Source organism: Microtus pennsylvanicus, chromosome 5, assembly GCF_037038515.1.
Source record: "Microtus pennsylvanicus isolate mMicPen1 chromosome 5, mMicPen1.hap1, whole genome shotgun sequence".
NCBI lineage: Eukaryota > Metazoa > Chordata > Mammalia > Rodentia > Cricetidae > Microtus > Microtus pennsylvanicus.
In genome coordinates, this window is record NC_134583.1 from 58,253,568 (window position 1) to 58,325,656 (window position 72,089).

General features: G+C 43.8%; 1 pseudogene; it reads right to left on the reverse strand.

Moving 5' to 3' along the window:
* Window positions 1-15,736: 15,736 nt before the first annotated feature.
* LOC142851322 (LIM domain kinase 2 pseudogene) lies at window positions 15,737-50,977 on the reverse strand (annotated as a pseudogene).
* Window positions 50,978-72,089: the final 21,112 nt, after the last annotated feature.

Genomic DNA, 72,089 nt, shown 5'->3' on the forward strand with positions numbered 1-72,089 from the left:
GTGGTTTTCTAGGAGTGTTAGGGTGATGGTCATGGTGGTTTTCATAGAGTGGTAGGGTGGCGGTCAGAGCGGTCTCTTCAGTTTTTCTGTTTAGAAAGAGCACCATCTTCTACTTGTCACCAGACATCATGTGTCTTCGTGTGGCCTTGCTTGAAGCATTGACAATCAAACAGTGTATCAGAGCTCTAAACAGAAGCAATACAATGTCAGTAACTGAGTGGGAACAACAGCAGGGCTGTGTCGTTTTGAAGAAAAGACATCAGCAGTTCTCCTCCAGCTGTCACTGGGAGACATCATCTGCATATCAAACAAATATTTAAAATTAGTCATGCAGCAAGCCATCACTAACATTGCTCCTTCGGAGTGACAGCGGGACCCAAATGTGCCTCTAGGTGTGCTCATCTGGATGGCAGCCATGTGTCTGAAGCTGTGCACAGCTTCTACAGTGCAAGTTCTGCTGGGGTCAGGAAAGGGGAAGAGAATAGAATAAAGCAGAGCACAGTAGACAAATAAGACAAGACAGGATAGACTAGGCTAGAAGAGACTAGAAGACTGCCTTGGGTTATGGATGTAGCTCAGCTGGAGCGCTTGGCTTGCTAGCACACATAAGGCTCTGGGTTTCAACCCCAGTCCTGCATAAAACTAGGTGTTGCGCTGATACAGGCCAATAATTCTCGAACTTGGGGTGCAGGTGATGGAGGCGGGATGATCAGGAATTAAAGATCATGTTCAGTTGAGTGGTAAGTGGGAGGCCAGGCTGGGTTATGTCAGACCCTGTCTCAAAAAGAAAGAAAAGGAGGGGGAAGGGAGGAAGGAAGAGAAAGAGGAAGGAAGGAAGGAAGGAAGGAAGGAAGGAAGGAAGGAAGGAAGGAAGGAAGGAAGGAAAGAAGGAAAGAAGGAAAGAAGGAAAGAAGGAAAGAAGGAAAGAAGGGAAATAAAGGGAAGGGAGAAAAGAAATTGCCTTGCTCTCTGTATAAAGAGGGATTAGAATGGTGACTGACTAACCCTATTAACTCAGTCATATGAGATAAAACCTCTCTCCTGGAGAGCCAGCCAAAGCATTCACACCTGTCCCATCAGATGCAATGACAGCTGCAGACAGCGTAGCACTTTATGAACCCGATTTCCTCCCTTTGTCAGAATGTATATATTATTACCATTATCCTAGAAAAGCTTGCGATGTTTGGACCAGGTTGAAAGCTTTACATGCCTTATTTTACCTTATTTAATCTTTCTGAGAACCACATTAGCCAGGAAATGAGTGAGAATTAAAGGCGTCTCAAAGGAAGGTCTGAAGATCTGCATGCTGACTTTAGGTTTTGGAACCAGGCTGGAGTTCATGTGTCCATCCTCCACTTCAGGGATGCTCAGAACAGGTGTCAGGACACCTCCCCCGCCCCCCGCAGCTTCCTCCAGTGAGCTGAGCTCTCCCATAGACACACCTACATGAACAGATGTTTTTAGCCACTTTAAGACTTTCTTGTTTCCTAATTGCTCTGTATTTGTAAGAACGTTTTCATATTTTAATTATAATTTTTCTTTATTCTTGAGAAGTCCATTCATGTACACAGTAAAATTATAGCCATGCCCTCTCCCTCCTCCAAATCTCCCTATAATGCCCCAAGTGAAATTAGAAAGAAAGGGAGATCTTTTCTTCTTCTTCTTCTTCTTCTTCTTCTTCTTCTTCTTCTTCTTCTTCTTCTTCTTCTTCTTCTTCTTCTTCTTCTTCTTCTTCTTCCTCCTCCTCCTCCTCCTCCTCATTCTCCTCCTCCTCTTCCTCTTCTTCTCATCCTCCTACTCCACTTCTTCCTCTTCCTCATCCTCCTCATTTTACTTAATTTTTTAACCAAAGCCTCCCGCCAGCCTGAGGGAACCACTGATTTACGCCATCAATTAGAATGTTTTCTCTTTTAAATCCATTGCACACATATGAGATCATTTTTTTCATAAGGTAACTGAAAGGAGAGGGGTTTATAGCAATATTTGAATTAGACTGGACTCCCAGAGGGAAATAGAGGCAGAGGGCACATTAACAGGCAGGCTTGGCACTCATGTGTGCAGTCATCAAGGTTCTGGGTTTAGGGACCCTCTCCGTAACAGAAAAGGCAAGCACACATCTGCCACTGAAGCTGCTGCCCATCCCACTTTGGACCAGAGAGGGAATTTGTTGGGATTTAGCAGCTGTAAGAAGATGCAGGCACGCTCACTGGCATGTAACTTAGAACAGGGATGCATCCCACGTGGCAACTTTCAGGGTGGCTCTTTTGCCTTCCACTGATCCCTGAGCAGGAAGTTGGTGAGAAACAGGGAGAAATAGACTCAACACTTCCTCTGGACCAAGGCCATGGTCAGCATTTCAGAAACATATTCTCCAGTGGTCCTGAAAGCCATCATCTCCAGCATCATCTGACAGAGGAGTGAACCCAAGACTCCAAGTTTAAACCAAATGGCAGCACCAGAGTGCAGATCCATCCCTGACTTGCTGGATGCCAGGGCTTGTCCTCCTAACTAGCATGTGACTGATCATGAGCAGTCCAGGCAGACAAACTGCTGTGTCATGGTCACTGAGGACTTTGAAATACTCGTTCCAAGACCGGCCTCAGAATCACATAATCAGAACCAGAATAGCAGACCTAGGCCTATTTTTTTCTGCCAAGTATTGGGGGTTGTTTCTGGTGTACGAGTAAGTCTTCAGCTGACTTTCAAATGATGAGCACCCACGTGGTTGTCTAAGTTTGTCTTCTCAGTGTTGAAATGCCTCCATTCGGACTGTTCTCCCACCTATTTCCACCTCCCCACCCTCTTCACTGTCCAGTCCATTCGCACAAAACTTTCCATCGACAAGACCACTGTGTCTTTATAGGTCTGGTATTGGAGTCATTGTCTGTTCTGTTTTTTATCATCATTTTATTAGTATATATTAATTATACTTAATGAAATTCATTATGATACTTTTGTACATGTACATAATATATTTAGAGCATGCCCTTATCCCTGTCTCTTGTTCCCCTGTAAATCTCCTTTCATTTTTTAGCTAATCATTTTTCTATTTTCAAGTCTTTTTAAAAATGAATCAATGAGTTTCATTAGGGTCGCTTATGTAAGGACTTAGAATATTCATGTATCACCCTCATTAGATTGTCCCCTCCAGAAGACAGAAAGAACAAATATATTTACAATGTCAACACAGAAAAATGTTTATAGAACTGAAACTAGAAATGTATCTCAGTTGTTAGTATTTGTCTAGTACAATGAAGCTCTGAGAGTCATCTCAGTGCTGTGTAAACTGGGTGTAGTGAGGCCTATACCCAGCATTCAGGAGGTAAAACCAGGAGAATCAAGAAGAGCAAGGTCTTCGTTGGTTAAATATTGAGTTCAAGACCATCTTGGGATACTTGGAACTTAAAAAAAAGCCAGGGCTAAAGAGATGGCCCATTGGTTAAGAGTGTTTGCTGCTCTTGCAAAAGACCCAGAACCTATGATAGGGGATTCACAACTGTATGTGTATGGATATTTTGCCTTCATGTATGGCTATGCACCATGTGGGTGCCTAGTGTCCGTGGAGGCCAGAAGGGGGCATCAGATCCCCTGAAATTGGAGATACAGAAAGTTGTGAACAACTGTGTGGGTACTTGGAATTGAACCCAGGTTCCCTGTAAGAGTAGCCAGTGCTCTTAACTCCTGAGCCATCTCCCCAGCCCTATGACTATGAAGGTTTTGATTTATGTGTGTTGTAAGGGGAGCCTGTGAAGAATGAGCTGCCATCGGGGAAAGATGCAGAGCTGATTCCTGGAGGCAGAACACCAATGTGAACTTGAGAATTCTGGGATAGCATGCTGTAGCAGTCCAAGCTTTAAAGAGACTCAGAGGCACTGACAAGGCTACAGGAAGAAATGGGACATTCAGAAAGCAATGGCTTCTCAAAGAGACACTTACTCAACCTGAGGTGAGTTAACTTAACAGGAGAATTGCTACAGGCTCACTTATCACATCGTCTAAAGAGAAGGAAAGGACCCACGGGTAGCAGTAAGTCAGTTTCAATTCCATTGTAGCCAAGGCATGCAGAAAAGACATTAATGTCTCAGGAAGGAACCCATTAGGCCAAATAAACGTCACAGTAGCCAAACATTATTGGCTCCCCGAAGACCCAGACACTTTAGAGGGTTATTCAGTTAGACGAGAATCATGGCCAGACATTTTCAATAGAAATAAATTGCACAACCACTAATATGCTCAAGAAAAATGAAATATTTTGACACTCCATTCCAATAATAGATAACAGAATCATCTGCCGAGTAAGTCAGCAACATGTAACAATTCTCTTCGTCATAGAAAGGCTTCTCCTCCCATCCCAAACTTCCCTTTCTGGAACGTCATATCTCTCATGATTCTCAAAAATGTTATTGTAAATGAGTCTTGTAAAGGAGCTGTGACTGTACCTCTGGAAAGCACACCAGCTTCCTGAGCAGCTGGTCAAGTTTGCTCACCACGTTCTTCTGAGAGAATCTGAGGATGCCTAATTGCTCTTTTGATTGTGACAACATTAGGCTTTTAATAGAGGAGAGTGTGCCAATGCTTCATTTGAGTGGTGCGGAAGGAAATAAAAGACTAGATTTATAGTTAAATGGACTCAGGACAGGGGACAGAAATCAGGGCAGAACACAAACAGTTGAGCAGCCTATACTCTGTGGCTCAGTGACAGAATTGTCGTTGATGTCTACTTTTCAAAGATACCAATGTGACCATCCATGAACTTCCTACCAGGAAATGAAGGCAGCATAATCTTTTACTGTTTGAAGATTCCTAAGTGAGCTTGGGTTGGGTTTGCAGTGGAGGTAGGGGTGGGCTAACAGCTTCTGACCCTCAAGGAAAAACAGCTGTGGCAGAAAAGGGATGCCATTATTCACACTGCTGCTCGGTCTATTCTGATTCCTACTCCTCAGAAGAAAACAAATAAGGCCACAAACCTTTGGTTGTACATAGAAGACATTCATGATAGTAATCAACTCAATGTTTTCATCCTCTTTCCACGTGTGTTGTTACTAGGCAGTGAAGTCACTGGATTTGCTAATGCCTTAGGAATAACTTGAAGAGATTTTTCAACAAGAAATCTTTCCTAAGTGTCCAGAAAGGCTACTGTCATATTAACTAAAGATAAAAAGAAATGCCAATAATTTCACTGTTGTTCCTCATCCTGTTTCCATAGGTCATAGTTTTCTATTTTGCAATCAGCCCGCCAGTTTAGGTTTAGAAGATCTTGGTTCAAATATTAGCTCTCTCCCCCCCATCTGAGTAATGTTGAGCAAACCCTTGTATTTCCTTGGTCTCAACCTTGAAAGTATCAGTGTGTGATGACCATTTCTGACTAATGATGTTCTCGGGGCTTCAGTGAGATGGAAAATAAGATTCTCTCTAGATTATCTTTTATCATCTGCTCCTAAGACAACTCTGAAAATTCTCAAAGCCTACAAAATCCCTAAGGGCAACGCAGTTGTGATCTTCCAGTAATACAAGACAGGAATATTTCAGTAGGGTAAGAGCAGGCAGACATCATGCAGTCCCATCTATAATGGTGGTCTTTCATTCCTTGCATTTGATCAGTCAACATACCTGTCCCCGATATTCCCTCCAGTTCTTAAAACAATAATCTCTATGTAAGTCAAAAGATGGGCACAAATTTCTGACAAGAAAGAAGAGCATGTGTTATTCTATGTCTAATCATCATTGTCCATGATGTACTGACCTTGTCACCATCATCATAACCATCACCATCACCATCATCATGATCTCCATCATTATCATCACTACTAATCACCAACAGCATCACCACGTTTATCTCTGTTTCCATCATGACCACTATCACTGCCATCATCACCATCATTGCTTTTGTCATCATGACTATTATGTGACTGGGATGTAGGTCAAAATATAAAACCTCCCAAGTTTATTTCAATATGACTATTCGAAGGAACTGCAGACAGTAGAATCTGAAATGTTGTTTTCTTGGGGGACATTTACAACTGTCCTAGAAGTAAACAGCAGATATAAGCAGATTTCCTCTGAGGCTTCAGATTGGCCTCATCTAGATCCACCCAGAGATTATCATAGGATGTCACATGCAGTTATGAAGTTATTACTGATAAGATTTTGCCATCCTAAAAAGACAACTTCTGTTCGTGATATATTTTCCTCCCCTCAATCTTTTATCACTTTTATCAGCCCCTTACTCAATAGTCTTAATTCCTATTTCTTTCTGTAGCTCAAAATTCTGTTTAAACATCAAATGTCTGGAAGTTTCTTTGAGCCTCACCCTTTGTATATGGCTCCCGTGTTTGTGAACAATAATACATGTGTATAGTTTTCTCATGGTAACCTGTGTATCTGTCGATTTATTTCCCAGACTAAAGGTATCAAAACTTCAGCTTCCCCGTGACTAAGAAGGTGAGTCTCCCCTGTTTTTGTCTAGAGGACTTTCAAAACAACAGCAAAAATGTGATTTTCAGTTCCTCAGCACAAGTTACACACTTAAACATTGAACCTGGAGTGAACACGAATGTATTTTATATTTTCACAATCAATTTTATATAAAGAATCACCAGACCCACATAGCACCATGCTGAACAAACAGGACAGTTGATGGCAACTTTTTAAATACTTGGTTACACATTAGAAATACCTTCAGAGCTTAAAAACATTATGCCTAGGCCCCCTGTCCACTTTGTGGGGAAGCCCTGGGGTACCTGTGACTCTGAAGTTCCCAACTGGATGCTGCCCTCAGTCAGGGTTGAGAGTCACTCTCCAAAATAATCAATGGACTTTCCGAAGGTGCTGCATACTGATGTTCATGCAACACTTCCAACTCTGGTGTCCACTGACAGCTAGCAAGTGTCCTAGCACCTAAGCACCATGGCACACACCGAAGATTCAGAGAAGCAAATTCATGTAGCCACAGGCATTTAGTGCAGGCAGAGTCTCAAGACTCCTGCAGTCTAATGGGAAGCAGCCTTGTCCATGACTGTGTGTTCTGGGGGAGAAAAGGTTTTTTTTCAAGATGTGAGAAGCATGTGTGTATGTGTGTGTGTGTATGTGTATGTCTGTGTGTATGTATCTCTGTGTGTGTATCTAGAAATGTATGGATCTAGAAAACATCATATTGAGTGAGGTAACCCAGACCCAGAAGGACAATTGTAATATGTACTCACTCATAAGTGGCTTTTAGACATAAAACAAAGAAAAACCAGCCTACAATTCACAACCCCTAAGAACCTAAACAACAAAGAGAACCCTAAGAGAGACATACATGGATCTAAATAGGAAAGAGAAAAAGACAAGATCTCCTGAGTAAACTGGGAGTGTGTGGGTGACAGGAGAGGGTAGAAAGGAGAGGGAAGGAAAGGAGGAGAGTGGAGAAAAATGTATAGCACAGTAAAGACAATAAAAAAGAAAGAAAATGGATTATATTCCAAAAAAAAGAGAAAGAAGAGAAATAGCCATGTTTATCTGCCTGTCCCTGGTGTGTGTGCGTGGGGCAGGGGAATCAGCTCCTCTGCTGTTGGTTAGCTACTCTTCCCACTACACACCATCTAACAGAAACAACTTGAAGGAAAACAGTATCTTGGCTCATAGTCCAGAAACTTCGGTCCACCCAAGAAGGAGGGGTGTGGGGCAAGAGAATTCACATTAATGCAGGCAGGAAGTGGAGGATGGGAATGCTGGTTCTTGGCTGGCTTTGTCCTTCTCCTTCTCTTCTACCCAGCTCTCCTTGTGGGTCTACACCACATTAATATTCTGACTATGTCCTCACTGATACTCCTAGAGGTGAGCTTCGATCATGAGGGTAATTCTAAATCTAGTCAACTTGATGATGAAGACCAACTACCAAAGTGGTCTCTGGTGCATTTTTATTTCTGTGTTCTCTTCCCTGTTTCCTTCCTCCTATGAGAAAACCACGGTCTCACACTATCCCTCTTCCTCTGTAGCATCTCCTCACATCACTATAAACAAGGCTAAGTTTATCTTTCAAGCCTGTCGTGGCTTTAATTTTTGCTCATAGCTCCTTCCACTGCTGTGCCTGGGGCTCACAATGTTCTGGCTCCAAGGGCTCTGGGCCATGTCGCTTAGATACTGTTAATCATCAATTTGATAAAGCCTAGAGTCACTGAAGAAGGGAGTCTCTGTTGAGGAATTGCCAAATAAGATCAGTTTGTGGGATTGTCTGTTCTAATTGTTAACTAATGCTAATTAATTGTTAATTGATGAAGGAGGGCCCAGCCCATTACAGTGCCATCTCCTGGGCAGGGACTCCCGGGATGTATAAGAATGCTAGCTGAACATAAGTCTGAGAGAAAGCCACCAAGCAGAGCTCCTCCATAGTTTCTGCTTCAAGCTCCTACCTAAGATCCTGCCACGCCTGTCCTCAATGAGAGACTGTGACCTGGAATTATGAGTCAAACATATCCTGTCCTGTGTAGGTTGTTTTAGGTCAGAGTGTTCGATCAGAGCAACAGAAAGGAAAAGTGAACACCATGTGAGTCGCTTTGGATTGTGGGACACTCACTGACAAGATATAAATGGAGGGTTTAATACATTTGTATAATTCATTGACAGGACATAAACCGGCCTGAGTTTGATAGTCCAGAGAGAAGGGTGACACATAGGGATGACCAGGACAAAGCTTGCTGCTTGAAGAGGGTCTAGCCTACTCATCCAAAGTCCAGCTGCTCCACATATCTGTGCACAAGGCCAATGCTTGTATGCTGCTGAATTGTGTCATAATTCTTCACATCACATTGCTCTGACACCTAGTGGAGACCCCTGCATCTATGTGCCCAGCCTTTTAAGTAGGAACTATGCTTAGTTTCATATATGAAGATCACCCTTTGGTGCTCTGCACTGGTCTCAGTTCTGATCTGGTGTCTTGCACCTGCCCCTTCCAATGGCTGACGTGCTCCTGTATTCTGATCACTAATAATTTGCTATTGATGATGTCATCTTGCCCTGTGGGCTGAGTGCCTTTTACTGGGTCTCTGATTTTGCCATCTCTCCCCTTTCAAGCACAAGCTAAATTGGGTTTCTTCTCTTGTATTTATATTGTTAAAGTATCTTTTCCTTTGTGAAAACTTTATATGTTAGTCAGGGTTCACTAAAGAAACAGAATCAATAGGATGAATATATATTGTATAAAATGTTATGTAGTATATATTTGTATGTATTACAAATTGTATATATTACAAACATATATTTCTATATCATATTATATACATAATTTGTTGGGTACCTTAAGGTCTGTGTAGCCCAGCAATGGTTTAACATAATTGCTGATCTTACAGAGAACTGGAACTGAATTCCCATCACCTACATTGGGTGGTTGAAAACAACCAGCAGCTTTACATTAAGGAGATATGATGCTCTCTTTTGTCCTCTGTTGACATCTGAACACACAAATGCACACACATACATACCTTCTTGCATAAATAATAATAAAATAAATCTTGAAAAACTAAAAATAAATTACATAGTTATTGTTAACCAGAGAGTCAATTGATTCTTAATCTAATGACCTTGATTTTCACAAAGATCTTATGTAGACAGATGATCTGACAAAATACAACTACAGTACATGATTGTGAGTATAGTTCCAATGTGAACATGGGCTGACACTTTTACCTACATTAATGACAAGATGAAAATGGAACAGAGATGAAACTTGTTAATCTGTCACTCCCTCAACCATCAGGGTTATTTCCTTACTGAATCAGATAAAATATTTCCAATGTTAAAAACATTCAATTTTTATGTTATTCCTACTTTAGTAGCTACAATGCCGGGGGCCATCCCTGGTGGTTGACAGGTTCCAGAGAGGAGGTAGGAGTTGGCAAGGGAAGGATGAGCCAGGCATGATGGTTGGGAGAATCTTGCAGCCTGACTGACTAACAGCCAGAGTGTTTCAGTAAGCAGGGATAGATTCATGTTGTTCCAAAACACAGATCGTATCATTTTTGTTTTTGGACATGTGTTTCATTTCCTCTTGCTCATCTTTTAGTCATCATTGATAAATTGAGACAGAACAGAGTTATCTTTTACAATCACTTTCCCTCAAGTTTAATCATTATCAATAAATGTTATTTATTATAACCATTTTTACTCATTATAACCCCATGGCCCAATTTTTAAGAATCTAAAGGCATATGATAGTCTGTTCTCAGGCTGGTAGTGTTTGTGTCTTCAAGGATGCTAGACTAAAACAAAATCTCAAAACCAGATCAGGCAGATTGCCATGTCTCAAGCAGTGTGTTATAAACTCTTAATGGTCAGAGTGCCCAAGAAATATCTTCAGGCCAAGGTTGCTGCAGTTATTATTCAAATCATAGCGGAATACAATGTTTACATTTTATCTTTGTAAAATGCATTTATATGTCTAATACTGGCATTCTTTGTTCTTTGGTCATATGACATCACAGTGGCTTTACATATACTTTTATTTATTTTTAAAAAAAGAGAGGCCCTGACATCTCATTCTTTTATCAACTTTTACTTCATTCTTTGCTGATCAACGTAAGTCTCTGTGTAGGGCAGAGGTAACTTCAGCTAATCTAACTTTGTTGCTGTCTATGCCACGTAATTGCTTGAGTGTATACTGGGAAGAGGCTTGTAATCTGATCTCTGGACAACTCCTCTAGCCCACCAAATCTTGTTGACCTTTTTGAGTTTATTTTATTTCAGTTTATCTTGTTCCCGAGTAACTACATGAACAGGTTCAAGAATATGTCATAGTCTCATAAAGAGACCTCTAGTTTCTTTATGTGTATCACAACCCTTAAGGCATAAGGAATACCTTCAAGTAGATAAAGATATCTCTCTAGAGCAGGGGCAATAGTATGTTCAGGACTTTCCTAGTGAAACTTAGAAGCAGTAGTCCTAGGAGAAATCACAAATGATTCATAAGAAAATTTCCATCATCCAATATTCCCAAACTGTACAAATATTAAAGGTCCTTCAAGTGTGCAACAGGTGGAGATGAAAACCCAAAGGCAGCACAGTGGCCGTCATGTGGCCCAGCATTGCTGGATCTTTGTCAAGCAGCTGTGCTGGCCTTCAACTTTTACCATTCCCATCATGTATGGCTGTGCCACTATGGTGTGACAAATTCAGCTTCAGTGGCAAGGAAAAATGACGTGGGATTCCCCTCTGTATGCAGTGAATATGTTTTATTAGCATTGGTTAATAAAGAAGTTGCTTCATCCTATAACAGAGAGAGAGAGAGAGAGAGAGAGAGAGAGAGAGAGAGAGAGAGAGAGTAGGCAGAATGAAAGAGATGCCATGTAGCTGCAGAAGGAGTAAGATGCCCAGAACCTTTACCGGTAAGCCACAGCCTTATGGCAATACACAGATTAATAAAAATGGGTTAATTTAAGATATAAGAGTTATCCAGGAATATGCCTAAGTTATTGACCAAGCAGTATTGTAATTAGTATAGTTTCTGTCAGGTTATTTGGGTCTGGGCAGCTGAAAAACAAATGAGCAGCCTCCATTTACAAAATGGCACCCATACATTTGGGCTAACCCATGTGGCCAGGGACCGGGTGCTTGTATGCCTGCTTGGGGTTAGGAGGAAAGTAGCTGAGAGCATGCCTGCTACTCAGCAATCCCACCTTGGCAATCAGCTAGATAGGGTCTGTTAGGTGTACACAGGCAGGAAAACATGGCAGCTACCCACTACCATACAGAAAGACATTTCCAGGCTGTATAGCATGCTGCCTGGCAGATTTAGTTTTTACACAGACAAAAAGGTTTTATATGCTGTATGATGCTTCCCAGAGTTGAGGTAGTGAGCACAGCTCCCACCCAGCAGTCCCAGAGCTGGCGGTAAACATATCTCTGCCATATTGAAAGGTCTAGAGAGATGGAGCCAGCATCCAGTGATGGAGGAGGGTCATTTGTCTATCTGTTGCTTTCATTGGTTAATTAATAAAGAAACTGCTTGGCCTTTGATAGGACAGAAAATTAGGTATGCGGAGTAGACAGAACAGAATGCTGGGAAGAAGGGAAGTGAGCCAGTCCCCATAGCTCTCCTCTCTGAGATGGATGCAGGTTAAGAATATTACTGGTAAGACACCACCTCATGGTGTTACACAGATTATTATAAATGGATTAATCAAGATGTGAGAGTTAGCCAGTAAGAGGATAGAGCTAATGGGCCAAGCAGTGTTTAAAAGAATACAATTTGTGTATTGTTATTTTGGGTATAAAGTTAGCCGTGCTGGAGCCAGAACTGCAGCCCACCACTCCCACCATCAACAATCCAGGGCTGCCACAACCACACTGTTTATCATTTTAAAATACTCCTTTTCAGAAAAGGATTTCAGATACACAATAGGACAGATTCAGACATAAAAGACGTCTGAACAAGACACAGTGTGTTTTAAAAAAATAATATGCATAGGTTTGGGAGAGAAAGGAAAAAGAATATAGATAGTTATAAAAAGATGTAAGTGGTTTTAAAAAATAAAGTCTTTTTTTTTGAGATAGGGTTTCTCTGTGGCTTTGGAGCCTGTCCTGGAACTAGCTCTGTAGACCAGGCTGGTCTTGAACTCACAGAGATCTGCCTGCCTCTGCCTCCTGAGTGCTGGGATTAAAGACGTGCGCCACCATCGCCAGGCTATAAACAAAGTCTTTAAAGAGACAGTAAAAGCAATATAAAAGAGTACAGATAGTAATAGATTGAAGGAGTAAAGAGAGTAAAAAAGAAATAAGCCACGTAAAGATGGAAAATACACAGAGAGTCTGGATTATGTATATTAGTGTGTTTTCTTTGAATTATTTTGACTACAGAGAGACATTTGATTCTGTGGACTGCTAAGTTAAACCAACATAAAGGTATGTTGACTTCAAAATTTGGCTCTAAAGATATGTTACTTTGGAAAAGAGGTTCTTATTTTGTTTCCACAAAGATGAAAATCTATGGAATCCTTCAAGACTGATGTGATTTGATGGAACAAGTCCCTCTTCCAAAAAAAAGTCTCTGTGAACCCTAAAAATACTTTGCCCAACCAATAGAAGAAAGCAGTTTGGAGAAAACTACACTCAAATTCCAAAAATGACTGTTTGTAAATGTTTGTTTTCATTTAAAGGGTGTTGATTATAAGTGATTAATGGTCATAGTCAATTTGTAAATGAAACATAAGGGAGATATGATATAGAGATGAATATTTTGCCTTGGTATGGATCTTGGTCAATAAATACAGATTTAAGGTCAATTTTGTTATATGTGTATTTATGCTCTTGAATAACGTATTATGTTTGTGTGGCTCATTTTAAAAATGTAATGTATAATTAAAAATTGCAGATTATAGATAGTCATTTATAATAGTCAAACTTGTAGGTTCTTCTTTTGTTTCCACAGAGGATAAGAAGCTGTGGCTTTCTTCCTGGCTAATTTTGTTGGATGGACCAAGACCCCCCAGAAAGGTTGCCTTGAATACCCCTCAAAAAATATTTCTCCCAACTGCTGACTGAGATGAACCAGCACGCAGGATACACCATGAAAGACCTGATTAACAGCACCCCCAATCAGCAGGAAGTAGTCTAGAGAACTACGCCCATATTCCCAAATATTGTTTATAAATGTTTGTTTATATTTATATACTATAGAAATGGATACTTTGTATTGGTATTGATCTTGGTTTATTGATACAAGTTTAAAGTCAATTCTGTTATATGTATTTGTAATTTTGATTAAGGTTTTATGTTTGTCCAACTCATTAGAAAATATAATGTATAATTAAGAAATATAGGTTAAAAGATAATAATTTATAAATAATCAAGCTTGTACTAAGTTTAATTTTCTAGATGTACAGAGTTATATTTCAGATGGATAGGCATTCTTCAAAACTTTCTAAGACCATAGAATATGACATTTAAAATGATTTAAGAATTTAGGATTTTTCATGTCAATGAGACACATATACTCCTGGCAGCACCAATCTACTGCAAGAGGAAGATAGACATCAAAGAGTCTCCTTATGGGGTTTGCTAACCATTTAAGCAAGAAACTGCTCTTGCCTGGACTCTTGATGAACAGGACATGCATGACCCACAGAGAAATGACTGCAAAACTTGCCTAAAGGTGAGATGATCCTTCAGAGTTCCTGCTTCATGAAAAAGTCTGCCAGATATTCTGCAGGACATGGAAGAAATTGACTGACAAACTGCCAATATAGGCAGAACTGTCTTTAAAATTTCTGCTTCATGGAAAAAGCTGCTGGTACTATGGGCCTGTAGACTGAAGATGGATGCCCCAATGGTACAGAAGAATTTTGGGTGACTGTCCAGTGAGCTGTCTCTCTCAACTCTAGAGTTTTGGAAGTTGTTTACAATGAACTTATTGTTTATTTAGGTAATATTATATCCTTCTGGAGTCTTTGATGAAATTGACAAATAGATAGTTATTATAATTTTTCTTAGTTATGATAAAAAATAAAGTAGATATAAATATTATAACTAATTTTTGATTGATACCAATTTTGTTATATATAATTTTACTATGTTAAAGTTAAAACTTTCCTTTTTATTTTAACAAAAAAGGGGGAGGTGATATAGGATTTTCCTCTGTATGCTATGAATATCATTGGTTAATAAAGGGACTGCTTTGGGTTTAGAGCAGAGCTATAGGGGAACAGAGCTAGGTGGGGGAAAGTAAACTGAATGCTGGGAGAAAGAAAAGCAGAGTCAGGGAGAAGCCATGTAACCCAGCCAGAGGCAGATGCTGGAACTTTAGCCAGTAAGCCACAGACATGTGGCAATACACAGATTAATAGAAATGGGTTAAATTAATATGTAAGAGTTAGCCAATAAGAAACTAGAGCTAATGGGCTAACCAGTGATTTAATTAATACAGTTTCTGTATTGTTATTTTGGTTCTTGGCAGTCAAGATGAACAAGCGGCCTCCTTTAACAGAATGGAGTCTAAATTATATCAGTCTTTAAGATACATAAAATTTCAAATCAGTTCCCCCGTGGGAAGCAGCCACAGTCAGAACCCCCAGTATTTCAAGGGGGAACATGTCATTATATTCTGTTGTATGGGACATGAGGTCCATCTTTGTCTTTGAAAATGTATGTTTTTCATCTCAGCTTAATATTTTAACCAGATGGTTTCTATGCCTTTCTAGTTAGCAGAATCTCCTGGGTGGAATGTGAGAAACAGATTTGAGGATATGGGTTGTATCAGTTCTGATTCAGGAGTTCTAGATTTCAGATTTCTTTCACTTTTTAATTTTTTTAATCTCTCTAACTCCTCCAAGTTTATTTAAGTCAGGCCCTCAGTTACTTTTCCACTCTCAATGTTGGCACTATGTTAACTACTTAATTTATTTAGTCTGCTTCATGGCCCAGCTCAGGCCCACCACTCCCACACTTGCTGGGACAGCTCAAGCATAACCAGTTACAGGATGCTGAGCCATGCTGGGAGTTCAGGATTCCCCTGCAGCAAGTTTGCAAACTCCACACACAAGTACAGTCTACTTAGCAAGTAAACTGGCCAAAAACAACTTCCCATCCCAGAATTCATTTTGTCTCTGTACAATATTTCAGTATCACCTGGTAGATAAAAGCTGATAACAACAACCATTCTCCCGATCACCCAACCAGTACAACCCACCATACATTATATTTTTAACCAAACCCACTCCCAATTTGTCAAATACAGTGTGAGCTTGCACTTGGAAGATGGCAAACCTCAGTGAGTTGGAGAGTCTCTGGACACCTGGCAGCCAAGGATGGAAGTTTTCCTGAGGATTTCCAGTTTCCGTGGTCCAGTAGGGTTTTCCATAATGGTATAGTGTTCCTTACAATCACTCGTGCATAACGTATGTTTCTTAGTGGTGGCTTTATCTCCTGGAGGCCTTCTCCTCTCCTCCACCACAATATGTGACAGCCCAAAGTCTGCTACCACCACAGCCTCGTCCAGCTTGAGGAGACAGTTGGGTGAGTTCAGATCCCTGTTGATGATGCACATTGGGTGCAAATATGCTGTTCCTGAGGAGATGCCTTTGGCAAGCCTGACTTTCTGCTGCCAGGGGACACGGGTCCACATTGCACAGAAAGTCCTTCAGTGTGCCCCCCCAAATGTACTCCATCAGCAGACTCAATGTCTTGGCATTGTGTAGAACACCAATGAACTTGAGCACCTTAGGGTGGTCCAAGCTTCACTTTCACCTCAGTCAGGAAAGTCTTCTTCTTCCTCGTCGCAATAAATTAACTCCTTCGTGACCATCACTGTGCCTGTGGTTTTGTGAGTCACTTTGATGGCCTGCCCAAAGAAGCCCTTCCCATGACCTCCCCACAGGCCAGGTCACAAAACCAGAAGATCTGCTATGAACAGGTGCTGGAGCAGCATAGGGATTTCAAGTGGCTGATGCCATGGCTGAGGAGCAGGGGCTCCTCAGGGGAACTGGGGTCAGGAGACTTGGAGATGCTGTTATTGTACCTCAGAGAACACATCAGTGTCTTCTCCGATTCTCCTTGGTGTCCATGGTGCTGAGAATGTGAGAGTGTTCATACTTTACATGTGGGAGATAGTTTGGTACCTTGCTGCAGCTGGTCCAGGCACTGGGGACCAGGATCATGTTCAATTAGTATCTGAAGTGTCTAGCTTGACTAGTTAATAACATCCTATAACATGAGGGCCTTCTTGTTGGGGTTTCAGTCCTACCCAGTTCCCACAGCTGGTAAGCCCCAAAGAAAATCACACAGAAGTCTCTATAAGTTATAAACTGATTGGCCCATTAGCTCAGGCTTCATATTAGCTCTTATAACTTATATTAGCTCATTATTCTTGTCTATGTTAGCCACATGGCTCAGTACCTTTTTCAGCAGGGCAGGTCACATCCTGCTTCTTTGGTGTCTGGACAGAACTGCAGAGAGAGCTTCCTTTTTCCCAGAATACTCTTGTTCTCATTGCCCCACCTCTACTTCCTGTCTGGTTGTCATGCCTATACTTCCTACCTGGCTACTGGCCAACCAGCATTTATTTAAAACATAATTGACAGAATACAGAATTGTCCCACACCAACATCCTCCACCTCCTCCACTCAAAGAGTCTGAGCAGAGGTCCCATTGATCACCAGGATTCAGTCCCCAGGGTGGATGGCATCGTGGTTGTTGGGACTGATGTGCATCCGGTTGACCTCTTTCCCTTGCATGGTGGTGGCATAGTTAGAAGAGGCAGTTTCCACAGACACGGAGAAGCCATGTCTGTACTCAGTGGTGGCCAGTAAGAAGATGAGTGTGACCAAACAGGGCAGCTGGTCCCGGACAGACTCCACGGGCAGCCTTTCAAACATGGGTGCCACCTCATTATGACACTTCCCACTATAGAGTGAAACATGCCATCCTCAAATAGCATCTTGCAACTCATGCAGGCAAAGCACAATGAGTGGTAGTTAAACTCCCCAGCCACCATGGCAGGCCCTGTCATCTGCAGAGAGCACTGGTGGCAGAATTCTCCAGACTTGGCCCAGGAGTTTTTGTGGTAGAAGATCCTCCCATCACTGGAGGTGAAGTAAGCTGGGACAGACAAGTAACTAACTCCCCATCTTCCTCCCATACCCAGGATTGCAGAAGACCATGAGGACATGCAGGATTTCTGACACCACTGGTTGGAGCCAGCCACCTGGTGCACACCTCTGCCTCCAGAATGGCAGGAGAAAGAGTATTCCAAGCCCTTGGCTCCCTAGAAGATTCTTGCAGGGGTACATGACTGGTGCATCTCCTTCCAAACTCTCAGGAGCTCTGTGGACTCTTGGGGCTGCTGGAGGAGAAGCACCACTCTTTAGAGACTATAGACACACAGGCATTCTGAGGACTGACTACAGATTTCTTTTAATTTTTTAAATAAAATTTCTTAATTTCTACCAGCCACAGTTTCTTCTCCCTCCTCTTCTCTAGTTCCCTCTCCAAATCTCTCTTCTACCCCCTTCCCTATCCATTCCTCTTCTATCTCCATTCAGTAATTCTAAGACTTCACAAGGAGTCAACAAAGCATGGCATATCAAGTTGAGGCAAAACCAAACTCTCCCCATTCCCATCAAGACTGAGGGAGGCATCCCACCATAGCAAAGAAGTTCCAAAAAGCCAGCTCATATGTCAGGGACAGGTCCTTGTCCCACTTCTAGGGTCCCCACAGACAGACCAAACTACACAACTGTCACCCACACACAGAGGGCTTAGGTCGGTTCCATACAGGCTTTTTAGCTGTGGGTGTAGAGTCCGTGAGCTCCCACAAGCTCACGCAGGTCAACTGTCTCTGCGCATTTCCCCATCATGATATTGACCCCACTCCCACACATAAAATCCCTCATCCCGCTCTTCAACTGGATGCTTGATGCTTAGCCCAGTGCTTGAGTTCAGATTTCTTAAGGTTATCCTTATTCCGGTAGTGGGGTTGTATTGATAAAGAAGAGCCTGGGGTCTGAATGAGAGGCACCATCCTATTCCGCACTGTGTCACCTAAAGGAAAACCACACCTCTTCCTGGGATAGTTTTCTGATTAAAGCTATGACCTGGGTCCTGTGCCATGTGACTTGTGTTATGGTGATGAGGGTAAGAGGATCTGTCACACTGTTCCTACTGTCCCAACAACTCAGCCTACACCGCTGGATTCCATCCAACAGGGGGAGGGATCTAATTCCTTTTCTACAGGGAGATGTCTTGGTGGGAATAAATTCTTCTTATTTCCTTCGCAGAAGAAAAACTCTAGCTTTTATCTAATTCACCTGGACCAGAAGCCCCTGCAACTTAGACAACCTTCCAGATGGGGAAAAGAAATCGGTGCGAACTTTTAAATCAGTTTAAGGGGTGATGATGATGAATCTGCTCCGTGGGACCAACACACCTTGACTGGAAATGAAGAGAGTGAGGGAGCCTCGAGCATCTAATCTAACACACCTGGAAATTCCCAAGGATGGCAATACCATGCACAGAAGACATATTGAGGATGGTAAGAAAGAGTTTAATAAAAATGCAAATGGAAAAGGCCATAAAATCCAAATGAGTCTCGTTCCCTAGGTCATAATGAGCTCTGTGCACAGACCTTGTTAATGGCTTTTTTTTAAAAAAAAATAATAATTTTATTGTAGCTTCTATTTTTTCAGTCAGTGTAATTAGAGCCTAATTAATTCCCCCCTAAAGGGGAAAGAGAGGACAAAACGGTGTTTGATCTGAGTCATATACAGCGAGCAAAGTAATTAGATTCACGAGTTACCTCCCCTCACCTTTCTTCTGGCTGCAGCTTCTGAAAGATAGATGGGAACTGTTGGTGTTTCCCCCAGGTTAGAAAACGAGTTGGCCATCTGCAATGGGGCCAAAGGACTTTACTGAGTTAGAGATCACACAGTTTTTAAAAAAAAAAATTTTTGAAAGAAAGAAAGAAAAAAGCCATACCTATAAAAGCCTCCAGCTTGAATCCTCTGGTGGTAACAAGTTAGTTAAATTTTGGATATAAAAAAAAAAACAATTAAAAGTATTAGAAGCATGGTTTATGCAGAGATGGCATGGATAGTATTAGTCAGGGGATAAAGTCCTAGATCTAGTACCACAGCTGGATGAGTTAATGTTCTATCTAGAACATGAAATGGCAGGAAGGGGCTCAGTAAAGCGCTTTCCACACCAGCATGGGGAACTGAGTATTAGCCCAAGCACTCATGTAAAAAGCTAAGGGTAATTATGTAAAGTTGCAACCCTAGTGCTGAGGAAACAGAGGCAGGAGGATCACTGAGTCTCTGGTGCTGGTGAAAGACCCTGTTTCCAAAGACAAGGCAGATGGCTCTCAAGGAATGACACATGGAGTTGACTGTTGAACTCCACATGTACACACACACACACAAGCACACTTGTATGCATGCATACATACATGCACTCACATATAAGAAAACTAAATAAAATAATGTTTTCAAGTTATGGTAATTTGGAAAGGGTGAATGAGGTTATATTACAAAGATTGAAATGATCTATGCAGTTACCAGACAGTACTATGTATGTAAAGGTCACCAGGTAGTACTGTGTATGTAAGGGTCACTAGACAGTACTGTGTATGTACGGGTCACCAGGCAGTACTGTGTATGTAAGGGTCACCAGGCAGTACTGTGTATGTAAGGGTCACCAGGCAGTACTCTATATGTAAGGGTCACCAGGCAGTACTGTGTATGTAAGGGTCACCAGGCAGTACTGTGTATGTAAGGGTCACCAGGCAGTACTGTGTATGTAAGGGTCACCAGGCAGTACTGTGTATGTAAGGGTCACCAGGCAGTACTGTGTATGTAAGGGTCACCAGGCAGTACTGTGTATGTAAGGGTCACCAGGCAGTACTCTATATGTAAGGGTCACCAGGCAGTACTCTGTATGTAAGGGTCACCAGGCAGTACTGTGTATGTAAGGGTCACCAGGCAGTACTGTGTATGTAAGAGTCACCAGGCAGTACTGTGTATGTAAGGGTCACCAGGCAGTACTGTGTATGTAAGGGTCACCAGGCAGTACTGTGTATGTAAGGGTCACCAGGCAGTACTGTGCATGTAAGGGTCACCAGGCAGTACTGTGTATGTAAGGGTCACCAGGCAGTACTGTGTATGTAAGGGTCACCAGGCAGTACTGTGTATGTAAGGGTCACCAGGCAGTACTGTGTATGTAAGGGTCACCAGGCAGTACTTTGTATGTAAGGGTCACCAGGCAGTACTTTGCATGTAAGGGTCACAAGGAAGTACTATGATTTTAGTACATTTTACCCTAGATTCACAGTATAGTCTAGTAGAATTAGTTCTGAACAGTTGCCCCTAGCCCATGTGAGATTAAATTACCTCCAGCTTCCGTAGTAAAGACTATGACACTAAGCATGTTAATGCAACATCAGGTAGTCCCCACTCAGAAGTCACTGGCAATGAAGATGCACAGTCAATTAGGGAAAATATGATGTACTTAAGGAAGTGCAGTTCAGATGCCAGACTCCAAAGAATGGCATGTGAAAAGCCAGGTACCGTGGACACCCACCAAGTGGCAGAAAGGGCTCAGGCAGTGAAGGCAAGGTCACGTTTGGCATCTAAAAGCAAGACACAAATAGTCATTGCAATGTCTCCAACATGGGCTGCAAGGCTGTGGTAGGAACGAGGGCAAGGGTGAGGCTTGTGCTCATCCTCCTGCCTTCATGTCACATATATTCCACAACACCCCTTCCTTCTTAAGGTCCCTTCCTCTGCTCTCACAAGCCTCCTTCTGCATTTATGCCCTACCTCATGTTTAAATAAAGGAACATAGAAATGATTACTTCTGGATATATGTTGCTATACCCATAAATCAGAGCACTGTCCAGCCCTCACTAGAGAACCTTTTCTTGAAGTAAATGGTACTTAATATAGAGACCAACAGCTGGGCAATGGACAGAGTGTGAGATTTTAGAGCACTCATTCCTAATGAGGCATCTTCATCAAGTCAAGCCCCTCCCCTCAGGGCTCAGAGAGCTACGCAGAAGAGGGGGTCGAGAGATCGTAAGAGCCAGAGATGAAGGATGACCCTAAGGAAGCAGTGTTTTCCAGGCCCAGTAGGCCCGATGCACTTGGAAACTAACAGAGGCTGTGACAGCACATATAAGATCTGCAGGGGTTCAAACCAGCCAAAATCCCACAGGCAAGGGAGGTGGATCAAAAATCCCATCCCCAACCAGGGAGATATTTGTAATTGATAACCTGCTAGAAAATGGAAAATCAGCTTTTTCAACAATGTGCCACTGGCTATATCAGATATACTCCAGAGTAGGTTCTGTGCCCAGGGGTCGGCCAACACAAATGGACTCCATGTTTGTTCATACCTGTGTGCCCATGTTTTTTAATTTGTTTAGTTTAGTTTGGCACTTTTTGTCTAATTATATTTTCTGTTTGTTTGTTTCTTTTGATTTCAATTTAGAGGGTTAATATTTCGAGAGAGGGAAAGAACATGAAATTTTATGGGTAGGGCTGTGGAGAGGATCTGGGAGATATTGAGGGAGGTGAAAGACATGATCAAGACATATTGTATCAAAACATTTTAAAGTAGTAAGTAATTAAACAAACAAACAAACAAATAAATATTGGTTTGGGTTTCAGTGTAAATATAAGAGCTAAACACGGTCCCCTGAACATCTGCATTCCTAGCACTGAGGTAGGCAGAGAGAGGGGATCCCTAGGCCACAATTGCTGTCCACCTAGCTAAAACATATGAGCTCTGAGCTGAGAAAGAGAATCTGTTTCAAAAGAACAAGGTAGACATTGAGAGAGGGGAACACCCTGCACCTTCTTCAGGTCTCTACACACCTATTCCCTCCCACTGCATATACACCATGCATACATATAAGCATACATATGCACACTCACCTATATATGCACATATACACACACAGCAATGCATATATACACATGCAAAGAAAATAAAAACAAAATTACCAGGAAGAAGAAAATACGCCTTTAATGAGCATAAAACGAAATTAATTAATATTGGTCTCAAAATGGCACAGATGTTAGAATCCACAGGCAAGTGCATTAGAATAAAAACCAAAACTGTATTCTTCATGTTCAAAAAGGGATGATGTGGAGGATATAAAATTTTCAAGTTACATTTTAGAAATGAAAACTCTAACACATTAGGCAGAACCAGTGGAATAATAGACACTCCAGAAAAAAATAAGTAAACTTTTAAAATGAAGCAGAGAAATGGTCTAAGATCAAACATGAGGAAGGACAATGAGGAGACCATCACTGACCAGCAGCTTGATTTCTACATGAGTCCCTGCAGACAGACTCTGAAAAAATCATTTAAGTAATAATTGAAATGTTTCCAACTGGAAGAAAATTATAAATTTACACATTCATTAAAACACACAAAAAATGAGAAATTATGATGGCAACACCAAGTCACACCATAAGCAGATGGCTTGGCAACAACATAAGGAGACAGTCTTAAAAGCATACAGGGAAGTAAGCCATGTTATATGGTGACTAACAAAGAAAGGCAGGTGGAGGAAAGAGCGGGGCCTGGAATACAGGTCCAATGAGATTATTCAGTCTGAAGCACGGACAAAAAAGGGGACAGAAGAAGAAAAGAGACACAAAGACCAGTGAGATTCCATTGAGTGTGCAAAAACTTACGTAGTGCTAGTTCCATATGCAAAAAGAAGACACCAAAAATATTTAAATAAACCATGCTCTTATTGCCCCAAATTGGTACAGATAGTGACTTCACCATTCAGAAGGGTCATGGGCTCTAGTGGGTGAGACAGAGAGAGTCAGAGCCAATCCTGAGTACAGTAGAGAAGCATGTCACTACATCCTGGGGATCCTCAATAAGACTAACAGTTTACTTCTCACCCAAACCGGGCGATCCAGAAGGCATGACAAGGAACTCTAAAAGCTGAAAGAAAAAGACTTTCTACCATGTATTCTACTCCTGTAGAAAATTCTAAAACCAAGATGTAAGTTAACAAATAAAAGAATTCTATACCCAGCAAGAACTGTCCTTTGAAAATGGAGGAGACATGAGATGTCCCAAGAGCCATAAAAACAGGGAGTGATACTCTGGGATCTGCCTTACAGGAACCGCTGTGGGGAGCTTGGGGTGGAAACAAAACTACATTAGACTATGTAAGGAATCTGCAGGGCGAAAGAACACTGACTGGAGCCTGAAGCTACTGCAAAGACAGCAGGAGAACAGTGTGTCTTGATTTGCAAAATCCCTTTTCTTGGTGTTCAGATTCAAACACAGCATGGTGCATCACACTGGGCAGACTCTGCGCTGGGCTCCACCCCACCCAATTTGTTCATATTTGTTTTATGAGACAACTTCATAGAGGAGCAATCGCAGCCTGCACCGACAGGCATATACTGTGTAAAGGTGGAGTCAGTACAACACTCAGGGAGGGGAGAAACAGCTGCAGAGGAACCAAAGGTTCCCACGCTGCTGAAGTACATTACAGTCAGCTGGACATCTTTGCCGGAATCTCGCTCTGTTCTTCTTGAAGACCTAAAGGTTTAACTTTATTCTTACCAAAATCTCAGCCAGATTATGTTTTTATAAACTAGTGATTTAAAATTCATATGAGTCAGAATAACCTTAGTAAGCTGGGTAAGAACAAAACTGGACTTATAGTTCTTTGTTTTAAAACTTACTTAAAAGTCATAGAAATTAAGACTGTGGTATACTAGGACACATAAAGGTAGATGACAGACCAGTACGTGTGTGTGTGTGTGTGTGTGTGTGTGTGTGTGTGTGTGTATAGATTATACATAGATGATAGAACAAAACTGAAAATCTAAAAAGTTAACCCTTACCTGTACATACAGTTAATTTATATAAAGGAGCTAAGATTATCCTGCAGAGAAAGAAGAGTCCTTTTAATAATTTATGTGATGTTTTAGGGCAGCATCTTCCTAGATACAATACCAAAACACAAGTGGCATAAAGAAAATTACCAAGGTGAACTTCATGTCTGAATATCATTGTGCTTTGATGAACACTATCAGAAACTACAAACCAGTCCGTGGAATGAGAAGTATAATTTTCAAGTCCATACAGACAGGAGAATAGTGGATTCAGGCTAGAAGAGGGCTCAGTGATTTGAGCCTGTGCTGTATAGGTGTGAGGACCAGAGTCTACAGTACCATGGACCATGGGTCTACAGTACCCATGTAAATGCCAACTGAAATACTAGGACTCAGGGCACAGGGAATCCCTGGACTGGGCTGACTAACTGAATCAGAAATCTATGGGTACAAGTGAGAAACCCTGTCTAAACATATTACATGAAGAAAGATCGATGAAGACACTTGCTGTCAATCTGTGGCCTCTACACATGTGTATATATACATGCACACGTACATAAACACATACACCACACACACAGATAATGGGGGATGGGGGAGAGAGAGGAGGAGGAGGAGGAGGAGGAGGAGGAGGAGGAGGAGGAGGAGGAGGAGGAGGAGGAGGAGGACGAAAAATAATAGTGGCTGCTGCTAGGGCCTGACTAGAAGAGGAAGATGGTCCTGGCTATTTGGTGAGGTCTCTTTTTCATGATGGATGTAGGGAGAGTCAGATATAAGTGGTGGGTGAACAACTCCAAGTTCAATAAAAACCAACTGAACTGTGCACTTGAAACAGCTGGCTTAATGGTATGTGGGTGATTTCTTAGTGTAGCTGTGTTTTTTTTTTTTTGCTTAAATTGAAACTACACAAAGACTAGATTAATCTATTAAAAGGAAGGCAGAGATAGAAGGACAAAGAGCCAACAGATCTAATTTAAAAACAAATAGAAAGTTGACGGAGATGGATCTATTAATAATCACACATTCAAATGGTGAAAATGTATCTAATAAAAGGTGTGATATTTTTATTGATTTGTAAGTTTCATAATAAAGTTTATAAAAATTTGAGCAATAATATCAATTTAGATTTTAAATTATTTTATTTATTTATTATATATGTAGTATTTTGTCTGCATATATGTATGCATTCCAGAAGAGAACATCAGAGTCCACTATGAATGGTTGTGAGCCATCATATGGTTGCTGGGAATTGAACTCAGGACTTCTGGAAGAACAGCCAGTGCTCTTAACCACTGAGATATCTCTCTAGCCTTATTTTATTTATTTTAGTTAAGTATTTCCAGCCTAATCATAGTTGCTCCTCCCTCTTCTCTTCCCAGGCTCCCTCCCCACCCATATCTACTCCTCCTTTCTATGTATATAATACAAACATGGCATATCAAGTTGCAGTAAGATTAGGCACCTCTCCTATTAAGGCTAGACAAGTCAACTCAGCAGGAAGAAAGAGTCCCAAGCAGGTAGTAGTCACAGTCCTCCCCTGCCTCCCCATTAGGAGTCCCACAAGAAGACCAAACTACCCAACTGTAAGACGTGTGCAGAGGGCCTAGGCCAGTCCAGGGCATGCTCTCTGGTTGGTGATCCAGTCTTTGTGAGCCCCTATGAACCCAGATGAGTTGATTCTGTGGATTTTCCTAGGGTGTCCTTGACACCACTAGCTATCATAATCCTTCCTCCCTCTCTTACACAGGATTCCCCGAGGTCTGCCTAAGGTTTGGCTGTGGGTCTCTGTATCTGTTTTCTTCAGTTTTTGGTTAAAGCTTTGCTGATGACTATTAGGCTAGGCACCAATCTTTGCATCCAGCAGATTATCATTAGGGAGCATTTCATTGACTTTGTTTTCTGTCAGTTATATTTGGGTCTATCCTAGGTCCGAACTGTTCAGCCTAGGTGTCCTGGCCCTCTAGGCAGTGGCAGCGGTAGGCTCCCTCTCATGGTATCATTAGGTCATACTTCAAAAATGGGAAAATCTAAAAGAAATGGACAACTTTCAAGATAGATACCACCTATCAAAGTTAAGGTAAAATAGATCTATCACCTCAACGGAAATAGAATAAGTTGTTAAAAGACTCCCAGCCAATAAAGCCCTGGGCTAGCTCTTTTTAATAAAAAATTCTACTAGACCTCCATATAAGAGTTAATACCAGTACTTTTCAAATTATTTCACAAAACAGAAACAGAAGGAACATTGGCAAATTCATTTAATGAGGCCACAGTCATCCTGATACCCAAACCACACAAAGACATAACAAAGAAAGGGAATTAGACAAATTTCACTCATGAATATTGGTGCAAAAATACTCAATAAAATACTGGCAAACCAAAGTCAATTTTGGCTTTTAAAAAGCTAGACCTAACTATAAATTACCTACATATTTTGGTAGTGCCAGAGATGGAGCCCAAGGCCTCATGTATAGTATGCAATTGTTCTACCACTGACCCACACCTCCACCCTAAGTAACGCATTTTAAATGCAAATATGCAAATAGGCTGAGCTTGCACAATTATGAAATTATATTTCACACTAATGATGCAGCTACAGAAGACTGGAGTGGACGTGTCCAAGGCCAAGAAAGTGATTTCAGAGCAAAGCCTAAGATGATCTCTTCAAAACAACAAAGGCTGCTAAAGAGGATGTGTGTGAGGCTGGGGGCAGCTCAGAAAGGAACAAAGAAAAAAGATACAAATGCAAAAATTATAGATAGGTAGGTGGGTGGGTGGATGGATAAGTGAATAGGTAGCCAAGTAGGTAGGTAGGTGGAAGATAGATAGATAGATGGATAGATAGATAGATAGATAGATAGATAGATAGATAGATAGATAGATAGGCAGGCAGACAGACAGAAGTGAGAATATCACAGTTACAGAGATGCTAAATCTCTCTGTGGTAGCTGGTAGAATATGTCAACACAAAGCCAGCAGGGAAAGAGAGGACTAAATACATAGCCATACTGTGAGCTCACTCCCCTGAGTGAAGCCACAGGACACTCCACTCAGCAGCAACAAGGCACACATTCTCCTCGGTGGATTTTGTATGTTTAGCAATATAGATCACATTTTAGGCCAAATACAAATACCAATACAGTTAAGAGAAATCAGTTCATGAAAATTGTTTTCTATCTTAGAAAAAAATAGAAATTAATAACAACTAACCCAAACTATTTAAGGGTCTGTGGGAACCCCAGGTATGTAGGGTAGAAAAGCCTATTTCTAAATGGATAGTGTGTCAGAGCAGAAGTCAAAAGGAAACAAGAGGCTGCATCCTACTAAGTAAAAATAAAAATGCAGTGTATCTGTAACTATGGGGTGCTGTGAAGCAGGGCATAGGGAGAAATTCCTGTGTGTTTACACTAGAAAATATTGGGGTCTCAACTCTGTGACCTCACTGTTCACCTTAGGAAAGTGGTGAACAAGCCCTGGTATAAGTCTATAATCCAAGTCACTCAGCAGCTGAGGCAGAAGGATCACACATTCAGGAGATTGTGTGTTAAAATAAAAAGTTCAGAAGAGGGCTGTGGCTCTAGCTGCGAACACTTGCCTGGATGCACAAGCTCTCCATGCAAACCCTGGTACTGAAAAACAAAAAGCAAATGAACTCAAAGGAAGCAAACGAAGGATTACATCAGACATCAGACGCCAGAGCAGAAGTGAATCAAACAGGAAACAGAAGCAGTCACATAAAAGCAGATTCTCTGAGCTCAACGCAGTTGGTGCTCATCCAGCCAGGCTAGGCAGGAAGAAAGCAAACACCAGCATCTGTAGTTCTCTGGATGGATGCTGAGAAGGTAGCAGGAAGGATGCTCTACACCCTTGATGTCTGTTAATGAAGAACACGGGAGACTAGAAAGATACGGTGTGGCTGTTCACTCAAATTAGATTACCAAAATGGCACCTTGCTCCAGAAAATGAAATCCTACCTTAAATTTTTCTCAAAGAAAACTTTATAGTCTTTATATACTATTCACTGGGAAATTCTTCAGTGAGCTAATGTTAATTCTTCATAAATTCTTCCAGAACCCCAAAGAGGGGTAAGAGTTGTCAATTAATTCATTGTAGAACCCAGTGTTAGTGTAGATGCCTAAATCAATGACAGACACGACAAGAAACTGTAGAAATGGGTTTGGATCAAATTCAAGAGAGTGTGTGGGCACACCACCATGGCTGAGGAGTTAGATGAGCGCCCCCCCCCCAGGTGCTGGTCAGGAAGGCATCAGCTTTCTGTTACTATGTCACAGTGCTTGAAGAAAACAACCTAAAGACAGGAGGATCCTGGGATGTGCTGGTCATCAGTCTAGAAAATCAGCAAGCTCCAGCTCCTGTAAGAGACTCTGTCTTGGAAAATATGGTGGAGAGAGATTGAGGCAAAACACCCAAAATTAACCACTAGCCATCATGTGCATGTGCCCATGTGTACGTACACACACACACACACACACACACACACACACACACACGCACTCACACACCGCCACCTCCCACATTCTCAGCAATGCACTTCCTTTAACCAGGCCCTACATTCCAATATGCCCTTTCACCATTAACACTCTCAAAGGCCAACCCCTCCTCAAGAGAAGCACCAGTGGAGACCAAGGCCCTTAAGAATGGACCTTTGGGAACAGTTTATATCAAACCAAAGCAACAATGAGGGATTATTTAGCCAGCCAATTCTCAGCTCCAAATTTCTACCCTGACACTATCAGCTGTGTGACCTTGGGCAAGCACCTCCAGCTCTCTGACCCTTGGTTTTATCTGTAAAGTCAAGGCCCGAGCTGTACCTAATGGCTGGGTGTGTAAGTGCAGACAAAACCAGATGATGTATTTACAGTGTTCTTAAACAGAGCCGGAGCGCAGACGGTTCAATAACTATTAACTGTAACAAGATAATATTGTTGTTAAGAGAAAGGAGCGTGTGCTTTTTGTGGTATGAATAAATGTTTGTAGCCAGCAGTTATTCTTTGATCAATGAAATAATTTAGAAATTATTATTTTTTTCTTTGCATTTAAAGAGAGAAGTCAAGCCATCAGTGACTACTTACAAAACTTACCTCTTGAACAACAAACAGAAGCCTTTGTTTCATTGTTTGTTCTTGATTATGGAAAAAAGAAAATTTTTTCTGCCTCAATCCAAATATTCCTTCCTGCCATTTTAATTCCTGTTTGCCAAGGACTTATCTCCCCTAGGGAGCTGTCACTCAGTCAAAGCAGATATAGGATTCAAAGAAGTTTTACTTCCAGAACCTACTGGCTTCCTCGGGCCCTTGTGACACAAAGCCCCGTGGAGCAAAGCCTGCTTGGAGGAGAGATTTCAGGAGCTTGAAGAGATGTACCCTCCCTGGAGACTGGGGACTAGGAAACAAGAACGGACCCTGAAGGAAACAAGCAATGCTTATCCTGTTGATGTGCGTCTCCTGCTCAAGTTAAGCAAGATATCGGTGAGCAAGCCACACCAAAGCACAAAGCAAGTGCGGAGTCCACGCCGCTAGGAACACAAAGCCAGGCTCCTGTGGTCAGCAAGAGGCAGTCTCCTCCACTCTTGTCCCCAGCATGGCTACCCTGCTCATTATTTTCAGTGTATGCCTGGCAATCAAAGGGAAGGGAGAAGCCTTGCTGGGCCTGAGGGCCAATGGAGCCAGAGGAAGAAGACAGCCTGAACTCTGTGTTCCAACCTTATCAAACACAAAGACCCTTATTAAAGGCACCTAAACAATTGTCCCAACTCCCCTATGTAAGGACCCAGAGCGCTGATAGAAAAGGAGATCAAACTTATTGCCATATTGTTCTCTCCTCTTTGCACATAAAACAGGCTTCTCTGGCACACTCTACTGATATTTGGAACAGAAAATCCTTTGTTGTCAGAAACTGCCTCATGTGTTGTGGGCTGTTGTATATACTATGGGTTGTCTTATGTGTTGTGAACTGCCCTGGGTACCATTAGCTATTTTGTATCATTCACAGCCTCTCCTCACTAAGATGCCACTAACAGCCCCTTTCCAAGTTGTCACCTCCAACATGTACCAGTGTCCCTTGTGGTCGGGGCAAAGTCTCCTGGGTTTGGAAACCAATGCAGAAACCCAAGTAGAATGTCACTTAGTGTCGCTGTGCTGCTTATCCAATGAGGAGAGAGAGGAAGACCGATCCATAAAGTGTATACAGTGAATTAGTGGGAGGAGATGAGGGATGCCAAGTGTTACTAGGACTGACAGCTACCTTTCAAATAGCAGATAATGTCCAAACAGAAAACGAAGAATCTTGTATGTAGTTGGAAAATAACCAGACTTGTTTTATGGGGCACCCTGGCTGGAGCTGTCTTGGAAAATACATGATAACTGAACACTAAGTAGTCTATGTTTCTTATCACATCTATTGACAGAAAACACAACTTTTGCTCCAATAAGGATAAGAGAAGTGACTATGAACCAGGAACATGTATTCATTTGGGGACGTTAGTGGGCAGGTGCTAAGTGTGTAAGGTGTGTGTGTGTGTGTGTGTGTGTGTGTGTGGTGGGGGGGTGTTTTTTATAGGTCTCAAGTGGTAGTTAATGGCATCCTTGGCTTCTAGTGGGCAGAAGTTAGTGGTGTGTAAAGATATTCCAAGCATCTTTATCTGATAATGAAAGGTTAGGAGGTCAGACACAGAGGTGGATGGTGAATGGCTGTTGAGGGATATAAAGATAACCTAATCCTACTTTGGTCCTTGATCTTCAACATTCCAACTCTCCCTTGGGGAACTTCAACTTACCCTTCCTCTCCTCAGGTGAGGAGGGACAGGAAAGCCATCTGGACTCAGTGGGCTCATAAATCAGAGGGGTGACATAAAAACACCTTATTTTTTTTTTAGACTTTCCAGGATGAAAGAGGATTTTTTTGTTATTTATGACGAGTGGCCTAAGTTTATGCTAATGAAGTAGCTTATGGTGGACTCTTGGAGAATGTCCGAGGAGGCCTAGTTAGCCCATGTCTGGAGGGCTGGAGTTTTCAGCTTTGCATGACCTTTGCCTGAGAAAAAAAGAGGGGCTAGAGATTGGGCTTGGTCATGTGACCAATGATCCAGCTGGTCATGACTATTGGTAAAACCCAACCAAAACTGAAGGGTTCAGAGAGCTTCCTGGTTGCTGAGCATATTGATGTACAGGGAGTGTGGGGCACCCTGATTCCAGTGTCACAGAACACCTGCACAGAGGTGGGACAGGGAGGGCATCAGACCAAACCCAATAAAATCGTATCTTTGTTCATTTGTTTTCTTTACAATAAAACAGCAATTACAAGCAATTGACCCTCTTGAAACACGAATTCAAAGAATAGCAGGTCAAAAACATTTTCAAAAACCCAATCACTTCCTTACTAAAAGGGCACACTTTTCATCTCGTATTCCATAAGCAATGTAGCATGATGATCACTTAGGGACTGTTGACAGTGCGTGGGCTTCCACAGTCTATGGCCATTTGAAGCATCCAGAAGGATCTGCACTTCTGTAACTTTTAACTGAGTCCCAGAAGGTCATTCCAGCAAATTAAGGAACCTGAAGGATGCCCAGACTGTTGTCTAATTTGACCAGTTAGAGGCACTCTGACCTTGTAACGCACGTCAACCAATTGGTGGTCTTGTGGAGGATAGATTAGGCTCATTGATGCAAATATATACAAATGTGTTATTTTATGTGCACACAATTTGCTTTGGTTCATTTTACATATACACACATATGTGTATCTATAAATACATATATATTTATAAATACATATATTATAAATACATATATATGTATTTAAGTATATATATATATATATATATATATATTTATACTTAAATGCTGAGTTCCTTTCAAACTTACCTTTTTTGTGCCAGGAAACCTTTATGGAGGACCCAGGGCTTTGCCCATTTATCAGGAAGTCATTGACTTGGGTCATCCAGCATCCCTTCTTCCTCCCAAGAAGATCTATTACTCATTTTCCACATCTAATATAGAGAGATCTGATTTCCCCAAGGCTCTGGAAGCTCCTACAGAAGTCTCGCTCTTCCTCCGGCAATGACTGCTGATTAAGTAAGCCTGCCTGTCGGATTGTAAATGAGGCCCCCAGTGCTACTGAGGTCCTCAACATAGCACACAAGGTCAACTGTGTGTGGTCACCAAGCCCAGGTCTTGATAATCAGAAATGAAATAAGTTGCCTTGCCTCTTTCTTCCAGACGCCAGACAGCGGGAGGCACTGGCCTTGTCTCTGGTAATATCAGGTTTATAAGCACAGTTTCTCACTTTTATTCATTTGAGAATTGAATTAGTTTTCACATTTGCCTCCACAGCTTCAAAGAACATCTCCCAGCCATCATTTACCACACTATTAAATCGAGAAGCATCTTGTCGGTACATCTGATAATTTGATTCTGAGTGATGTTTGTGTTGTTGCTAAGCATTTTAGCCAACAACAATAACGTTAAGAATGTGTGGCTGGGCCTTAAACTACCAACTCAAAGGAGATTTTTGACAACAGGATATAGCACTGGTAATGAAGAGACCAGATTACTTCTCAAGTTATTATGTTTCAATAGGGAGAACTGGATTCAATTTAAAGATATGCCCAGCTCTGACCAAAGTAACATCTTCAGTTTCTCAGATGAAACTGGGCAAATCTATGATGCTGAAGCAAACTGGACATTTTCGAGTGGTGCATAGTGAGTTCAGAGTTATCAGCCTGAAATTCCAGGTACTGAAGACAAGTCCTATAAGGAGTTATAGAATAGAGGCTAGAAGTACAGCATTTAGACCCAAAAGAGCACAATGTCCTGGACAGATATCAAACAAAATGCATATACCTCAGTTTTTACTTCTGTAAAAGCAGATGGTGGTGGTGGTGGTAGTGGTCGTGGTGGTGGTGATGGTCACGGTGGAGGTGGTGGTGGTGGCAGTGGTGATGGAGGTGGTAGCAGTGGTGGTGGCAGTGGTGATGGTGGTGGTGGTGGTGGTAGTGGTGTTTGTGGTGGTTGTGGTCGTGGTCATGGTGGAGGTAGTGGTAGTGGCAGTGGAGATGGTAGTGGTCGTGGTGGTGTATGGAGGTGGTGGTGGAGGTGATGGTGGTATTAGTGGTTGTGGTTGTGGTCGTGGTCATGGTGGAAATGGTGGAAATAGTGATGGTGGTGGTGGTGGTGGTGGAGGTGGTGATAGTGGTGGTGTGGTAGAGGTGGTGGTGGTAGAGGTGGTGGTGATAGAGGTGGTGATGGATGGAGGTGGTGGTGGAGATGACAGTGGTGATAGAGGTGGTGGTGGTGGAGGTGGTGATAGTGGTGGTGTGGTAGAGGTGTTGGTGGTGGATGGAGGTGGTAGATGGAGGTGGTGGTGGAGATGATGGTGGTATTAGTGGTTGTGGTTGTGGTCATGGTGGAACTGGTGATGGTGGCAGTGGAGGTGATGGTGGTGGTGGTGGTAGAGGTGGTGGTGGTGTTGGCAGTGGTAGTGGTGGTGGCATCAAAGATAATTATGCTGGTTAGTTTGTATTGCCAACTCCCCAAAGTCTTGGAAGTCACCCAGGAAGAAAGAATCCCAACTGCAGAATTGCCTACATTATATTGTTCCAAGGCCACATCTGTGAGAGATTGTTTTGACGATGATTGCCATGGGAGGGCCCAGCACCGCACCTGGAGAGGTAGGCCAGGGGTGTATAGTAAACTTCCCTGTTCATGACCTAGAGAGTGAAGATCCATGATTTATGACTCAGCTTCTGCCCTGACTGTCCTCTGTGATGGAATTGTCACCTAGAAATGTAAGCTGAATAATCCCTCCCCTCCCCAAGTTGGTCAGTGTCCCATCACAGCAACAGAGGTCAAGCTAGAACAATGATGATAATGATAATTACAGTAATGGTGGTGATGATGATAATGATAGCAATGGTGATGGTGATGATGATAAAGCTATAGCTATAGAAATGATTAACTTGGCATTTCACATTATTATCCTTAATGAAACAGGGGCCAGGGTTGCTCTTTGTCTTTCCAACTGCCCTGAGCTCTGGAGGATATTTATCAGAACCCATGGTCATTATCCCATAGAAACCACCTGCAAATTTTTCCAGGGTGCCAACAAAAATTGTTTCTAAACAATGCCAGGTATCCTTTGCAAGGCAAAGTCAGTTTTAATCAAGAAACACTGCTCATGGTAACATTGGAAAAGCTCAGACATACATACTAAGCAAGGATTTAGCAATTGGTACCTGTTATAGGATTAAAATAACTACGTTAAAATTGAAAGAATATGAGCAGTCAGAACTGTCTCCATTGGTGCTACTCTGGGCACATGGGTCTGGACCTCCTGCAGATGCTTGCAGGCCTTCTGCAGTGATTCACTTCGAAGATGTGGGTGGCATGACTAGGACCTCACAGCCTTAACTCTGTCCTTTGGTTTCACAGTGCAGAAGACAACAGAATCACTGTGTGTGTGTGTGCGCCCGCGTGCGTGTCTGCAGAAGGACTGGGATGATCTTCCCAATAGTCTTCCCATGTCCTGGTGTTTCAAAGGCTGTCTATCTCTCAGGAGGAGCTCTTAGGGCCATGAAGTGGTCCAGTAGCATTTGCACATGCTGAACGGGCTGAGAGACTCTCCAGTGGAGACACTGATAACAGCTTGAGTAAGTGGCAGGTTGTTTTAGAAGCATGTCAACCGTAGGAAAGAGAGACTCTGTTCCATGTTAAACCAGCCAATGACAAATACTCTTCAGAGAGTGATATTAATGGATGAAACCAGTGAGCAGGAAACGAGCAGAAGTGAGAATGATAGGGTTGGAGAGATGACACTGTGGTCAAGTGCACTTACTGCTCTTGCAGAGGACCCAAGTTCAGTTCCCAGCACCCACATCAGGAGGCTGGCAGTCACCTGTAACTCTGATTTCAGGGGACCTAGAAACCTTTGGGCTCCAGGAGCCTCTGCGCTCACATGTACAGCCATTCTTGTTTCCCCAGTCCCTCTCGTTGATTTGGCCAAGTTGTAGCATTCCTTCATGATATTTCTCATGCTCCTCTAAGTCCGTGTTTCCTTATTTTGAATGGTGTCCCTATCACTTGCAGTCAGAAGAGTCCCAGCTAAGCACATAGGCCATACTTCATCATAAGTCAAGTTTCTATGTTCGATCTCTGCTCTGCGGGTGACATCAGAGGGGTACCCACATGTTTCTGTGTAAGCCATAAACACAAGGCTTAGACCTGGCAGGAGTTAACATTCTCCTTCGGTGATATTCAAATTGCCTCTCAGCATGGTCAGTCTGGATGGCTAACTTGACTGGATTCACAATAAACTAAGAGACCCAATTCCCCCAGTGGGCAGCACCTCCTGGTGGTGGCTCGGATACAAAGAGTTGTGAGGTGTATCTGCATTGCCGCTGCTACGGCAGCCACCATTTGTTGCACTAAAAGCAAGATTCTTCAACCTTCCTATTTGCCTGAGAGGCCAGCATCTCTTCAGGAATTCTGAAGGCAGCTACTACTGGGGCACTCACCTTCAGTAAATGAGCATCTAACCAAGTCTCACCTACTCCAATCACAGACAGCCATTGCTGGGCTGATTAGTCCATATGTGCAAGTCTACCTAATATGTCCTTTTTGAAGTAGACGCCCATTTTACTAGTTCTGTTTCTCTAGAGAACCCTGGCCAGCACAGCTTCCATAAGAAATAGACCAGAAGTTGCTTCATAATGTAGATGTCGATACCATAGAAACTGAAGATAGAGAATTTACTGGGACAAAAAGAGTAACCTTTCAACTGATGCTACTCACATGTTCCTATTACCTCAAGTCCCAGTTTCCCCCTCTAGTCTATGAATGTTCATCTGGAGCCCTCAAGCAAATGAGAGAGCAATTTGATTCAGCCTTCACCACCTGTGCCATCTTAAGCGGACACTGATTTGTGAGCATGTGTACCATTCATATTAGCTTGCAGTGACAATAGACTGAAATGCTCGTTCATCTACACAGTTTAGACGCCCACACCTAGAGGAAGACGGAAAAGCAGCCTTTATCTACTTCCAGACATGTTTACAGGCTCTGTCCAATACAATCTATTTTTTGATTCTCACAGATACACAGGGGTTGTTGGAAGTACTATCGGTCTGCCTTCACAACTCTTAGTCTTCTGTTGAGACCCTTCTGGGATCCACAGACCTTTCCTGTGAGGATCTGCTGAATTCTCAAAGTTAAAGGGAATCCTGATTCATCATGGCGAGGAGTACCTGCAGGCTTGGAGGGGCTGACCCATGATAAACAGAAGGTAGAACCGTGTAACCGAGGCCCCCTTCACCCTAGTTACAACACGAGCACTGGGGCCCAAACATTTTTATAGAATAGAAGGACCCCTGGGGAGATGGCTCAGTCAGTAAAGCACTCGCTATATGAGCACAAGGACTTGGATTTTGATTCCCAGCCCCCCTGCCAGACATGACAGTATGTGCCTATAATCCTAGAGCTGGGAAGGTGGAGAGAGACCCCCAGGATCTCATTGGTAAGCCAGTCTGGCCAAACTGGCAAGTTCCATCTTCAGTGAGAAAGCCTGTCTTAAAAAATATGGTACTCAGTCTGGGAAAGATTTTTTAACATTGCTCTATCCACATTTCTATTTTGCAGTTCACAGCAAATATGGGATCTTGGGGAAATGCATGTGTGGATGGTGCTACTCATTGCTTAAAACCTTCCTTCCCTGCATGGTCTGGAATGGGGCTTTGAAAGCCCCTCAGAACCATCCAGGGCTTTTCTTTGGTCATCTGTCTGTGTTCCACCTTACAGTTGTCTCATCTCTAACAAACCATATCTTTCTAGTTTCCAGTCCCCCATTCTCAATTTTCCACCCCTCATCTTTTGCTCAGGAGGCCTCAGAATCCCATGTTTTAGTTTGCATGATGCACTAGTAAATGGTCTTCAGTATCTGTTATGAATGAACCAAAATAATGCTAAAGACATGGCTGTCGTGATTTCAAAGACAGTTCTTTACCATGCCATCCTTAATCTCCTGTATTGGATCCTGGTGCTAGATTCCTATGGAGGACCCACCCCGATGTGTGTTAGTTCCCTGTGGATGATCTCCATAAAGTATATCTGTGGAGATTACCATGCTGGATCTTATGAAGAGTACTCATGTTGGATCCAAGTATGGATCCCCTGTTGGATCACTGCATTGGATCCCATGTTAGGTCCCCATGGAGGAGCTTTGGAGTCTGTTACTTTATCTTCCTTCACACCATCTCAAGTCTTCCATTTAATGCCATTTGCCCCCAGATCTTTCCACTCCAGTGTATTCTGTGCTGGATCTCATACCCAACTTTCAGTATGAAGTGCACTTACTTTGAATTGTTTTTGAGCTTACATTGCTCACCCAAAGCACAACAAAATAATTTCTAGACTTTTTCTAACTCAATTCCAACCTAGGTTTCCAGTTTTAATAACCACATTCCTTTTATAAATCCTTTTTCAGCAAGAGGCTTTTTTTCCTTTCTATCTTTGTGTCTTATCCATTTTACTCACCCTCTTTTTCTCAAAGTCTATATGTTCATCAACATACACACAGGTAGAGAAAATTTGATATACATGCAGTGAATATTTAGTTTGTTGTATAGATTGAAATTGTATCATCTGCAGAAGATGCGTGAATAAGGAGACAACATGTTAAGAAAACAACTGAAAAGGGAAGAACTGGAAAGACACATTTTCTCTCATATGTGGAATCTAGATGCTTGTGCATGACCATGCATGCAGTTGTGTGTGTACATATCACATAAAAGCTGAAAGTTTTGACAAAATAGTGAGTCTTATAGTCAGGATGGAAGACACCCTTAGTGGGTCTGTGAGGGCATTTACAGGAAGGGTTAACTGAGTAGGGAAGACCCACCCTAAAGTGGGCAGGACCATCCCAAGGGTTGGGATCTTTACCTCAATAGAAAGGAAATAGAGCAGACCACCAGCATCATCTGACTCTCCCCTCCTCCTGCTCTCTGACAATACATCCTGGCCTTGCTCTGCTTCTTAACAATATAAATGTGGCCAGATGCCTCATGTTCTTGCCACCACATGATTCTACCCTCAAACTGTACCCAAAACAAGCAAACCCTCCTTCCTTGTGCTGCTGAATGGTCAGAAACTGAAAACGGGATGGCCCAAGGACCTAAGGTAGAAATAACTACAACTATCCAAAATAAAGTCAATAAAATTATTCCAAACCATATTCTGCTATGCTCATAGGTTGGTGCCTAGCCCAATTGAATTAGCAAGGTTTTCTCTGGGAGCTGATGGGAGCAGATGCAGAGAATCACAACCAAACATTAGGTGGTACTTAGAGAAGTCACAACCTCATGGTGAACACAGAGTATTAGAAATGGGTTAAATCAAGATGTAAAAATTAGCCAAATAAGAGGTTAAAACTAATGGCCAAACAGTGTTTAAATGGATACAGTTTCTGTGTGATTATTTTGGGTGTAAGCTAGCTGGGCGGCCGGAATAAGGGGCCCTGCTCCCTGTAACACCTGAGGAAGAGTGGAGCAGAGTGCTGGGGGAGACAGAGGGGTCAAAGAACATATGCCCCTCTTGGGGATTATTGAAGAGGGCCCAGACAATGGGAGGTGAAGAGGCTGAGAGGAATAGTGGTCAAGTGGGAGCAAAGTACATGACACAAATGTGTAAAGGTGTCATCAGCAAACTAATATTTTTAAAGCTAATTAAAATTTCAGGACAGATATTTAGGGGTCATTTGATAAACTCTATCCAAACCTTGCACTTCTTGATATCTTTTTTTTTTAAGACAGGATCTCAGATATTCTAGTCTGGCCTTTAACTCGATACTAGCAGAGGATGACTTTGAACTTCTCATTTTCCTGCCTCAACTTCTGGAGAGCTGGGATGACAGGCATGTGCCACCACGCTCACTTTACACAGTGCTAAGGATGGGTGCCTAGGTCTGTGCATGCTAGATGAGCATTTTGGCCACTGAGTTATATACCCTGCCCTCAAGGTCTAGATGTTTAATGGCACCATTTCTGAGCTGAAATTCTTCCTCCTGTGTACTTGTAAACGTACCACTCTGAAACCTTAAGATTCTTAGTGAAAATGTTCTAATCATTCTTCAAGTCCCAAGCCAAACAACTGCCCTCCTGCTTCATTTCTGCCTCTGCCCCCAGCGCTGCCTTTGGAGTCCCACTGCTCCCTGAACCTTTGGAACAAGCTTTTGCCTGTGATGTTCTGTTTGTGTACATCGGCTTTATCATCCTTGCAAAATGGAAAGGTACTTGACAGATGAAATCTGTCTTACTCATCTTTATTTTCCCCACGACACTTGGACACATTTTTCTAGATGTTTAGTCAGACACTGTTTAGTGACAAAAACCAGAAACCTGCCCAGACTAACTGAAGAGTTTCTTTAGAGACTGGGGATTGACAGATGGTCCCTTACTGCCTGCCCAGCATCTATTTTCTCTTAACGGCATCCTGCTTGTTCCTTTGGGACTGCCTGTCTGCTTGTTCCTAATCCTTATGGTTTGGCTGGGGCTGAGTCCACTGAGAGTTGGAAGAGTGGGTGGAGTTTCAACCAGTGGGACCTGGTGTTTGGTTCATAGGTGAACATGTGTCACAAACCTCTTGGTAAGTGTATGCCTCTCAGTTTTCTCCACTATGATTGCTACACTAGATCATATCCTCTCTCTCTCTCTCTCTCTCTCTCTCTCTCTCTCTCTCTCTCTCTCTCTCTCTCTCTCTGTGTGTGTGTGTGTGTGTGTGTGTGTGTGTGTGTGTGTGAATACACACACATGCCTGAACACCTGTGTTTATGTGCAGAAGTCAGAGGCAGGGTTTCTCACTGAACCTAGAGTCAAGCTGATGGCCAGTAAGCTCCAATGATCCTATTGTCTCCACCCCCATCTCATGGCAGCTCTGGGGCTATAACCTCACAGGCAGACATACACAGAGTTTTACATGGGGCATGTGGATTAAAACCCAGGCTCATGCTCACGGAATGGCTGTGTCTTTATACTGAGCTATCTCCCAGCCTACTAAGCTGTAACTTCTAAAGAGCTTCATACGGAGTCTGCAAATTAGACCAATTCAAAAAATGCACATAAGAGCCCTGTAGGAATTTCAGAGAATACAGTAAGACTGTGTCCCTGTGGTAGTTTCTCTGTGGAGTTTGCAGCTCTGTGAACCAATAAATTCCCTTGGTATTAAACTAGTTCAATTGCATGTGTTCCTCTGACATTTGCAGGCAAAAGAACCTTAATACTAAGGGCATCATCATGAATCCAGAAGCTGAAGTTCCAGCATGAAATGCCAGGGGTTGAGGAACCCAAGAGGCCAGGTATTTATCACCAGTGTAAGAATGTGGATGGGGCAGGAGGCACATTTCTCCCCCTGTCTGTGTGCTTGCTTAGTTTCTCTTGTTCTCTATCTGCAAGTCAACCACGCCACATTAAGCGAAACAGACCTCAGAATTTTGTGGCTCCTTGGACAAATGTACAAGAGCACATGTGAGATATTCCTCTGGGGTTCAAGTGTTGAAGACTTGATCCGCAATGCAATAGTATTCAGAGGCTTTGAGAGCTATTTAGATTGTGAGGTCTCCCACTCTACCAATAGAGTAACACAGTGTTAGGTTCACAGTTCAATGGAGCATCCAGAAGTGAGAATCAATTGGAGGATGCAGGTCACTGGGGAGCGCTTAGGAAGGGTACAGTTTGCCCCAGGTCTTTTGCCTCCTCTTTCTCTTCTTCCTGACTGTGATATGCTCCCCCTGCATGATGTCCCATCTCACCTTGGGGCCAGGGCAATGGAGTCGTCAGACCTCAGACCAAACGCTCTGAAACCATGAGCTGAAATAAACCTTTGCCCCCCCCCCTTTTTGAGTTGAGTTTATTTCTCTCAGGTATTTTGTTACAACTGAAAGCTATTGTGCACAGAACCCTTCAACCACATTCTCGGTCCCTGAATTGGTCCAGTTGGCCCAACTCAGATCTAGATCTCTCTGCTTTTACCCCCTAGTATCTGTAATCTGGATTTTTATTACTAAGATTAATTAGAATTCATGCTACAAGATTCCATGTCTACTCTTGACCCAAACTATACTGAAAAAAAAAGGTGGAGCCAATGGGCTCATTAATTACTTGGCAGACTCCATGGACACTTCCTCAGGTATGAAGTGAGTTGCTGCAAGTAATGATTAGCATGTCAGCTGTGTGATACCCTAGTCACTATTAATAAGTACAGGTCGTCTGAGTTTGGATTATTGCTGCTGTGATGAAACACCATGACCAAAGCAACCTGGGGAGGAAACGGTTTATTTGGCTTATGCCTCCATATAACTGTTCATCATCAAAGGAAGTCAGGATAGGAGCTCAAACTTGGCAGAAACCTGAAAACAGGAGCTGATGCAGAGGCCATGGAGGGGTGCTGTTCTTTGGCTTGCTCATCATGGCTTGCTCAGGCGCTTTCTTATAGATCTCAGGATTACTAGCCCAGGAATGGCACCATCCACAATGGGTTGGGCCCTCCCACATCAGTCACTAAATAAGAAAATGTCTTACAGCTGGATCTTATGGAGGCATTTTTCTCAATTGAGGTTCTCTCCTTTCAGATGACTCTAACATGTGTCAGGCTGACATAAAACTAGCCAGGACCCAGGTGAAAAGCAGGTGCTGGAGAGATGGCCCAGCCAGTCGATGCTTGTGCCATGCTAACAAGAGGATCTCATTTCAGCCCTCAGCACCCACGTACAAAGCAAAGAAAGGTGACGTGCGCTTACAATCACAGGGTTGTAAAGGTAGGGGACAGGCAGATGTTTTGGGGCTCACTGCTAAGCTATCCAAAACAAATCAGTAAACCTCAAGCCAATGAGGGACACTGTCTCCAAAAACACGATGGATGTTGCCTGAGGACAAACACTGAAGCTCACCTCTGGCCATCATACAAACACATGCTCATGTGTGTGACCCCGCACACTCGTGTATCTGCCTCCAACCTGTGCATGCACCCACTCAAAATAACAAGTACAGGTGCAATGCTCACGGAGCCACCAGCTCCATCCCTGCCTGAGCTCCTCCCTGGATTCTCACAGGACCCTTCCAGCAATCCAACAGCTGTCTTGACGTTTGTATTTTCTGTGGATCAAAAGTATGTCTGGAGTAAAATGCATTCACAATGGCTGTTTGTTTTAGCTGAAACACAGAGTAGAAAACTCCCCTTCTTCTGTCTAGAGAGAGAGGTGTAAAGGGAGGAGCCACCAGGCAGAATGCTAATCATGTACTCGGACAGACCCCATCCCTGTCTCCCATCCTCCCACTGAAAACGTGCACAAGTGGGTGGTGATTAGAACCAAGTGGCATGACCCTTGGAAGGGTTTAATACTGGTCTGAAGGAGTCACTGCCCACAAGAGCAGATTGACAGTCAGTCTGACCACTTGGATACATTCCGACTTCCAGCCTCTCCATGCAGACTCCTCCCGTACAGGCTCCTGCCACAATCTTGTAACACCAATGAAGGTTCCCATACTGGGACAGGACACAGGGTACCACCTTGATGGGTGTTCAGTCTTTAAACTAAGAGCTAAGTTAAACCTCTTTATTTTATGCAGTACTCAACCTTGTGTGTTTTGTTATAGCAACAGAAAATAGTCTAGTTCAACGGCTTTAAACCCAAAATCCACAAGGACACAAAGTAGACTCTCAGGTCCTCGAGATGATGCAAAGGGGAAAGGACTGTTTAGCTGGTAGAGTACAGCTTTTGGAGCCGGGAACTAGTCTTGAAAATGATAGAGACAATGGTTGTGAATCATTGGATGAACTAAATACTATTGAATTGACACTCTAAAAGATGAATTGATATTATAAATTTTACCTCAGCTTCTAAGTATTTCTTTTGTGTGTGCGTGTGCATGAGCATCCACAAGTGTGTGGGCACCTGAGGAGGCCAGAAGAAGCTGCTAGGTTCCCTGGAGTTAAAGCTACAGGCAGTCATGAGCCTCCATGTGGATTCTGGGACCCAAACTCAAGTTCTCTGGAAGAGGCGCAAGCACTCAACTGCTGGTCCATCACCCAGCCCTTTCTCCTCAATTTTTAAAAAGTTTTGGAACTATCAGTTTTGGCGGTCATCACAGAAGTCATCCGCTAGCCATGGGGGTCACTTCTCATCCTGAGTGTTGCCATCCTGCAAAGGAGGGGACTCATGGTGGTACCCGCATCTTGGTCTTGATGTAAAGCTTAAATAAGGAAACGATTTGGAAGTCTCAAGTAAATGAAAACAACTTTTTGTGGAGGCCCTTTTAGTAGGAGTCCTTGTTGGCCTTTTCTTGCCTGGATGGGCCTTTGGGAGCACTCCTGGGTCTTAGCAGGGAAGGATATGATGCTATGGCTAATTCTCACTGGGCACTGAGAGTTTTCTTGCCCTCTTATTTCTCTCTTCCCACTGAGTCACTCTGGGAATACAGCATGCATGAGCCAAATTTTTCTTTCCCTGCCTACTTCACAGACTGCCAAGAAATCCTGATGGAGGGAGACAGAGTCCAGGATGAATTGCTGCTCTTTGCAGTCAATACCTGTTCCGAGGCTACCCTGAAAGTGAGTGATTACTGGCTGGGATAGCTTGCTGAAATGGGCTGATGAATTGGGACCTGCGCGGTCACAATAAAGATTGCCACACTGTTAGAAGACCAGATTAGATTTTTTTTCTGGACCGCAATAGGCTGCAATCATCTTGTTATGTCAGCTTGTTTATTGTTTGGAGCTCAGACTTATTTTCTCTGTGCAAGATGCATACAAAATCACTGCTGGGCACAGTGAAATCATTTGAGGAGCATTCATTTAATCCCAATGGTGTCCCCCATTAATTAGCAGAACAGGTTGCTCTGCCAGGGGTAGGGGATGGCTTCCCTGGATCTTTCCAGAATACTGTATCTTGGTGGAAATTTCACACCCAGTAAATCGCAAATGAAAATGTCATTTTCCTGCTGAGTTTACCTGACATACTATTTATCTTGGCCCTGCTATTAGAGATAGAATTACTGTCAGATTTACTACAAAAAGACTGGATTGATTTTTAATTATGGTTTCTGGAACTAAAGGTTAAAGACGGTTTAAGGGAAAAGAGCCATGGTTTTCCTCTTGAGTATCCCTTTGCTTGCTGGGTACTGTGTAGTTAGATTGGATGGCCTTCTGTACCAAGGGTGCATCCCAGTTACCACTTCACACTTTCCTTTAGAAGAGGAAGATTGCACCAATGCCCCTGTATCCCTGCCTCCACCCTTTTAGCCAGCCCAGAGTGTCAGGGCGTCAAAGTGGAACAGATTGCTTTGGTTTGTGTAACAAGGGTCGCTAAAAATTGCAACCTTACCTACGCAGGCGACTCAGGGAATAGTCGAATAACTTCACACAGGCATCTCATATACAGGCAATTATAGGGAGACAGATTGGGGTGTCCAGAGGAATCATAAGTTTCCTCTGCTTGATTTATAAGCCGTATCCTTATTTTTCCATAATACCATTTATAATATCAGCTTCATCTAGACAGCTGTCTGTGGGAGTTGCCTTCTCCAAAGCCCACGTAGGCAGCTGCTGGCACAGGCCATATGCTGGATGTAAAATCCCAGGCATAGCTAATCTACAGGAAGACAATGAGCTCAGATTCTAGGCTCACGCCTGAGTTTGAGCCCAAGTTCTACCACTCCTGAGTTCTGAGATGATAGGCAACTGTCTTAACTTCTCTGATTTTAGCAATAGTTTGCTGTAGAACTGTCTTTCATAACTGGATCTTGCAAATGAAATGACATTGTCTTAGCACACGGTGTGTATTTGACAAATTATCCATTATTAGAAGGGCTGGTGACAGAAACGCTATCCAGAATCACATCTTTTAGATGTACCCGTATGTATGGTGTCCCTGGACAATTCAGATACATACTAAGCCCACTTTGCCACTGTGCAAAAATCAGGCTCCATTGTCTAGCCTTCCTCTTGGCTCCCCACTATTCAGTCTCTTTCTACTGAGTCATACTTGATCATTTTCAGAATGTTCTTCTCACTCTGATATTTCAACCACCGTAGAGCTCAGGGTCCCTCCTATACCTGCTCTTCACCCCTAGTTTAAGGTAAAGAGGAGGAGAAATTGGAAGACAAGCAGCACTGGGCTTCTTAGCACTTGGAATCGGATGCACTGAGGTCCTGGAAGGACCTCAATGCTGTCCCTTGCCTTGCTTTTCATAGGCAGCCATGCCTCAGTCCTCCTGATACGTTCTTTCTGCTTCAAACAAAAGAGATTATTGGAAGGAAGAACATGAGTGTCTCACAGTGATATTTTGGTACTAAAGGATGTCTTAAAATAGCAACCTCACACTTTTCAGTGAGGCAGGAAGGACCTGAGCAGAGAGAGAGAGAGAGAACACATTAAGTCTGGAAAAGCCAAAATGATTGCTAGGCATTATCTTCCCCTGATGGGTAAGAGGGCTCTTGGCAAGAAGGAGTGGTGCACTCCAGCTGATGGGCTGCTGGGAGAAGAGAGGAGCCTTGTGGTTAAGTGAAGGCTGGCATGCCCTGTAAAAGGCAGCCCCAGTGAGACCCAGCGGGGTGGGCAGTAGTAAGGAAGGGGGTACCCGTGAGCCCGAAACCTTGCACGCAGAACTCAGGGAGTCTGTCAGTGGTTGTACCAGGGCTTCAGCCTTTGAGGTCAGCACACACCTAGCACAGATTCCCTGGAGAGAGCTAGAAGAGGGGCATTACCTGGCCTATTCCATTCTTTGTGATTATCTCAGTTGGTCGAATTATTGCAAACCAGGCGCAAAGCCCTCCTGTAACCACAGAACTGGGGAGATGGAGGCAGAGGAATCAAGAATGTAAGCTCTTTCTAGGTTATACAGTGAGTTGGAGGCCAGCCTCACATACCTGAGATCCTGTCTCAGTGCAATACAAAGTAAAATCTCCATACACATACTCAATATGCCTTTCCTCCAGCCTTCCTCCAAGGTGCTCCTCTGTCCTCTTCTGCACTGGGCATCAGCACCACCTATCCCTGAGGGGCCATATGTGGAAGATCTTTAAGGTACAGCCATCCAGGAAGCAAAATGGGAGATACTGCATAGGCACTTACGTAAGCATCTAAAATACAGTGATTTAAAAGCTAACAAAATTGAATTTGGCCAAAGGACTCTGGTTTGCTTCCCTCTGTAATTTTTATGGTTTTTAACTGTTATCATCCACAGGGCTCAGTACCTCCACTCTGGCCTGTTGAGTACCTAAGCCTACCTCAGTCTCCCCCAAACAGTTAAGGGGCTGCAAAGAGTTAACAAGTGCAAACTTGTTCAAAATGGCCAGTGTTAAGAACAGCTATTTTTTTCCTGTTATACAAGGAATGACTGGGGACATTGGTGAAAAAAGAGTTTCTGCCCATGTGTCAGTGAAAGCAGATCACGTTTCAAAGTGAGGGCAATGCCTCTTGGTGTAGGCTGGCAATTTGTGGAGCAGGGCAAGACCTGCTAATGCTATATACATATTTGTGTCCAGCTGGGCTGCAAGGTATATACATCCATTGGGTAAGATAAGGTGTCTGTACGCCAGGCTGATTTTTCTTCAGAAGCCTCCCGCCATAAACTAGCTACTAACCAAGTACAGAGAAGTCTAGATTTCTTCCGACTTGGCCATCAGCAGCATTCAGTGATCTTTCATTTATTCATTTCTTCAATATATACCATTTATTAGATATAGCCCATCTTTGGAGATTAAAATTCATTTGCATCCTGGGATGGGGAGATGGCTCAGTGTGTCAGGTACCTGCTGTGCTTTGAGTTTGATTCTCAGAGCCTATAAAATGGCCAGGAATGGTGACACATGCCTATGACCCCAGAAAGCAAGATGCAGAAGCAGGGGGATCCCTGAGTCTTGCTAGCCAATCTAGCTGAGTCAGTAAGATGCAGGTCACAGTGAGAGACACTGTTTCAATGTCAGGTGAACAGCATACCTAAGAAAAAAAAAACACTTGAGATTGACTTTGGCCAACACACACACACACACACACACACACACACACACACACACACACATAAAGCCAATACATTTGAGGGTTTAATTCTCTATGTGGAAAAACAGTTACAAAAATAGATCAATACTGAACAATCTCCTGAGTGCTCAGGTAATGAGCTACTCACACTAGACTGGAAATGGATAAGAGATCCTTGTGTCCAGCCTGGCATTGATAGAGAGGGCCTTCAAAGCAGGGGAAACAGTTAGTTAGTAAACATAGAAAGCATAAGTAAACATAGCCCATAAGAGAACTGCCTTTGGAATTAAAATATTGTGTGTACTGAGACAATGGGGATGTTCTACTGGGAACTCACCAAGACCAGCTGGCCTGGGTCTGGAAAAGCCTGGGATAAAACCGGACTCTCTGAACATAGCGGACAATGAGGACTACTGAGAACTCAAGAACAATGGCAATGGGTTTCTGATCCTACTGCACGCACTGGCTTTGTGGGAGCCTAGGCAGTTTGGATGCTCAACTTACTAGACCTGGATGAAGGTGGGGGTTCCTTGGACTTCCCACAGGACAGGGAACCCTGATTGCTTTTCGGGCTGGGGGGGACTTAATTGAGGGAGGGGGAGGGAAATGGGAGGCAGTGGCGGGGAAGAGCCAGAAATCTTTAATAAATAAATAAATTAAAAAAAAAACAAAAAAAAGTTTTGAAGAAAAGATTTATGCATAATTTTTGCTATAATTATGGCAATTGTATGGTATATCAAAATCTAATTATAAAAGCTAAATAAAATAGGCAGCATATTTTTAAAAAAAATATTGTGTGTAGGTGCCTGTGTGATGTGTTCATGTGAATCTCTGTGTGTTTACACATGTGTGTCTGAGTACATGTGTGTCTCTCTACCTCTGTGTCTCTTTGTGCATGTGTGTGTGCATGAGTGCCTATGTGTGCATGTGTGTGCGTGTCTCTGTGTCTCTGTGTATGAGTCTCTGCATGCATGTTGGTGACCTGAGCGGAACAACACTGAAGGAGAATGACAGGGGATCCGGCTAAGCAGCTGGGCAGCGGGAGGAAACCAAAAGCCTTCTCTGGTGTCAGTCTTCTATGCTTAGTACCACAGGAGGCCACTGGGAAGCACGATGATGTCCTCGTACTTTGCATATTAGAGATGGGTTCTGTTGCCCCTATGGTTTGCAGCCTGGGTCCTTCTAAATTGGGTTTCAGGTTCCTCTTGTAATGAAACTCAAACTCCTGAGCATGTTTTTTTTTCCCCTTCTTTTCTATTAATTGTTCAAGAACTTCATTCAATGAGTTTGGATAATAGTCACTCTTACCTGCCTCCTCCTAGATCTACCCTCCTTTTTCCTTCCCTCCCAGCTTTGTGTCCTCTTTTTAATTTCTTCATCCATCAAGTCCAGTTTGGTCTGCCCACATAGTCACGGATATGTGACCTTCCACGGGCACATGGCCAACCTACCAGGTGCCACACTCTTAAAGAAACTGACGGTGCCTCTCCCAGTAGCTATCAACTGTCAGCGGCCCTTTGGCCAGGCGTGGGGCTTCATGCCCACCTCCTATCTCTGTGTTGGATTTGATCCGGCTTCTGCTATATGGGGCATAATTTCTGTGAGGAGATAACGCCTGTGCAGGTAGCCTGCTGTTCCTGGTACTGAGCTGGAAGCCTCCCCCTTACTGGTTAGCTTTTATGGTGCCGGAAGCACCTATGCATGCTACTGGAAGACGTAATTGTCAGTCTTACTCAGCCATGAACTCTGCAAACTGGGGTAATGGCCAGCCTGGCAAGCCACTCCCAATGAGCATGGTTTTAAACTGACCCATTCCTGTCTGTCCAAGTCCCTACCTGTATATCCCTGTCTTCTCTCTGTGCCGTGCACTCCAAGACCCAGCCAGTGGATAGAATTGGATTCTTCCCAAGCAAGTCACTCAGTTTGTCTTAGTTATGTATAACAAATAACCTCAATTTAGTAGATTAAAATCCAGGCATTTATTACCTTCCCAAAGGTTGACGATCCAGGAATCCAAAGGTCATTTCAGCTCAGGGTCTCATAAGGTGGCCATTAAAGGTTGAATGAGGACATCAGCCATCTGAAGCCATGACTAGAGATGGAGCATCTACTCTCAGCACAGAGTCCTATATAGCATTGGATGCCAGGCTCAGCTCATTACGGGATGTGGGCAGGAGACCACAGTTCCTACCACGTAGACCCATACTTAGTGGAACAGGAATTTAACTCCAGCTTTTTAAATCTGAGTTTCAAGGTCCTTGAAGAAGTCTTTTTAAGAGACTTCATAATTTAATGTCAATGCTTAGGCCAATGATCCTAAGCTCGGGCGACCTTGTCCTTCTCCCTGGAAGTAGCTTTTGGTGTGACCAGCAGACCAGGGTGTGCTCCTGGCATCTGGTAAGTCAAATATCTGGACTGTGCATAAACATCTAAGAAGGAGACACACAAACTCCCACCTCCACCCACCTCCACCCTTGACCCAACTCATATTCTCTCCTACCCCACCCACCCAGACCCCACCCCACCCAGTTACAGAGAGTAATCCAGCTCCACCTCAGCAATGCAAAGGCTAAGAAACACATCTCCAAGCTGGTGCTGACTGGATGGGTTTATGAAAAAGAGGTGCTCTCTCTCAAGCCAATGGTTTCAGCTATCAAATGAGAAGACAATGCAATCCACACAGTAGAAACTTAGCAAATGGCCAAGTTCAGTAGTAAATACCTGTAGTCCCAGTTTTTAGGAGGCTGAGGATCATGAGTTGGCGAATGACTTGAGGTACTTAGTGAGACCCTACCAAAACCAAAACAGAAAAGACACAGTCATGCAAAGGAAGGTGTCCCCATTCTGAGCCCTATATGACAATGACATCTGCCTGAGTTTTAATTCAACAGGCAAAAGCCATTGTGGCACTGGTCTGAGGAAACTGTGGAGACTGGTCCTCCCACACACCCAATCCACTGCAGTGCCTGGCATGCTCAGGTCTCCACACACCCAGTCCACTGCAGTGCCTGGCATGCTCAGGTCTCCGCACACCCAGTCCACTGCAGTGCCTGGCATGCTCAGGTCTCCACATACCCAATCCACTGCAGTGCCTGGCATGCTCAGGTCTCCACACACCCAGTCCACTGCAGTGCCTGGCATGCTCAGGTCTCCGCACACCCAGTCCACTGCAGTGCCTGGCATGCTCAGGTCTCCACACACCCAGTCCGCTGCAGTGCCTGGCATGCTCAGGTCTCCACACACCCAGTCCACTGCAGTGCCTGGCATGCTCAGGTCTCCACACACCCAGTCCACTGCAGTGCCTGGCACGCTCAGGTCTCCACACACCCAGTCCACTGCAGTGCCTGGCATGCTCAGGTCTCCACACACCCAATCCACTGCAGTGCCTGGCATGCTCAGGTCTCCACACACCCAGTCCACTGCAGTGCCTGGCATGCTCAGGTCTCCACACACCCAATCCACTGCTGTGCCTGGCATGCTCAGGTCTCCACACACCCAGTCCACTGCGGTGCCTGGCATGCTCAGGTCTCCACACACCCAGTCCGCTGCAATGCCTGGCATGCTCAGGTCTCCACACACCCAGTCCGCTGCAGTGCCTGGCATGCTCAGGTCTGACAAGAAAGCCCATTACCACTTGTTGAGCTGAACTCCATTCTCTCTGTTCTTAAAATAAGCACCTTTTGGGGAAGGTATTTGAGGCTGCGAGAATGTACACTTAGGATGATTACAGCTTCCAATTTGGCCAAAGGGTTTGCAGAAGATACACTATTAACTGTTTTCCTGAGTTGAAAAACATTGCAAATTTGAGGAAATGTGGTAATTCCATTTGTATCTGCTCTACCAACTCTGAGTAGGAAAAACCAGCTGGCTACTTCTGTCTTTCCTGTAGACATGGTTCACGTCTCCATGCATTATCAGCTTGTTTTGCTTTGGTCATCTCCAATATAACTAGCTTAAAAAACTAGTTTTTTTTTCTAATTTTGCATCATCTGCAAAATTAGGCATGTCTATCAGGAATCTTACAAGGTCTGAATCTAGATTTTTTTATTGGGCTGCATTCTTTATGAAGTTTTTTAAAAAATGTTTTTATAATTTATTTTATTTTTTAAAGTAAACAAACTATCTTTTTTCACTTTACATACCAATCCCAGTTTCTACACTCTCCCCCCTCCCATTCCCTCCACCTACCTTCCCACCCCACCTCCCATCCACTCCTCAGAGAGGGTAAGACACATTGCTTTGAGGAAGGTCCAAGGCCCTCCCTACTATATCTAGGCTGAGCAAGGTATCCATCCAAAGAGAATAGGTTCCCCAAAAGCCAGTACAAACAGTAGGAATAAATTCTGGTTCGCTGCCAGTGGCCCCTCAGTCTGCCCCAGCCATGCAACTGTCGACCACATTCAGAGAGTCTAGTTTGGTCCTAGGCTGGTTCCTTCCCTGTCTGGCTGGAGTTGATGAATTTTCTGAAGTTTTTTAAGGAGAACCAGTGGGTTTTACCAGTTTAGGTATCACCCTCATCTCCTGGCTCATGCACCCTTCCTTCACCAAAGATCCACCTGGCAACAGAAGGCCATATTGCTTCAGCCAGACCTCTAGGATCCTTCTCCATAGCTCTGATTTTCTGCCTTCTTCTTTTACACTTAAGGATTTACAAGGAGAGAGACTGAGCATCTGGATAGTCCAGGTTAATCTCGCTGTTTTAGTAGGCGGTTGTTAGTTTGATTTCCTCCATAACTTCCATTCTCTCTTCGTCATCTCACCTCACATAGTTTACAGGCCCTGGATTCAAATGTGGTGTGTGTGTGTGTGTGTGTGTGTGTGTGTGTGTGTGTGTGTGTATGTGTGCATGCACATGTGTATCTGTGCGTGTGCACCTAGTGTCAAATGTGTAGGTGTGCACGTGTGTACTCATGTAAATGTGTGCACATGTGTATGTAGTGTGTATGTGCATGTGCACCTACTGTCAAATGTGTAGGTGTGCACGTGTGTACTCTTGTGTATGTGTGCACATGTGTGTATGTGTGTGTGTGTGTGCACAAGCATTTGGAGAGCAGAGGCCAATGCCAGGTGTTTTCATCAACCACTCACCATCTGCCTTTTTGAGACAGGATCCCTCACTGAACCTGGAGCTCACTGCTTTGACCAGTCTGGCTGCCTAATGAACTTTAGGGATCTGCCTGCCTCCACCTCCCCAGTGGCAGGACTGCAGATGCATATCACTGCGCCTGACTTTCTTATATGGCTGCTGGGGATCTAAACTCGTGTTCTTGTGACCAGCACTTTACCCACTGAGCCATCTCTTCAGCCCCCAAACAGGGCCATTGTCGTAAGGGAGGGTGTTGATCTTCCTAACAGATTGTCCCTAATCTGTTAGGAAGATAATTATCTGTAAAAAGATAATTCATGTTCTCTGATCCTGCAGAGGCTCCCTATATCACATCCCATGAGGTAGAGGAAGAGTCACACGGCTTATACCATGAAGTCAGAGGGATGGCTCCAGCCACTGCTCCGAGGCAGTGGGATTCAGAGTTGTTGCTACCCCACGCTTTTGTTTCTGACTCAAGTGCAACTTCCCCTCTTTCTTCAGCAGCGAGGGGAGCCCCTCCACCTTCACCTTGTGCTTCCGCAGCCCCATAGCATGTCGCCCAGAATGTGGCACTCCAGAAATCCATTCTGTGACAAGCCCAGTGGTTTATGACACAAATATTGTATTTTGCACACTTCATTTGCAGTTAAATTATTGAACAGCTGACAACATGGGCTATGTTCTGTTTCTTAGTGAAAATCCATTAGAGAGCTTTTTTTTTTCTTTTTTTGGTTGTTGCTGTTAAATTAGGGCTTTAACGGTTCCAGACGTGTAGAGTGAATTTATTTTACAATGATTAAAAATCATTTGGTAATTAGATTTGAATGAGTGAGAGTTATTGGAAGAGCCAAGCCTCACGTTTTGCTTCCAGAGGCATGACTCTGGGGCTCACATTTTGATGATATTTGCTCATGTGTCACTTGGCAATTTCATAAAGCGAGGTATTGAATCCAAAGAGGAAATAGCCAATGAGGGCTGAGACCCAGGAAATAAGTCTCCAGAAAGATCTTCATTTTTATTCAATACTGAGATGGTTAAGGGCTGGAGTCTGAGGGATGGGCCACCCCACCTTCTCAGCAATTGGACCATAGGTTGCCTATGACAGGCCATGACATTATAGCATTAGCGCTAGGCAGACAGAGGGAAGGAGATAAGTGAGCTGGGAAGGAAGGGGTTGCTGGGAGGCAGCCTTTGAGGGTTATGGCTAACCCCACTTGCAGCCTAAGCTCTCTGTTTCATGATCCCCAAGATATAGCCAAGAAGCCTCATGTCCCTGCTGTCACAAACAGGAGCTGCTGCTGCAGCTAAGCCTTCCCCACCACGATGGACTGTGTCTCCTGAACCACGGGTAAGTTCTTTTCCGTGACCCTGCACTGAGAAAATTATTGATATAATCTTCCATTACATTGTAAACAATACCTCTTACAAGACCATTACGAAGGTTGAAAATTGAATCCTGTTGTAGTCCCATAGTCACTGGCTACTGGAAGAGCTTGCACTGTTGTGTCTAACAAGGAAAGAAGGTATCTCCCTGCCTACGTCCAGATGACCTAGATGGAGGTCACGTTAGGACATGTGACTCCATACTTGCCCCTGTGCCTTTCTGCTGGAGAAACTGTCTATGATTGTCTCAAAATTGATATAAGAGTAGGTCCAAAAGTTGAGCTCCACAATTTGGGCATTAAGATGCCAGCAGTCTATTTCATTAACACTTGATAAACATGTTCACGAATACAAATGAATGTCCTGAGCCTCTGAGTCAGCGCAATGGCTCACTTTGCGATTGGAGTTTAGACCAAGATTACAGACACAATCAGGCTGTTTATCATTCTTCACTGGCTCTCTATTGCCCTTGGGATAGCTCTAGATTGTTTAATATGGCATTGAGGGATTCTGCAACCTGCTCCTGCCCCATCCCCTCTCCGCATGAGAGCCTTCATCCCAGCCTTTATGAACTCTCTGCAATCCCAGGGCAACCTGTCCTGTTTTGCATCTAGAACTTGCACATTATTTCCTCTGCATGAGCTACTTTCTCCTCACCTTTTTAATTGATTGATTGTTTGTTGATTGGCTCTCAGGGGCACAGAGCTGAAGTTATCATATTTGCTGGTGTACAGCCTGTCATCAATGGCTGATAGTGGTCTGACTTGGCTATTTATTTATTTTGTTCCTCGTCCATTTTGTTCCCCCAAATCATCTCCCTCCCTCAACTCAAGTCCTCCCTTTCTCTTGTGTTATATGTAGGTAAATGTGAAAACACAATCATTTTTACTTTGAATGTTTTGTCAACATGAATAGTATTGTATTGTAAGCTCCCCCTGGGGATTTCCTCACTCAGCATTGTCTTTTCTCCATCCATACTGTTTTCTGTATGTTCAGTTCACAAACCCCTATGCTGGTTGATTGTCTATAATGCACAACTGTAGTAGTCTGCTTATTTAGCCCACGGATGGACATCCAGATAGCCTCCAACTACTTAAATCTTCACACAAACCTGATACCATCAGCTTTGGACATGTGAAAATCCTCATGAGATAAATACAGAGTAAACTAATAGGTGATGTTTAAATTGACCAAAGCCTACCAGGGAGATTATCTGAATGGTGTTTCCAGTTCATATTCCTTTCAGAGGTCAGTATGACTTCCAAGTTCATGCTTCTTGGCGTATGTCATCTTTCTCCTGTCTTGTCATCCTGGGTACAAGGCACCCTCTCGTTCTCTAGACTGAGGTTTGTTTTGTTTTCTGCTTATAGAAGAGGTCGCATTAGATAGAGATCTCAGATTAGCAATCTCTATCTGTTTCTCCCCTCTTAGAGTCTGGGAACCCCATAGATGAGGGAAAGAAGGAGTTTTGGGAGCCAAAGGAGTGGAAGATACTAGGAGAGCATGCCCTCCCCCATCCAGAATCAACTTTTCAGGGCTCATGGAGGCTCACAGAGACTGAAACAACAATCAAGGAGCCTACATGGGGAGCCTGCATGGGTCTGTGGTAGGTCCTCTGCGCATGTGTTATGGTTGTTAGCTTGGGGTTTGGGAGGGACTCCTTTCAATGGGTCTGGGGTGTCTCAGACTCTTTTGCCTACTCTTGGGAACCTTTTCCTTCTACTGGGTGCCTCACCAGCTTCAATGTGAGGGTTTGTACCTGGTCTTATTGTATCGTGTTGTGCTGTGTTAAGCTGGTGTCCCTGGGAGGCTGGCTCTTTTCTGGGCAGAGATGGAGAGGACTAGAGAGAGGGCAGGTGTGGGGAACTGACAGAAGTGAAGGGGGGACTCTGTGTTCAGGATATATTGTATAAGAGAAAAATGAAATATTGAAAAGGAAGTTGACATCTACTCATGTATTGTGGAGTTATTTGCATTTATGTGGATCTAATTTTTTCTCATCTTTCTACTGGGTTTCTTAATTGGCTTTATAAGAGGTTGTTTATATATTCTAGATTTTGCCCCTTGTTGGCTCTGGTTATTGTAATGATATCTTATGATCTGTCCATACTTATTGACTTCTGTCTGACTGACCATTTCCAACTTATTCTTCAGCCTGCCTTCCTTCTTTCCTTCCTCCCTTTCTCCTTCCTTCTTTCCGTTTTCCCTCTCTCCTTCCCTTCTTCCTTCCCTCTTTCCTTCCTCTCTCCCTCCCTCCTTCCCTCCTTTCTTCCCTTCCTTCCTTCCTTCCTTCCTTCCTTCCTTCCTTCCTTCCTTCCTTCCTTTTCTTCCTTACTAAGGTATAAGCTCCATGGATTGTGTTTTCTGCCACGTGTGTGCTCCTCAAATATCCTGTGACTCCTGTCCCAGGCTTGCAGCTCTATCCAAAGTGACTCTGGACTCCCCAAGGCCCCCAAATCGTATCTTTTTATTCACTCTTGAGAAATAAATGAATTGTTTTATTTGAACTTATCTCTTCCCCTCTATCTCTAAAGTTTTCCACTGATGATTTTCAAAATAATTTCATAAATTTTATTTCAAAATGCATAAAACCACAAATATTTGCCCTTAACAGCTATGTTATAAGTTGCTGGAAAGTACATATTTTTACAGACATTAAAAAGAGAAGATTTGTGTGGCATCTCCAGCTCCTGTTTCATAGACTTGGATGCAGAATCCAAACAAATTGTGTGTGGAATGATGATGAATAAAGGCCTCTACTCCCTATGCCCCAGCCCTGATAGACAGACAGTGTAGGCAGTGTTCCATTAAACAATCCTAGGGATCACACAGAAGAGGGTTTGCTATCACCACCGCATAGCTGATTCAGAGACCCTAGCACAGTGAATATGTTAACCCTTTCTCATTCAAAGATTTCTTCAAAGATCCAAGGGAAGCAAGCTGTCCCGAGAGACAGGAGACAGCAAATGAACAAGATGTGAGAATCACCATCCTATCTTCTCATCTGTAGAATGGGTTCTCTCAGAGCATCCTCTGAAATCTGGGTGTGCACTGTCAGTCTTGATGCTATGCCTTCATTTTCCTTTGCTCACCTGCCCATGGAATTCCATTGCCCCACCTCTAAAAGAACCAGCTTAGAGGTACTTTGTTTACATTTTAAGCCTGCATCTACTTCTTTTTCCTCCCAAGGATACAATGCATTAGTGCCTGTTACTGGTATTGCTATTTCTTTGAAGCCAAGGACACTTTTTTCTTTTCTAACTTGTACAAACTTGGGCTTGGCTTCCATCCAGAGCCAGATCTAGAAATTACAGTGCGTGACAAGGTGGATATTTATTGCCTGATATTATTATGAGATTTCGGGCGCTGAACTTAAAGGAAGACACCTTGTAGGCTGCAGCAAAGAGAGGGTGACAGTTAAGTTCCCTATGTCTTTAATATTTGTTCAGAGGTTCCATTATTTACCATGCCGGATCCAGGTAAAGAGTATTTTGAATATCACTGTCCTGGGTCACAGGGTGAGGAACAGGGCAGCAAATCCCCGAAGACCAAACTGGCTTTGATTAGTGAGGCATGTAGCCTTGTCTAGCATACTATATAGCTGCTCAAAGATTCTAAAAATATATAATAATTAATGATATAAATTAATAACCCTTGCACAGATAATGTAGCGCAGTGGTTAGAGGGTATGTTTGCATGCACAGTCAATGGGTAAATGGTGAGGGTCTGAAGTAGCCCCAGGGAAGGATAAGACATTAACCCTTTGCTTCTTGGAGCAGGGCAAGCTTGGGTGGAAGGAAACCCCAGGGACGATCAAAACACAGGGAACACTTTTATCCACCAACATCATCTCTTTCAGTGTTCAAATAACTGCCATAGCCATAAGGTTTCTAATTACTAAGTATCGGCAATATCGGTTGAAAACTTTCAATTGTAAAGTATAATGACGAAGCCATGAGTGTCCTCTTCTAATTTCTACTTGTCAGTTTAGCCTACAACACAGAAAGCAAACACACACACATCTATACACACACTCCACAATTAGCACACAAATACTATACAACACACACATACATATGTACACATTCATGACACAGCACACAAATACCATACACATTCGCACACATACAAATACATACATACACACATATTCGCACACATACAAATGCATACATACACACATGGTATATATACTTAAAGCACACATGCAAATAGAGACATATACAAAGCACACATATACACATCAAGCAAACACACATCTGTGAAACACATACACACACATATACCTTTTTATTTACTTGTTCAAAAGCCAGGCACATCTGTGTCCTTGGGTAAAGGCTTTTGTTGTCTCTGTGAGGAAACATGGAATCCAAGCCATAAAGATTAATAGCTAATGTCTGTGAAAAGATTAGGAAAAGTTTACTAAAGCCAGCTCTAAGCATTTTCTAGACTTAATTCATCTAATTTCCTTGATAATTTTCTCAGTTGACAGTTGAGCAACGGAGGCACCATGGGGTTAATTAGCTTGCAAGTTCTAAGTGTTGAAGGGGAATAAGGAATTCAGCCAGCCTGGCCTCAGAAGCCTCAGGTGCAGAAGGCACAGCTCTCCTCCCGATTAGTGTGAAGCCAATGGGCAAAGCTGAAGAGAGAGCGTGGAGAGACATTACTAGAGCAAGTAAGGAGAGCACCAGGGTTACTCACAAAACAATGGTCTCTGAGAAAAGGAAGTGCGCTGTAGCCTGTGTTTCAGTTTACCCATGCCTTTTTAATTACATAGAAAAAGGAAAAATGCAGCAAAGAAGCAACCAAGCTGGTTTTCCAGTTCTCCCCGGTTTGGTTGGCAAATACGATATGCATTGAGTTTTGAGGAAGATTTCGTACAGATGTCTTCAAGCCGAGACCTGCCCAGAAGTGAGCTGCCCAGAGGCTGCTTGTGCCGCCTCCCAGCTAAGACAGAAGACACTGCCAGCTTCTGCATGCCTGAGCCATGCACATTAAGCCTGTGTTAAAATGAGCATGCTCAGTGTGAGGTCGTGATCAAGAGTTCAGAAAAGAGAGGCAGCAGGCCCAGGCCTGGGCATGTTCACTCCCGAATCATGGACCACACAGAGCACGGTCACAATGGAAAGACGGCAGAATTGAGTGCCTCCAGGCATACTCAGTTCATGTCATAGTAGGCCAAGTTTATTTACGTTCATCAAAGGAGTCCCAGTAACCTGATGACCTCAGCTGCTTTCTTGTAAATTTCCAAAAAGGGTTTTAGTTAAAGCGCAATGAAACATAAAAAAAGAACAATGTTTGGTGTGCGAGTATGTGTGTGTCTCTGTGTGTGTATATATATGTGTGTGTGTGCGTGTGCAGGCATGCATGCACGTGTGTGCCCATGTGAAGGACAACCTTAGGTTGTTCCTCGGGAACTTTTTTTGTTTCTGAGATGCTGCCAAATTCTGCATGCCTGAACTATGCATATTAAGCATATGTTAGAATGAGCATGCTCAGTTTGAGGTCATGATCAAGAGTCCTACTCACCGACAGGGGACTTTGGCAAGCAGGCTGGTCTAGCAGGCCAGCTCCAGGGATCTCCACTTCCCGACTACACTGCTGCACCCGGCATTTTATGTGGGTTGTAGCGCTCAAATAGCAAGGCCATCTCCCAGCCTTTGTGACGGTCTTTTAAGGGGCTGCAGCTTCCTTCCCCATACTTGTCAGACTTCACCCCTAACCGTGAACTCACACGACAGTCCACACTCCTCCTCAGGTCACAACCGCCAGACCAAGCCCGTTATCTGCACTCATTTTTAATTGCTTCCTGGCGACTTATGATTGCAACATGGCTGTTCCTCCGTGTCAGTGTACACAGATCTGTCTCACTCCCCGGAGGATCACAGTCTTCGTGCGCCTCGTCTGTGCCACCACACTTATGCGCATTTCCGGAGCCCTGGTCCCTCTGTTTCCTTTGAACATCCACTAAGAGCCCTTTCACAGTCTTCCTTGTCTCCCTCCCTCCCCTTCTGCCACTGTTTTTTTCTTTTCTTCATAAGGGTGTCCCAGGGATCTGCCTGTGTCAGCCTCCCTGGCTCTGGGACTGTAGAAAAAAGACCATGCCTGATTCTATTTTTTTAATGTAGGTTCTGGGAGATTGGACTCAAGTCATTGGGCTAGTGCTGCCTGCACGTTCCAGACTGAGCTTGCTCTGCCTCTAGACTTTCCAGTTTTAAGTCTTTCTATCTAGTTAGTAAGATCTCTTCCAGCCTGGGTTTATACAGAATCTCTCATATTCTCCTACTTCTTTAAAACACAGATGTATCTGTTCTATCACACATTTTTATGTTATTTTTTTTGGTCATGTAATTGACATGGGAACCAGATGGAGAATCAGCAGGTTCTACAGACTGAATTAACCACAGCTTTCCCCACAGATTGGGACACCATAGTCAATTCCGACTCAGTAAGGCAGAACCAAACCATGATGGCAGCCTCCTGCCTCCTGAATCCCAACCCTTGCTGCTGCTGCTGCTGCTGCTACTGCTGCTGCTGCTGCTGCTGCTGCTGCTGCTGCTGCTGCGCTGCTGCTGTGTGTTTGTGTGTGTGTGTGTGTTGTGTGTTGTGTGTGTGTGTGGTCTCCTGGTTGCTACAGCAGCCTCCTACCATTTGAAAAGCAGGCAATGGCCAGAGTAAAACTCTGAGGAAAGGAGGCTCCTGAACCCAAACAAAGGGATTATTCTCCACCTCATATCCCCAACTGCCCGCAGCTGGGTCTGGTTCTGGGAGTCCGGACCATTTGTCTGCGAAGGAGAGAGAGTTTGAAACACAGAATCCTAGACCGCAATATCCACCAGGAAAACGGCACCCACATCCTGGCAGAACTGGACTGAGACAGCAGGTTCCTGCTTGCTGTGAGAAATGGAGGACAGCTGGAAGTTGTGTGCGCACGAATGAGCCAGCAGCCTGGCTCTGCTCTAGGTGGGACCCATTCTAAGAACAACTGGCTTGGCTTGTTTCTGGTCAGGTCTTAGCATGCAAATGTTGGTGTAAAAGTTTAGTTCAAGGCTCAAAGCACCTGGTATTTGTCACCCAAGCTGGGGTAGGGGTGGAAAACTGGCTTGGTCGCTTCTTTTCCTCCTTCTTTTCATTTCCTCATCCCTTCTATCTCCGTCCTTCCTTTCTCCCTCTCCTACCCTTCCTCTTCTTCTTTTCTCTTCCTTCCCTTTCCTGCCCCTTTTTCATCCTTTCTGCACTTTGCCTCATTCCCTATACTCCCTCCTTATTCTTTCCTTCCGTCTCACTCCTCTCTTCTCTTCCCTCCTCCATCACTCTGAATTCGCCAGTCTGAGCACACCCCACCCACGCAGACCTGGAGCAGCCGCCCAGTGTTTGATCAACACTTGAAGTGGCTGCAAATACTCTCGCTTCTCATTTAAATCTGTATCGATCTCCCAAATGGGAAACAGGCAGCCAAAATAAATTACATAAATAGAGTTAATCGGGATGGAGCCCGGGGCGTGAGGGGAATCTGGTCCTGGCAAGTAGATTCTGCTGATGTGGAAATGCGGCTAAGATGAAATATGGACGATTTGGAGAGAGGAAAACAAACAAGGGCCAGTGTCTGAGAAGTAGGAATTACCCAGAAGTGAACCAGAGTCTCCTCAGGCAGACCCACTGGATCTGTGACTCAGGGGTGGGATACACATGCTTCCTCATTTTTCTTTAGGAGACGTCTCCCTAGGAAAGCAGACATCCCAGAGAGTGAGGGGAAGTCCAATTACAATAGCTCTGGGGCTGCTTTCTAGCTCTAGACTTTTCAAAAGAAATGATGCATGGGTCTGCTTAAGAATTAAAAACCAACAACAATAACAAAAGCAAAACCAGTAGGGGTCTGCACGGTGTTGGTCTTTTAGGTGTGTGCCTTGTGCAGACATATGTTGCTTTTGTTTAATTTTTCCCAACTTTGACTCAGGGAACCATCAGAAGGGGGGAGGGCATATGATGCAGTCAAGTCTTAGCCAATCAGCTTTCATTTTTGACCTCAGAAGGATTAGGTCAGGGAAGGATTAAGTCCATCCAAGGCCAATGTTTTCTGTTACCTGGACTGATTTTGTTTACTTAAGTGATTTAACTGCCAACATTTAAACCATTGGGACTTTTTATATAAAAATCATGGATTTCTGGCTTAGCTTTAAAAATTTAGTTGATGTGGTAACTCTGGGCTTTTCCTCCCACGTGGTACCAGTTAGCTGACATTGACCAATAACTGCCCCTTCTGACAGCTGTGAGCTTAGGCTATTCCTGATACCTTACCTAGCTGGAATCTTGGCTGTCTCGCCTCTTCCATGCATTTTTGAGTTTCTAAGATGCCCTAGGTTGGGAGGGGACAGGTTTGGGGGCTTCTGTTGTTCTGAGAGGGGGTCTCAGTGGCACTGTTGACTTCAAAGCTGTTGTGTAGCTAGATGGTCTTGAACTTCTGATCCTCCTGTCTCTGCCTCCTGAGCACTGGGAATTTGGGTTGGTACCACCACACTGAGTTTATATGGTGCTGGGGAGTGACCAGCCCTGAGCAACTCCAGCATTAGGCCATTATCTAATTTTATTTCACAGCAGATAGCAATGACGGAGAGCTCAGATGTCACCATCCACTCCTACTTCTCTCTCTACATCTGAGGCAGCTGCCTTCTGAGAAGGGAAGGAGGCTGTTTGAAGTCATACAGAGAGTCTTTGTGTCAGTGGGAAGAGAATCCCTTGCCTCCTTGTATTTGTCTTCAGGAGCCGGCAGAGAGGGCAAGCTGTCATGGGTCCCCTGGAGGGAAAGGCTGTAAGATGCAGCCCATTAAAGGTGCTGATGTTGGGAGTGTCCATCCCACCCAACAGGGAGTGGGTATTTTTAGGCAGCAGAGTTGAAAGTCCTCTCTCAAATTGCCTTTCACGGGTGGATGCCAGCTCTTCTTTTTGCTGGAATTGAAGGCTGGCTAAAACCAAAACATTCTTCTCCTTACCATTAAAAAGATACAGCGACATCCCCAACCTTTTCTCTAAAGTGGATACAACTTTATAAGCTTACAAATAGATAAAAAATCTGTCTTCATCCGTTTGTGTACATGCTTTGCTTCCGCTGGGCTGTGTGTCCCGTACAATGCTAACTTACAGAGATGAAATGCTTCGGGTTTCTTCTGCTCTCGGTAGAGCCACAATCCTGAAACGGAGGCCACATGCCTCCGGTGAATAGAGAAACTGTGTGTTCCTGGGTGGTAGCTACTCTTTTTAAAGATGAGTACGCACATGTTCAAACTCCTCCGCTCCCTGCCAGTCCCTCCCACATCACTGGGACTCCTATAAGAGAGCCATCGCACCCTAGAGATTTGAAAGGGTACCCTACCATGTTAGTTACTGCCCTCAGCTCTGTGACAGAATATCAGAAAGAGGAAACGACAGGAGATCTGTTCTCATTCCCAGCTCAGAAGGTACAGTCCATCATGACAGGAAAGGCGGGGCAACTAGAATAGCTAGGTTCATGGCCGCAGGAGCTTTGACACACGGCCTGTTCAAGTCTTAGCAGAGGTAAGCTGGAAGCCAAGCTGGGCTATGACCCACCAGCAGGGCCCCACAACCTCTCCAAAGAGCGCCTTTATCTGTGAACCAGTGCTCAAACTGGCAGTTGGCCTGTGTGGGGACATTTCCCATTTAAGTTGTGACACCCTTTAGCTAATGTTTTACAGAATATAATACAGTCCCTGGACATTGGGTGGGGAGGCGTGGGGGGCAGGAAGAAGGTATGGACATAGAATCATAAAATCATGAGAGATTCAGGAAACTGTCTGTAGTCCCATGTGTCAGACAGATGACAATAAAGTAAGATAGGGAAGAGAGAGACACAAAGCTTCAGGGCAGACAAGGACCACAACCCACAAAGGGTCCCGTGAGGGAGGTGGACCTGACAGTACCAAAAAGAGACATGGAGCTGAGCAGAGGACTTAGAGCTGAGTCCTGAGGGAGGGGAGATAGCAGGGTCCTAGACAGGGAAGACTTGCGAGGAGTGTGTTTTTGGCAGGTCATCATGGAAGGCATGCAGTCTACAGCAAAGTGAAAGAGGCCCCTGTTGTGGCCAAAAAAGACTGTCAACTGGACAGACTCTGGAGTCCCCTAGGACCCAGGCCTCTGATTGCACCTGAGAGGAATTAGCTTGATTAGGAAAATTGAGGGTGACAGACTCATACTAAATGTGGGTGGGCCATTCCCTGGGCTGCGGCAGTGGACGGCATCACAGAGAGAAACAGAGCTGAACAGTAGCCTTTACCCTTCTCTGCTTCCTGAGATGCAGCGTGACCAGCTGTGTTGAGTGAGGTTTTTCTTTCCTGCCCGATTCCCACAATCATTACATCCCAAAGAAATCACACAAATGTCTACATTAACTATAAACTAATTGGCCCATTAGCTCAGGCTTCTTATTAACTCATACTTATATTAGCCCATTATTCTTGTCTATGTTAGCCATGTGGCTCGGTACCTTTTTTAGTGAGGCAGTCACATCTTGCTTCTTCTGTGGCTGGATCAGGACTGCCTAGAGAGCATTCCTCTTCCCAGAATTCTTCTGGTCTCATTTCTCTGCCTCTACTTCCTGCCTGGTCGTCCCGCCTATACTTCCCATCTGGCTACTGGCCAATCAACATCTATTCAAAATATAATTGACAGGTCACAGACCATTGTCCCACCCCACAGCTGCCTCGGTCTGACACCATGTCTTCATGCATCATGAATTATTTCCTTGGACTCAGAGCCAAAACAAACCCTTCCTTCCTTGAATTATTTTTATCATGACAATGGGAAAAATAACCAAGAAAATACCTTTTTGTCCAAAGTAAGGATTGAGGCGAGGGACCCAGTCATCTTTAGTGCCTGTCCAGAATAGGTGCTTGGCAAATGTTTGTTTAGAGATAAATGATGAAGCCTCAAGAGTCACTTAGCTCTTCCATTTGCCTGGAGTCACCCTGTTAGTTCTCCTGTCTCCCACGAACAAGGTTAGACACATGGTCACACAGGGTATGGGATGAGTATTTCTCATCTGTAAAATGCTTTTTCTGGGCAAAGTACCTCAACTTTCTTAGTAGTAATTACACTATAATACCTCAGGAACCCCAGGTGTGTACTCAGAAATTAATGGGGCTCCCAGACTCATTTGCTACTGAGGGTCCAGGGTCTCTTTCCACAAAGGAGCATTCTCCACGCATGTGCACAGAACGAGGCCCTGGAGGACTTTTGAGAGCAATGGCTGTTCTCAAAGGTGAGCCTGAGGTGTCTGTAAGCTCTGGAGGAGGGGACTGCTCTGGTGACAGAGGCAGAAGGCACTCCATGAGCAAGAACATTATTTCGGTAAATGAGGGGAACACAACAATTATTTCCACTCAAAAGCTGATAATGAATAGACATGTTATTTATTCATTCATTAAACGTAGGCAAACAAGCAGCCAAAGTGGAAGCCGTCTGGCCATACTTTTAATGAATCTGCCACATTTCTGAGTGAAATGTGAGTCGCACAGATGAAATGCTGAACTCAGAAATGTCTTACCCCCGCAGGAAGCCACCCTTCCAGCCTTAATTAAAGGAAATCAACAACTCCCGCTTGCAATGGGTGATGTTGGAAATCAAACGGGTGAACTTAAAGGCACACTTACTAGGCAGGTTGGCCTGGGCTCACAGAAGCCTAGGGATTCCATGAGTCTGTTGGAAAGACCACCCTGCTCTAGGTTTACAAGGTATCTGTAACACCAGAAATGGTCAAGATGCTTCAGGAAATGAAGGTGAGTGACTTCAGGACATCTGATCTTTTTGATGATACTTTGGTGAGATTCACTAACTCATTCGATTTGTTCCTATAAGCTCCCTCATGCTGTAACCATTTGAGTGCCTGCTATGACCCAGGTACAGTACCATGTGTATAAAGTGCTAAGCTAGAATGAGCATTAACTCAGCTCCTGCAGTAGAGGAAATGTACATTTCTTTTGTTTTAGCATATGTGTGTGCACATGCACACATGTGTGAATGTGTATGTAGTGTGCATGTGGAACATGTTGGTGTAGATGTGCTCGATTGTGCATGTGGGTATGGAGGCTAGCAGTCAGCATCCATTATCTCCATTCATCACTCCCCACTTTATCTTATGAGGCAGAGTCTCTCTCTCTCTGAACCTGGAGCTCACTGTGTTGTCTACACTGACTAGCCAGTGAGCCACTGGGATCCATTTGTCTCTCTTCCTCCCCCTGTCCTAATTCTGGAGTTAGAGATGTTGTATGCCAGCCCTCCCAACTTCCCCATGGGTTCTGGAGACCTAAACTCAGGGCTTGACTTCACCCACTGAACCCATCCATCTTCATGGTCTGAGAAAGTATTAAGCAGATACATTAACAAAGAGAGACTGTGTGTGTGTGTGTGTGTGTGTGTGTGTGTGTGTGTGTGTGTGTGTGTGTGTAAGTGCTCAGCGTCTAGGAGGATTAAGACAACAAGACAAGTGTCCCTGGAGCATGGGCGCTGAAGGTCAGGCATTACCCAGATGAGGACAGGGAGAGGTAGGAAGTAGACAACGCTGATATAGGAATCTGCATGTCACCATGCCCGGCAATGAAAAGGACACCCCCTACTGCCCATTTGTGTTTGAATCACTCATTTGACCATCAGTGGAAATGTCTACATGATTCAATACGGAACATACCTGTGAGCTAGACACCAGCATGGCATACGTGCCATGTGGGCTGTTGATGTTGAGTAGCTCTGTGAGAACACACCCGCAGTCCAGCCACTGCTCAGGACTGAGCTTTTCACTCAGAGCCCTGCAGGAAAGAAAATCCACTCTGGGTATGCTGTCACTTGTACCTACCAGCCCTTGAAGTCAGGGTACTCAGGACCCCTCCACCGTCATGGAATATCTTCTCTGTCTTATTCTCTTTAAATATCTAAGGCCTCAGAGCAAGAGCACTGTGTTTCCTTTTCTAATGTGGAGGTGATTATAAATCCTCCTTAACACAGAGGGCTGCCAGTGGGAAGCTGCCCTCATTCCTTTTTCAGGTCAATGAATAAGAAAACAAGGTATGTACTTGACATCCAAGCGGATGAATAGATACAGGGTGAGAGTGTGTGTACACACACACATACATGCATTTTCATGTGTTCCGTGTTGTGAGGCAAATGTTGAGGTGAACGGTACTGAGAGAGAAGCAATACTAGTTCACACTGTATTTTTATGACATACCTGAGTCTGGAAACTTTATAAAGAGGTTTGTTTTGTTCATGACTCTTTTGTGATTCTTGTATTTAGGGGAACCAAGGCCCTAGCCTGTGTCAGTGTAGTGGGAAAATGGACTGGGAAATTGCTGTGCGATAAAGAACCAGATACATGAGGTTGTTTGTATTTTTTTTTATATGTATGGGTATTTTTCCTGCTTGACTGTGTATGTGTACCATGTGCATGTTGGGTGCCATGGAAGCCCCAGAACTGGAGTTACAGACAGTTGTGATTTGTAATATGAGTGCTGGGAATTGAACCCAGGTCTCCTAGAGAAGCACCCAGTTCTCCTAACATTTCTCTAGCCCCAATTATAGAAGGCATGTGGTTTGAGTGGCAGCTCACAGCCATGTTTAATACTGTGGTCCCTGAGGAACGTCCCAGACAGTGTGTCTGGAGACAGAAGACTTGGAGGTTGAGGGTTCTGTGGACAATGTCTGGGCAGTATCAGGACCTTTCTCTCCTCTGAAACTGTGTACCCCTGAAGGATGGGAATTCCTCATCTCTCCATCTTGTTAGTGGCCAGCCTGTGTCTCAGGTTTAGCTAAGTGTTGGTCTGTGATCTGCATTGAGCAAGGTTGACATCTCATCTCCATGGTTATTCCCAGTTTGTCCTTCCTGTTCTACAAGCATCATCCCCTTCCTTCTCCTGTAGCAACAGCCCTCAGGAAAACATTCATCTCCCAAACCCCCATAAACTGTCTCCTGGGCTCACTTCAAAGTATTGACTACCTAAGTCAGGGCTGCAGGGATGGCAGCTTTTGCTCTCCATGTATGAGGACCCAAATTAGGATACTACCACTCACATAACCCACCTCTGTGGGATGTGGTACCAGCCCAGCTCCAGGTTTAGTGAAAGACTCTATTCTAAAAGAATAAGGCTGAAACAGAATCACACACACACACACACACACACACACACACACACACACACACGTGCTAAGTGTAGGGCATCTGTGGTGGTTTGGATAAAATAACCTCCATAGCGTCACAGAGAGTGGCTTTTTTAGAAGGTATGGTCTTGTTGGAGTAGGTGTGGCCTTGTTGGAGGAAGTGTGTCACTAGGAGTGGGTTTTGAGGTTTGATGTTCAAGCCAGGCCCAAAGGTCACCCTCTCTTCCTGCTGCCTGGAGATCCAGATGTAGAACTCTCAGCTGCCTCTCCAGCACCATGTCTGCCTGTATGCCGACATGCTTCCCGTCATGATGACAATGGGCTAAATCTCTGAACCCATAAGCCAGCCCCAATTAAATGTTTTCGTTTATAAGAGTTGCTATGGTCATGGCATCTCATCACAGCAGTAAAACCCTAAGACAATATCCAACAGCCTACTATGGCTCCAGAAGCACATGTGTGCATATACTACACGCTATACAACACACACACACACACACACACACACTTCTTGAAAGATGTTCTGTTAGCTCTTAACTTGAAAACAATGAATGCCTCTCGGTGGCACATGGTTAAACAAGAGTGTGGTCATTACGTTCTGCTGCCTCAGTTAGATTAAGCTGTTGTGCTGTAACTGGGCATGGGAAGACATCTGGGTTATTGTATTTCTGTGCCTTGGCCAAGGCTCTCGTTTTACAGGTGATTTGAATTTGTAACAGTTAGTCCAAGTCTCTACTGCAGCTGTGTGCTCTTTGTATATTACTGCAATTCAACAACAACAACAAAAAATGTGCCAGAACATTTAATAGATGCCTACTGGGTAGCAGAAACTCAGGTCTGAGAAGATTCGCAAAGGTGAGGGAGACCCTGCTCCAGGGGCCCCCACAGGCCATGCAGATCCCACTCCTTGTCTTCTGTCTCTCTCCCTTACACAGAAGTTCTAAGTAGCAGATAAGATCAGGAGAAACTGCCCTGTTATGCTGGTGTGATTTTAATTACTTATTGAACTAGAAGAACATGCAGCAGAGAGACGCTTCCTGGTCCTTACAGCAGGGCAGGAGAGACTTCATTTTTATAATGAACTCTAAACTTCAAGCTACAGCCTCCCTCACAGGATGCCTTTTAAGATTTCCTCAAACTTATTTTCAAACAAGAGAAGAAAAGGTCATCCGATATAATTGCTGTAAAAGAAAAAAAAAAATCCCCTCATTAAGAAACCTCTAGCTGCCTTCAGGAATTCAAAAGACAAATGCTTAAGTGTGGACCCCTCTGCTCCTGCGGAATTAAGTCTGCTGAGAGAGTCTTTGCCATCTGTGTTCCCGGACCTCAGACTGGGTGAATAGACCCTCAGGGCACCCTACCCCTGGCCGTTTAAGTAAAGGACAGTTCATGGCTTTCTCTGTGATTCTGCGAAAATGGGTTGTCTTGTCAATCCATCCATTATAATCCTATCATTTGCAAAACACAAGAAGCATTAAAGTGGGGTTAGTAGCACCTGTCAATGCCAAAGATGGGAAAGAGAAACAATGGATCAATATAGCTACTCTTGCAGGCAAAATAGAAACACAGCTGGGAAATGGTGGCAGAGCTAACAAACCTGCCAGGGAGGGGGACTACATGAAAGCCAGGGTTGCTCTACAGAATCTGCGCGCCAGCTCACCCCCACACCCCCAGCAGAGCCCACCTTGGCACTGCTCCAGGTTCTGGCTGGGTTGAGAAATCGATGGAGAGGCCAGGAGGTGCTATGAGAATATGCTGCCTGGTGTTTGGTGCAAAGAATCATGAAATATTGTCTATTTGTCAAAGAGCTCGCAGTCGGCTTCAAAAGCTGGCCCAATAGCCTGACCTTTCACACCATCATGGAAGCAAACCTGTTGCGTACAGCTAGATCTGACCAGTGTTCGAAAGGAAGATAGGATCTGGTCATTCAAGCTTCTCAGAGGCTGGACAGGCAGTGAGGACAAATCTACACTCATAAAAGGAGTCAGGACACATGGAAAACACGCAGTGGGTCCTTAAGTCAACTGTTCACAAATATATAGTTAAATAAATAAATAGAAATAGAAAGTGCAGTGGAGAAACTGAGGCTGCCAGATTCCCACAGCAGGGAATATGGCCAACTCTACTTTTGGAAGAAGAATTCCACACCTGGCTGGGATGTGGATCCCTCAACAGGAAGTGCTGCCTCCCAATAGGAAGTCTTAAGTCAAAGCCAGCCAAGAATGTTAAGTTGTGTATTTATGGATCCTTGTAAATGTACAAAAAGAAAAGAATAGATACAGAGACTCTGATTTTTACTAATCCTCTTGTTTCCATGAGGCTGAAGTATTTAAAATAATGACGTACTTGTAAAGTGATAGTAAGTGAACCATCACGAACTTGGTAAATGTTTAAGAACCACTGGAGCTACCAGTGTATGGCAGCGTTGTAAGCAGCTTCCCTGTTGGAGAGGCGGAGGGGAAGACAGCTCACCAAGACAGAGAGGAGTGTCAAAGGGAGAAGAGACTAGTGGAGAGAGGGAAGACAGGAGTGACAAGGGAGAGGGAAGGAAAAGGAGAGATCAAAGAAGTAGGAAAGAAGGAAGGAGGAAGAAAGGAAAGAGAGAAGGAAGGAAAAGAGAGAGGGGAAGAAGGAAAAGGCAAGGGAGGAGGCAGGGAGGAAAGGTAGGCTAATCTAAGCAGGAAAGAGAAGAGCTGCGGGGTGCAGTGGGCTGCAGCCCAAGTTCGCTGCTGTGTCCTGCCTGGAATTCCTTCTCTCATCCCACCCAGCCCCTCTGAGATTGGCATCTTCATAGAAGTTGCATCTTCTCACTAATTTCCTTTTTGATATTTTAATTTATTGCGTTTTCATTGGGGCCGACTTTCCCTTTAAGGCATTGTAATTAATGGGCCAATCTAATTTCCTCTGAGACTGCCTTAATTGCCGTAATTCTCACTTATGTCTCTTAGGCATCCCTGTTGGCGGGCTTCATCTGCATTCACACTTTGGAGGCCTGAGTTATAAACAGATGTCAATACCGGGAGACAGCCCTCCCTCCATCCGCCACAATGCCGCATGGTGAAGCCTCAGGGCTCTGCCCTACCTTTTAACATCTCATTTAGAATCGAAATCTCTCAGTCTTGCGTGTAGTGGGATTTTCACGAATTTCCACCAAGAATGGACTATACTCTTTAAATAAGCGTAGTGTTTTTTAATAATTTCTTCCTTGAGTGAATTTCAAAATACTTTTATTTTCCTTTAGAAAAATAATATTGTTTGTGGAATCAGACCTGGGTTAGCAGAAGCAACAGGGGGTTCATGGAGATACAGAACTATAGTGGGTGCCTTCTTTGCCCAGGAATATAATGAGGGTGTTACAGGGTTGAGGGGCATACCCTTACCCAGACCCCAACCCTCAGGAGCTCCTGAATTGTGCAAATTTCAACTTTCACTGTGATGTTGATATTTTAAAGAATGTTAGAAACAGCTATCAAGTTTTGAGTCTAGTCGGGGGCTGTTTCTCTTCCCTTGGCAGTGCCGACCTATTTCTGAGTATTCGTGTGTTTTTATATAGTCTGCCATCAATTCACATTTTATTGTATTTGTAGCATTTACTCCCCATTCCACACCATGACATCCTTCTTACGGAATACACACCAGCTGTGGAGAAGCAAAGAAGCCAGAGACAACCATAAAAGATTCCAAACAAGGAGTCTGGTACTTGAGGTCTCCTTCCTCCTTAGTGCACACAGACAACAGAAAAGAGGCTTGGTCAGAACCAGAGTGAGCTCAGCATCCTCAGCCATGTCCCTGTTTCCATCTCTGAACCTTCCTTAGTTTATCTGTAAACTGGGGTTTTAGACCTAACTCAGGTGGGTGGTTTTGAAGATGAAATTAGCAAACTGTGCCATGCTCAGAATGACACCCAGCACTCTTGTATTCCTTGTGTGTTTGCTGACCTCCTCCTCCAGCTGCATGCTTCATCTTCCTCCTCCCCCAATGTCCTCCTTCTCCTCTTCTTGAACTCCTCCACTCCCTCCTTATCCACTCCTCTTCCCACTTCTATTTCTTCTCACCCCTTTCTCACTCAATTCTAAAAGCATTCTT